General features: G+C 37.8%; 2 protein-coding genes and 1 pseudogene across 2 annotated transcripts; 2 read left to right on the forward strand and 1 right to left on the reverse strand.

The window, feature by feature from the left end:
- Positions 1-20,094: 20,094 nt before the first annotated feature.
- LOC149015332 (pseudo histidine-containing phosphotransfer protein 2-like) lies at positions 20,095-21,330 on the reverse strand. The gene is made up of 5 exons (XM_089156518.1): positions 21,271-21,330; positions 20,958-21,085; positions 20,707-20,778; positions 20,264-20,336; positions 20,095-20,148 (listed from the first exon to the last, which is right to left on the reverse strand). The coding sequence occupies exons 1-5, from the start codon at positions 21,328-21,330 to the stop codon at positions 20,095-20,097; spliced, it is 387 nt and encodes a 128-aa protein (XP_089012644.1).
- An 8,120-nt stretch (positions 21,331-29,450) lies between these two features.
- Positions 29,451-47,946, forward strand: LOC149015333 (presequence protease 2, chloroplastic/mitochondrial-like). Its single transcript, XM_089157271.1, has 19 exons — positions 29,451-29,830; positions 29,939-30,122; positions 31,936-32,110; positions 32,207-32,339; positions 32,493-32,563; positions 35,446-35,529; positions 37,947-38,037; positions 41,583-42,103; positions 42,202-42,366; positions 42,463-42,681; positions 42,774-42,901; positions 43,133-43,322; positions 44,709-44,792; positions 44,875-44,972; positions 46,158-46,422; positions 46,506-46,668; positions 46,777-46,957; positions 47,043-47,114; positions 47,477-47,946. Exons 1-19 carry the CDS (start codon positions 29,554-29,556, stop codon positions 47,616-47,618), a joined length of 3,243 nt encoding a protein of 1,080 aa, XP_089013397.1. The 5' UTR covers positions 29,451-29,553; the 3' UTR covers positions 47,619-47,946.
- A 2,505-nt stretch (positions 47,947-50,451) lies between these two features.
- Positions 50,452-51,864, forward strand: LOC149015334 (putative carboxylesterase 2 pseudogene; annotated as a pseudogene).
- Positions 51,865-60,948: the final 9,084 nt, after the last annotated feature.

Raw genomic sequence — 60,948 nt, forward strand, 5'->3', positions numbered from 1 at the left:
AAGCGATCATCAAACTGCTCTTGGATAGAGTCCAAGCGACCATCAAAGTGCTCTTGGAGGCGGGAGATGCGGTTGTCATAATCTTGGAACTCAACTGACTATGGTGGAGGACCACCATTCTCTTGCTGCTCCTCCCCTTCCACTTCCATCCGTTGAGACTCATCATGGCATGCTTCTTCAACTTCGGGTGCATGTGAGGAGGGGGTTGTCGGCAGTTTTTTGAGAGGACAACATGGGGAATGACGGACCTCGTCCTCAAAGCTAATTCCAAATTGCTGGAAGACCTTTGTGAGAAGACTTCCATATGGTAAACTCATATTGCCTGGTAATTGCTGTCTGAATCATGTACGGCAATAGGATATATGGAAGGCAGAGAGGTTGCTTATAGATAACACAATGAGTGATGTACACTTGAAGAGACATGACCTCAGACTTGTGACCCTTCCTAGGAAGAATGTTCAATTGGGTGATGTGGCTCACAACCTTAGCCTAACCATGGAACATGGTTTGTTTGATGCTTTTGAGGCATTGTGGCCAATGGTCTTGAAGCACAAGATGCCTATATATGGTATTCAGGATAGGGATGGTCTTCCATGTTTATGTCTCGGGGGGCTACTTCTTTGTAGGTCCAAAAACGTAGTTCACCCACAATGGAGATCCCCAATATGGTATTCAGGATAGGGATGGTCAGACCTATCTCTATACCTTTCACATAAGAGGTGATGTTCAACTCATTTCTCGACCCTTCATGCCTTAGGTTGGCATAGAAATGTTTAACTAATCTAGGGTAAGTGGGGTCCCTAGCTTTTAAAATGGCACTCCACCCCAAATCCTAAAACAAAGTCTCGATGTCAAAACGAACGAAGGCATCAAAATCAATACTCTTACCCTGCTCAATGTTTCTAGCCTCCAATTTTTCAAATTTTGCACGGGCTTTGTTATCCCTAAACCACTTGTCCCTTCGTCTGTTAGCTGGAGGAGCCCTAGGGAGTGATTCATGAGGGGACTTATCACGTGCTCTAGAAGTAGAGGCACCTTTACTTTTGCCTCAAATTTGATGCATTCTTAGCACAAACCGTTATTGACAATAAATACCTGTCAAGCAAAAGAATGAGTAAATTATCAACTAGAAATGACAGTTTGAAATTCATCAAAATGAACTTAGAATGAAGTTAAAATAGCATGCTTTTGGTAAATCATTAAAAGACACCCCCCGGCTCTCAAAAAAAAAAAAGGAATGAAAGAAAAGGTGATATGTATAAAATATGGGCATATAAATATTTCCATCAATCCTATATATAGATAACAGTCTGATCTTCCATGCACACTTACCTGCTCTCAATCCTTACAGTACTTCTTATAGCACGCCATGCAGTCAGCGCAGCAAAAGGAATTGCGCTTGCCTCCTACAAGATTAGACAAAAATTTGGCCACTATAAGTCTGCAAGATTAGCATACAAATGCAATTTAAAAAGAAAAGCTAGACATCTTGAAACAACATCCAGTGATATGCAGAAAAAGTACAGCTAAAAAACATGGGGAGGAATCCAAGTTAAAAAGAAAATTACTGATAGAAAAAAAAATGGAAGTTATGGAATATGTTTCTAGAAATACTGATGGAAAACACAAACTAAATTAGGCCATGGCATTTAAAAGGAATTAACCTTGAGAAATAAACTTATTAAGAATGGAAGATGCAATGCAAAAACCGATGCCTAGAAAGATCAAATACTCAAGTCCTTAGTGACCCAATTTCAGAAAGCAGGGGGAAATAGCCTTGTTCATCACCAAAGGATATATGTACACTGTGGAACATCATTCTCCTGATTAGGAGAAAGCTCAAATTAACCAACGATGCTTCTCAATATTATTTCTCACTAGGTTTGTTTAGGGCATGTTTGGTTACATGAGCCTGGAGATTTCAAATATTTAGAGATTTCAAATCTATAGATTTCAAATCTATGGAGTTATAATTTATAAAATTAGATGTTTGGTTGTGGAATGAAATCGTGGAGTTCATCATAAAAACTATTTGATCGCGTGATTTTGGAATGGCAAATGTATGCTTTTTGAAATCTCCGGATTTCACCCTACCCATAAATCTCGGTTTCGTTTTGTGTAGGTGATCTCTGATTTCATGAATCGAGCGTTCCCACGGGTATATTTCGATTCTGATCCGTTTCGGTTCTGTCCGGCCTAATAGTTCTTTGGTCCATCATTGTTCTAAATTCTACACTCCTAGAAAATACTCCAGAAAAGTGCAAGAAGATCAAAAGCAACTAGCTCTGATGACTCTGTCTATTGGTAATATGAACTCCTTTAACTTCCCACATGGATGTAGGAAAGTGGAAGCTTACTACAGGATTCTCAATTGTATGCAATCTCCAAGGTTCTTCCAAGAAAATGAGTGAATCAAAACAAACCTCAACTCCAATACTATCTTTCAAAGACAATGTGAACTTTACTAATTCCCCTTTCAAGTATAAAACAGAGTATCAATTCATGCCTCATTAGAAAACAGAAACTAACTTCTTCGATCACAAATATTCCTAATAAAGAGTTATTTATTGGTAAAACAAACATCATATATAATTTCTTTTCCGGAATAATAAACAATACAATTGAAAGATCTTATTCAAAAAACAAGAAGTGGTTCTGAAAAGCAAGAAAAAACATTTTTTCAGTTCAGAAAAAAAGGGGGAAAAACAAAAGCTTGTAGACTAATTCGGTTCTCCTCTAAACTCTTGGCTAGCTCCACATAAATGTGCATTTATACTCTAAACTGAGTTCTGGAATTCTTGTTGGCAACTGGTAACAAGGTTTACTCTATCTTTTTGTACTAATTATGAAGTCAATCTATGGTCGGTGAGAATCTTTTGTGCTGCTTAAATAACTTATACCTCCCACTAGGAAAACACATCTAGATTAGGCATAGGCTGTTTGAAGATTTAAATTCATCTAAATGTTTTTGATAAATGCAGGAAACTTGAGAGCCTTTTACAAAGGGCTTATCTGATCAAATTTTACTACATAATCTTTCGTAAGGCATTCTGAGTGAGTTATTTCAGCTTCACAATTTGTTTCCTTTTCCATGTTACAAACTTCAATCAATCAAGTAGAGCATTAAATTCAATTATTATATGGTGGTGAACAATTATTTAGTTTATTGAATTGATAAAATCATAAGAAGGATAAGACTGTCGTTTGGTTCTCTATGGAGGGCATGGTTGTTCTCTCTCTCTCTCTCTCTCTCTCTCTCTCTCTCTCTCTCTCTGTCTCTCTCTGTCTCTGTGTGTGTATTTCCTCTGTTTGAACATGGGTAGTATATTTCTCAAAAGAGAAATTTCTTCCTTTCAAGTACAAATATCAAATAAGAGAGAAAATAAGGACAAATCCTACTCATAATGATCCACCAATTAGCTTCCTTGACCCCTTCATTGCAGCCTAAGAACATTGAGAATGCATAGCATACATTCTCTAAAGGACATATTAACAACTTTCTGAAAGGAACTGGGTATAACACGGTAAACCTCTTCCACCTCATTAAAAAACTCATCAAGTTACCCCTACAGCAATTAGTTTAATTTGTGTCGGTGTTGCTCCAAAAACATGTTTGGCGTGCAAGAGAGCTGACCTGCAAAACACATGCTCGACCGAGTCAGTTGAGTGATGCCTCCAACAATCAAGTCAGTGGAAGCACACACACCTTTAGAAGAAAAGAACACTAGTTGGAGTGCTTGACCAATTAGGGAGTAATTAAAAAATACCCACCTGTTAATGATGAAAGTGTGGGTATCTATAGATCTAGGAGATTACCTTAGCCATGTGATGATGGAGTTTGTCTTGAACTCTTATGATCGCTTCTAACTTCTCCAAAGAAAGAAATTTTTTTGGATCCTTACTGCTTTAAGCATTTGTCTTTCAAGCTTTATCCCTATCCTTTGAGACAAAAAGAGTAAGTGCTTCTTCTATTACCCTTTCATTTCGTTATTCTCACCATTAGAGCTCTTGTGGTAATAAAAAAAAATCTTTTTGCAATTATCCTTGGTACGGTGATGTGTTTCTCCTTTCTTAGAAATCCCTTTGATTTCCATTCATAAGATAACCTAAGCCCAGCAAGTATGGGAGTGAAGTCCATTGCTTTGAAGCCCCCTAGGTCTTCGAGACGTGCTAAGCCCTCTGGCTCTGCTGCTGGATGTGACACAGCGAGTGAAGAGAGTGATGCCCTCACTCAAGTGAGGACACTCGAAATGTCGAGCCCTCCTCTTCTACCCCTTGTCAAGATTCTACCAATAATATTTCTGGAGAGTCCGACCAGCTCCAAAGTTCCTAACCAAGTGGTCAATAGCCAGGAAGAAAAATCCCAGCATGCGAGCTCGTTTTAAGGTGAAAAGGAAGAAATAGATTGAAAGCCTTCTCCCGAAGAGCTTAAAGCTAAGCGAAGAAAACCATGCCCCCCCAAGCACATCGACTTTGATCCTAGTACCTCTAGCCCCAAATTTTACCGAAGAGGATCTAGAACTTCTCCAAGTTTGTTATGCTATTCTGGATGAGTACATTCTTTGTGTCCCTTCCAAGCATGAACGTGCCCCTTCAAGGTGAATTTTCAGTCTATGAGGATGCTTTCAAAAGTGGATTTAGGCTTCATGTTCATCTTGTTTTCATAGAAATCCTTTAACCACTTTGGGGTGTTCGGGCATGTTACCACCGAAGTTGGCGAAACATTATTTGTTTCTCGAGCTTTCGCAAACAGGAGGAGGTTGGCATCACCCCCACCCTTAATTTGTTCTTACACCTTTTTTATGGCCAATAAACAAGAACAAGACCTTTGGTTCTATGTTTTTAAACGAATCTCTTCTCAATCAGGCTAGGATGGTAACTTTGTTGGAGAAGGGACCCTACCAACCAACACCAAAGGGTGGAGGCCTAGGTATGTTTTTGTTCGACCAGTGTCCATTCCTTCTTTCCCAATTACATGGTCTAGAGGTCCCTTGGAGAATTCGAATAACTTTCTAGATCTGAATGAGTTCGAGCAGATAGCCTAGGACTGAAACTTGCAGATCCCTATCGACGACTGAAATTTAGGAGCAGTAAATGGATATTGTCCAAAACACCCAAGCATTCTACATTTTTTGGGGTTTCTTACTAGTGAGCTTCCATCTTCTTATGGTACCGAATAGGATTTTTCTTCCTCGTGACATTCTTAACCTTTTATGTTTGGTTGTTGTGAGTGTAGTGTTGCTTGGAGAAGAGGAATTTGAGGCAGCCGCCTTTTAGAAAGATTTCGAGGATGCAGAAACGCGGCATCTGACTAAACCTAACAAAATTTGGGGTTCTTGTGCTTTTGCTCCTTGGGGGAAACAAGCCTCTTGTCCTATGAAGAGTGAAGACCCTCATCTGATCTTCCTCCTAGGCCAAGTAAAAAGTAGCGGAGTTCGAGCTGTCTGAGCAAGCCCCTAATTGGTGAGTAGCCAGACAATGAGTCCCCTAGCAATGCAACTGCTACTAGTGCTGCCTTTCCGACCACACCATCTGCTCCAAAGGGCCCTTCATCTTCTAGTTCCGGCCTTTCCAAGGGGTCTATTCTTTGTCCAAATTGGTCAATAAACAATGAGTCATCCATATTCAACGATCAGGATGGCTCAAGAATTGCAAATGATTGGTTGATCGACATTCTTTTGTCTGCCAACCAACGGTATCTTCGTGGGATGGGTTGTCCCCAAACTCACAATATAACAGAGGTATGTTTGAGCAACTCTGTACTTGTTTCAGTTTTTTGAATCATTCCTCTAATGGTTAGTTCCCTCATTATAGGATGGCACGTGCCCTTATTCAATCATTGGGCGAGAGTAGGTACGCTGCTCGAGAGGATATTTTCTCTATCTGACAGCTGGAATAGCTTATTAAGGATCAAGAGGTGAGGCAATTGGGTTTGCATTTGAGCAAGGAGACATGGATTGCTTGGGTGGCTGAATTCGTCGGAGAGGTTGTAGTCCTAAAGGGACAAAATGAAGCTACCAAACTAGCCAAAGACTCTCTCCAAACGCAACTGAAGGAAGTCCAAGGTTCCCTGGTACGAAAGGAGCTTGGTAGGGAAGGAGAAGACCCTTGCCGACAAGGAGAAAGAGATTTTTGGTTTGCTAAAGAATCTTCAAGCTTCTGATAAAGAAGTTGCTCGACTGAGCCATTTGATCAAGCAAAGGATACCCGCCACTTTGAAGACATTCCTAATGAGCTTCACCATGAGGTGATTAGGATATGGGAAAGGACGAGGAAGTGCCGTCAATTTATGGAAAAGGTAGCTACACCAGGTTACCAATATGCTCGAAGGGAAACTTTCTCAAGCATTATTGGTGAGTTCAAGGACCTAGACTTAGAGAAGTTCAAGAGCCTGATTGACCCTGGGATCTTCAATGATCTTAAGGTTCCTCGTCCCAAATGGTGTCAAGGTCGACCACATTTTCTCAAGCCTCAGGGAGTGGATGTCACACCCCACTTGCCGATCTCGGTTACCCGCCCGACAACCCTTGGGAGTGATCCATCACAAGATCCACGGTTTTAGTCTATCAACAATAATAAATAAAAATATAGACAATCAAGAACAATAAATGTTCAATAAATGAATTAAAGAATTACAGGAATCCAAATACTCCAATAACAATAATAAATGAAAGAATAATGAATAAAATGAATATGAGTTCAACGGAAGCAATCAAAAGAATTATATCAATTTCTTTCCAGTTTCCTTTTCTAAGGCTAAATAGTGTTTGTCATGAATTTCAAGATAGGGTGTCCTCCAGTTCTTCTCCATTCGCTGAGCGAACTTTCTAACCACTTTTCGTCTCTGACCATCAATAGGTGTGATAAGCGCACTCCATGCACCAGCAGGAGCTCCCGCACAGGCTATCTCCATTTCCCACTGCCGGTGCCACATCCTCTTCATACGAGATGGTTCCTTCATAGGAAACCAGTCCATCTTCCAATACAATTCCTTCATCTGTGCAGGCTAATAAACATATACAAAATAAAGGAGTGAGTTCTAGAGAACTCAGTAAGAACAATTACAATTCCCATCAATTATTCAACAAAGCATAAATGCATAAATGATATGAATGAGTGCAAGGTATGAATGATACTATGATTTCTAACTTTGCAAGTCTCTAACAACTGACATGCTTTAAGATATACACCAGCTCTCCTCTGGGTAAATCTAGTCACTCTTATCCGGCAAGGACTGGTTACCTCTATAGGGATCCTGGGCAAAAAGGAAAAGTCCACACCTGGCTCTCAAACCATGGCTGAGTTTAAGTCAACACTCTCTCACCACGACCATTGGTAATGAGTACTGGCGCATGTCGGGGTTTCTAATCCAATGCAAGGTCATACAGGTAACATGTCTACATGAAGTCCAGATACATCCCCTATGGCACCAACCAACTCGGTTCAGTATCCTTCGCAACCTAGGAATGAGAACCCTCACGGACTGGCTACCGCTGTTGGACTCCACTCCTTAACCCTATGGTCTTCCACATATTATTGGGGCGGAAGCTCTCATGACTCCTCACGACTCTCGGTCCATTCCTTGAACGTCCATGAGCCCAACCCTAACATATGCAACCCTACCATTTATATGACTAACAGTAGACCAACGTCACATCACTGTCATCACGGGTCATCCGGTTTCAATCCCCCTACCGAAAGGGTAGTAGCATGTGGGGTACCTAGCCATGCAATTCTAGACTCTACCTAAGAATGTCATCAAACAGTCATGACAATGCTGGAGACATCAGCAGGCATGTGTCCCATTCCACATCCTTCTGATATCCCAAGCTAAGATATCCCTAAGGAATACATCATTCATCAGAACCTTACACTATGTATCATTAGTATATTACAATTATAACCAACAAAGTATATATGTAAACAAGACAAACAACAGTAATATAACAAGATTAATATATAAGACATGACTATAGCAGCATATATAAAGGCTAATGCTAACAGACATTGGACTAGCATGTTCAAGTCTATTCATAAGATAGGATTGAATGTCCTTACCTGCATATAAGTAAACTGTCCGTAAAAAGAGATCCGTAAACTATTACAAGACTTTCTTTTCAAACAGAGTATACCTAAACACAGGGTTACAATAATATATAAGTTAATTGAATCAAGGTGGATCAAAACCAAAAGTCATTTGGTCACTGTTTACCAGCCAGTCGCTTGGGCTGGTCGCATAGGTTGAGCGACCGCCACTAGTGACCGCCCCAAAAATAGAGAGTTTCAATCTGAAACTCAAGCTCCTGATCACCCGTTTTCAATCCGGATTTCGAGTGATCATGACCTAAATCTCGAATCTAACACTCCTAAAGCCAAAGGGTGAAGGAATCCTAACAATTACCATCATTGGATTACCTAGAACTCTCCCCTTGACTGGATTATCCTTTTCACAAAAGCAGGGTTTCGTTTTCGGATGAATCACCTCAAGAAGATTGGAAAGAGAGTCACAAATGAATCAAAAGGGTAACCACAATGATGAGGGGATGGGTTAACACGAAATTTAAAGACAAAGGAGATAAAGGATGAAGGGTGAATCCATTACCTCACTCCAGAACACCAGAAAAAGGGAAGGACTGATCTCCAGATCACTGCCAGCACTTCAGATCCACTTTCGGCACTTCTCCGCAGCCGTCTGACCTCCAAAAACGGTAACCACGAATAAAATATTCGTAAGTTGGACGAGGGTTACCTTTTATAGAAGTCAGGGAGCAAAATAGGGCAAAACCTCGAAAACAGACCGGGCGGTCGCTTGGTTTAATTGACCGCCACTAGCAACCGCCCCCATGTAATTTGCCATACAAGGGTGCTTTTGCTAGGGGGTTGATATCCAAGTACAACCTAGCCCTAAAGAAGAGATGGGGGAGATCTTACCTTCATTCCGGACATCTCCGAACAACACTTGTCTTCCAGAAGACCAACTACCAAGCAAGGCAGGCTCTTCAGACAGAGGATCCAGATCCATGGGTTCAGGGTATGGATCATGGACTTCTATCCGAACACTCCACAAACTTACCCGACTAGACCTTCGGGTTCTCGGACCTGCAATACAGATCTCGGGTTAGAATTACGGGGGTTGTTACAGTGGATGTAGCTGATCAACTTTTTAAACTCCGACTGAGAGTCGATCCCTGAGGTCAGTGCATTAAGCAGCTCCTAGCCTACCCAAAAGGAGGCTTCTTCTGAGGAGGGGGAAATAGATGAGGAAAGCGGTTCAGAGGAGACAGGTCGACCACTGATGAGGAAGGTGAGCAAACTTCAAAGGAATGATCTTCGAGCAGCTTTTTTATTTTTCTTGGATTTAACCCTTCTTGGTCCATTGACCTTTTGTAGATAAACCTTTCTTATTTAATAGATGTCCTTTTTAGTGCATGGTTTTCTTCTTATATGCTTCTCTTGTTGTTTTCTTGATCCAAAAACATGTTTAGCGTGCAAGAGAACCAACTTGCAAAACACGTTCTCAACCAGGTTAGTCGAGCTACACCTTCAATGATCAAGTCAATGGAAGCACACATCTTTAGAAGAAAAAAACACTAGTTGCAGAGCTCAGGATGCTAGGGTGTAACTAAAGACTACCTACCTATTAATGATGAAAGTGTGGGTATTTATAGATCTTAGGAGATTACCTTAGCCGTGTGGGGATGGAGTTCGTCTTGAACTCTTATGATCACTCTTGACTTCTCCAAAGAAGGAATGGAGTTTTATCCATTGAGAGAGTATTACTCACATGTGGTTGTGGAGCCTAATATGGACTCTTTATTCCATGAGGCTTCCCTACTCCTCCAAAGTCCCAGTTTACTTGATCATCTATCTTGGAGATTCCATGTTCGACTATGAATCTATTCCTGAGCCTTCGGAAGATAGTTGAACCCTTAGAACGCAAGCTATGAATGCTATATTTGTTTATGGTCCCAACCAATCCTAGACGAACCACACCAAAACCTGGTCATTCCGGATTAGCCCGGTCCAGTAAGGTTCAATCATATCAGTTGGTTTCAAATACATGCACATAATCATTTTTAAGTGGATACAGGTGAATTTATTTTGGTTCACATCCATTCCGATTAAGTTTACCATAAAGAGTTAATTGAAGTTGGTAGATAAAAAGGGAAGCATAATTCCATAACTAGCATGAAAATCCTCCAAAATGGTGAACATCAAAGAGAAATGAGTTAAATCTCTAAATATTTAGATGTATAAATTATTAATTTTTTAAATGTTCAAGAAGAATTGATGTGCCTTGAAAATATATAGAGCTGAAGAACCTCATCAAAGAGAGATTGTTTCAGTTGGGCAGCTTGCTACTTGTATTGTTTGCATTTTCTTGAATTAAGTGGAAAGGAATAAGAGGTAAAGGAAAAAAGAGACTCCAAATGAATGGCATGATTTTTTTTTTTTTATTTTTTGGTAGAAGAAGATACACTACAGTTGAAGCTATTAGAGGAGTAAAGCTTGAAGAATAGATACATTTATTCCTCAAAATTCACTGATGCATAAATGATTACAAAATGTGTGACGTGCAACTACTTTTCTCATTCGATAAGGCAATTGTGGTAAGCGAGATAACATGGCTTCCTCTGATTTAGCATACTTTGTGCACTGTGATACATGATTAAATTTTAGAGTTCTTCATATGTATTTCTATTTTCCTTGAAAAACAACCCCTTTAAATGCCTCCTCTTATTTATTGAAAGTTACATTTAGCCCCTCAAGGCTTGACGATGTTAAGATTATATTAGTTGTCAAATGGTAAAGACAACAATATCCTTATGGGTTCTCTTATATCACCTCTTGGATTTCTATATCCTATTTCATGCAAGTAATCAATTTGGTGAAAATTCCGTTTTGGGTTTTTTTTTTTCTCTTTCTTTTTAACTACACCACTGAAACTCAAAAAAAATATAAAAATAAAAAACAAAACAGGTAGTCACGACGGTAAATCTTGACCACAGGTAGCTCACTGTTGTGCATTAATCATGCAGCACTGAAGCACAACCAGGAAGAGAACGAAGTAGCTAGAGAAAATCCAAGTTATTCATTTTCATTTATTTTCTTTGATTTTCAATACTTAATGGAATTTGTTTTTTCATTATTATTATTTTTTTTTTGTACAAAAGGGCTTTATTAAACCGGGGGATGAGGATATTAATATGCCTCAACGAAAGTCGAACCCACGACCTCTTAACTAAGAGGTGTCAGTTTTTTCATTATTTAGATGGAAAAGTTTTCATAATTTATACTCATACTTTTTACAACTAAGGCAGAGCCAAGAAGTCTCAATCTCCTTCCCCATCATTCTCCCAACTCCTTCCATTGGTCAGCTGAAAATAGAGTCATGAAGTCTTTTATCTCCTTCCTCTAGATCATACATATATTTGGTTTTCGTAGAGAATAGAAAATAAACATGTAACAATGCAGAAAAAGATTACTTAATTACTGTAGTTGTAATGGTTTCTAATTGAGTTCTTAATAAAATAATCCTAGTAATAAATTTTATTTTATTTTTTTTTGCTAAAATGATCATTATATTAAGCAAAGAAGAAATATTAAAAATACATAAATTAATATCTTATAAGGAACCAACCTCTCTTACCCACAACAATTGTTGCCCCCAATACACCCTTCCTCACTAATTCCTACTTAGATTAGAAAACCACTAACTCATAAAACGAAATCTAGGACGTCTAGAGGCATCCACATCAAGTTCATTAAGGATTGAAGCTGACAAGGAATGTTAATATTAGAAGTTCCTGTCCTAGTTGCCGAATTTGCCAAAAAAATCACCACTGTATTAGTTTCACGATAGCAATGTGAAATCTTCCAATCTATAGTCAGCAAATATTCTTGTAACTCTCTCCACATATGAAAGATATACCAAGGTATTTTCTTCTGCTGTATTAAAGTCACCACAGCTTTTGAATCACTTTCTACCCCAAAGCTTTGTAATTTGTAAATGCCTTGCCCAACGTAATCCGTGAATGAAAGTTTCCAATTCAGCCTCAAAGTTGGTTTTAATATCTAAAAAAATACTGAAATTGAAAACCACCGCAGCAACTTCATTTCGGAATATTCCTCCATCGCCAGACCTTCCTGGATTGCCTAAAGAAGACCCATCAATATTTAGTTTTACCCATCCTGCAGCAGGAGGACACCAAAAAATTTCTTGTGGAGGAGCAGTACTAAAGATAGAGAAGTGAAGGCCTAATCTTCTTGCATCCGAAAAAATGGTAGGAGTTACTTTTCTCCCATCCATTTTAAAGCCAAACTGTACTAAGTCTGAAAAAATTAAACTCACCGCCTCATCAGTCCTGAAATTTAAATTTTCAAACCGGATTTGATTGCGAACCATCCGAAGAAAGTATAAAAGCAAACAACATCCATTAATCCAAGCAGTTCGTAAAGGAGACTGTGCAGCCTGGTGTTTCCAAGCCTTGAACGACTCTACAATCGAATCTTTTACTGTCCAGCTATAACCAAACTTTGCTCCAAAAGCTTTTCCACATCCACGTGAAAATGAGCAATGAAGAAAGAGATGTCCAATGTCCTCTGAAGCTTTACCACAGAAATTACAACGAAAGGCCAGTATAATCCCTTTCCGAGTCAACAAGGCATCAACTGGTAGCCTATCATGAAAAAATCTCCAACAAAAAACTTATTGTCTAGGATGCAAAGAAGTCTTCCAAATACTTTTTTCCCATTCCAGTTGTTCTCCTTTTCTATGATAGAGATCCCATGCCGATCTAAAACTAAATTCTCCCCCCACCGAACCTTGCCAATGACAAACATTAACAAAACCAGCACAATGAACATGATATAACATAATAAGAGAGATTACCTCTTGAAATTTGGCATTGTCCACTTGACGAAATTTCCACTCCCCTTGCTGTAAACAATCTACAACAGTCAATTTCAAATGACCCTCTAGATACAGAGGAATACCAACATAATCTGCAATGGTAAAATTCCCCAACCATCTGTCAAACCAAAAATTTATATTTTGACCATTTCCAATTGACCACCGTTCATGAGCTTGAACAAAACCCCAAACCTTCCTCAATCCCAACATCAAAGATGATTACTGCCCATAAATCTTTAAATTTCCCCTTTTGTCCACCATCTTTCTCTTTAAAAAGTGAGCAAAATCAGAATGTTTATGTTTAATTATCCAAGCCAACTTGCATAAGGATGCAAAATTGACGTCTCGTAATCTCCGAATACCCAAACCACCCTCACATTTTGGAGTACATATATAGTTTTGCTCAAGACACTGTAACCTTCTTTACAGCCTCTATACTCCCTATCCAAATGAAGTTACGCATCCAAGCCTCTGCTTGAGAAAGAATAGAGCGAGGCCACTAGTACACTGAAAATTATGAATCAGCATGTTAGAAATAACTAAACGTACCAGCTCCACTCTACCTGCCAAAGATAACAGTTTTCCACACCATCCTTGTAGCCGATTCTTAATCTTGTCTAAAACTGGCAGCAATCTGACACGAGTAGCTCTTCCTTTAAAAATATTTACCCCCAGACATCAAGTTGGAAAGAAAGCAATTGGGATATTTAATAATAATTGATTATTTGTGTACATGTGATTTGCTGTATTGAATCATTTCATTCATGTTCTTGGTTGATGCTGGTTATTGCAATTGGTTCAGGTTTCTCGTTCTTCACAGAGAAACACATTACAAGTTCGATTATTAGCATACTACGCTTCAGAATTCAATTGAATGTGCCTTTGGAGTGTAGAAGAACAAGAGATTTGTGGGATTTTGATTTTAAGATATTACAAAATAATATAATTTTAAGGTTCAAAAGTCTATATATATATATATATATATATATATATATATATTCTATTCCCCATGTTTTTTGTATTTTTTTAAAGTTCTTATGTTTGGAGACTCTTTTGGATGGAACAATTCCAATCCAAAGCCTTCTAGCTCTCCCGTGTATACGAGGTAATTTAAGTTACATATATACTTTAGTTTCACATTAGCTAGAGCTAACAATAAAAACTATTGAATGAATAGTAATTGCTTTTGAGTGGGATGTTTGCCGGAAAAGAAGTATGGACCTCACGTGCAAGCGCCGAAGATGAGCAAGGTTGTGGTTTTGGTCTAGGGTCCATGTGTAGTACGATACCAAACCGAGCTAAACCATAGTCTGACCAAGCCATTGGGTACATATAATATTAATTAAATTAATATTAAATGTCTATGATGGGACTTGGGAATGAGATGTGGGTTATGGATCATGTATAGGCCCATAGGTGCCATGCAAATTCACCTAAGTGGTGTGTTTGTTTTGGAAAAAAATTATCTATTGTGCACATTATTGCACCACCACAGTAAGACATGTGGATTCTACCATATAAAAGGTTCGGATTAAATTACCCATTTTAAGTGGAAGAAACCTAATTTTGCAATCTGTTTAATCATTTCTAGGTTGCCGATTATACACAAATCCTTTCTTCTTTTTCTTCTCTTCTTGAACTGAAATACGAACCGATCACAAACAGCTGAATAAAAGCCCTAACAATGGAATAGAACATCACTAGCCAACCCAAGCTTCTGAACCGTTGATGGAATTACAGCCACTAGAGCCACAGTAGCTTCAACCAACCTTTGAGGAAATCAGTCATATATAATTGTTCCCAACAAATACATGGTCGGCACTAGGGAGGAAAAAGGAAACTGATGATAAGGGTTTGACTCATGTTTGTTAATCAAAATGCCAAATGCGACATATTCAGAAAATTAAATTGCACCCACAGAGAAATTGGGTGAGCTTGTTCCCAGCTGTGTCTGCCCTCCTTTTTTTCTGTTTGGTAGTATTCTCATTTGGTTGTCATTCCCTGTATCTCTTCCTACGCTTTTGATCATTCAGATCTGATGACATAGTAGATGCAACTAGTTATAATACGTTAAGCACTTCTATCTAATTAAGTTGAGATCTTGTTTATTTTGCAGAGGTACGTAGTTAATTATGATATAAGCTAATGCTTTCCAAAACATATAGTTAATTAGGTCTATTGCTACGAAGGTCTAAGAGTATTTCTATAAACAAATCCAAGTAGTACTGTAGTCATTGTTATAGAGACACGTGTATAGGCAGGGTATAGGATACTTCTATAAATACTTGTACACAGTTACAAAAGATATACAATACAATACTTTCTATTTCAATATGGTATCATCCCTCTGAGCGTAGACTTCTCTTGAAACAGCTTCTAGAAACAGCTTCTTTCTCTTGAAACCGCTTCTTGAAACAACCTCTTTCTCTTGAAACAACAGTTTTTCTCTTTCTTTTTTCTTGAACATGGCTGCTTCGTCTTCCTCTGTTTCGTTTCCTTACCCTTGTAATCTGAATGTTACAAATTTTGTAACAATTAGGTTAAACTTAGAGAATTATCTCCTTTGGGATACTCAGATCCGTACTCTGATCGAGAGCCAAGATCTTGATGGGTTCATCACTGGAGAGGTTTCAGCCCCTGCTCGTCTGCTGTTGAACGATGTTGGTGAAGAATACGTCAATCCCTCTTATCAAGCCTGGATTCGTACTGATAGGCTTGTAAAAGCCTGGATCACAGGGACCTTAGCTGACGGTGTTCTTGGATTGGCTGTGGGTGCGTCTTCTTCTTTCAATCTCTAGAAAACTCTAGCAGATGCTTTCTCTCAAGTTTCTGAGGCTAGAGAGTTTGAGATTCTTTCTCGTCTTCATTTCTTGCACAAGAACGACTCACAATCTCTTGCTGATTTCTTGATTAAATTCAAGACTCTTGCGATCAGTTAGCCGCGATTGGCAAACCAGTGCCTAATCAACGAAAAGTTTTCTTGTTACTAACTAATTTGGGGCCTTCTTATGAGTCGTTTGCTACAACGATGCTGAAACCCCCTGTACCTTCTTATTCTGAGATTGTTCCTCTACTTCAAAGCCACGATTTGCGAAGTAAGGGTATTCTTGGTGAAGCCCCTGGTTCGACTCTTGCTTTCACTGCCCAGACTATGCGGCAAGATGATGGTCGTGGGGTTTTTCGATACAGAGGAGGAGGCCGTTCCGGCCGTGGAGGCCATTCCATCGGTGGTAACTCTTTCTCCTCGCAAAATCGCGGATTTTCTCCGATAACAAAATCAAGTGTTTCTGAGAAAGAAACTCATGTTTCTGTACCTAATCATGTTCTAAGGTGCCAAGTTTGCAAGAAAATTGGGCACGATGCTCTCAAATGTTGGTTTCGGTTTGATCATTCATATCAGGCTAGTTCTATCCCAAAGGCCTTAGCTGCTGTTCAGTTCACAAATTATCAAGATAATCGTTGGATTCCTGATTCAGGAGCAACAGATCATGTTACCTCAGATCCAGGTAAGCTCTCTCGTCTAGTTTCTTTCAAAGGCTCTTCTTGGTTAATGGTAGGTAATGGCTCTTCTCTTCCAATCACTCATAAGGGTTCTAGTATTCTGGTTGTTAATGATTCGGTTTTGCCTCTACAAGATGTTTTGGTTGTTCCCGATATAAAGAAGAATTTGGTCTCTGTTTCCAAATTAACTTCGGATCTTGGTTGTGTAGTAGAATTTACTAATTCTGGGTTCTTTGTCAAGGATGCTCAAACTCAGGAGACATTGGCATTGGGGAGTAAGAGTGATGGTCTCTATGCTTTTGATGATGTTGGTGTTGTCTCAGGTTCTATGGCTTTGTTTTCCACTCGTTTCTCTTCTGTTTCTGAAGACCTCTGGCATCAAAGGTTGGGGCATCCATATCCCCGTATCACTGATTTTTTGAAGTCCAAGGGCCTTATTACTATAACCTGTAAATCAAAACATATCTGTGATAGTTGCCAAATGAGTAAAAGTGCACAATTACCTTTTATTAGTTCTTTTACTAGATCTGTAAAACCTCTTGATAGGATTCATTTTGACTTGTGGGGGAAATCACCAGTTTCTAGTGTTCAAAAGTTTCAATACTATGCATTGTTTGTAGATGATTTCTCTCGTTACACTTGGTTGTATCCTCTTCGAAGGAAATCAGAATTTTATACTTGTTTTCTTCATTTTAAAGCCATGGTTGAGAACCAATTTGATGCTCATATTAAGGTGTTTCAATCTGATGGAGGTGGTGAGTTCAGCTTGGGTGCTTTTCAACAATGTCTGGCTGATAATGGTATAGTTCATCATATTTCTTGTAGAGGGACTCCTGCCCAGAATAGTATTGTGGAAAAAAAACATCGACATTTAGTTGAACTAGGTCTTGCAATGTTATATCATGCGGCTGTTCCATTATGTTTCTGGGTTGAAGCATTTCTTACAGCGGTTTTCTTGATTAATCGGTTGCCTTCTAGTGTACTTAATATGCAAACACCTTTACAGTTACTATTTGGTCAAGATCCAGCATATTCTTCATTCAGAGTTTTTGGTACAGCATGCTTTCCCTATTTAAGGCCTTATACTACTAACAAGTTTGAACCCAGATCTTTGCAATGTGTGTTTATGGGTTATAGTGATAAGCACAAAGGTTATAGGTGCTATCATCGTGCTTCTGGTAAAATATATATTTCAAGAAGTGTAATTTTTGATGAATCTCTCTTTCCATTCAAGTCTACTACAACTAGTATTGTTGTCTCTTCTCCAACAGTGCAAGTTAGTAATTTTGATGGCTGGGCTGCATATAAAGATGCTTCTGTTGAGTTAGTTAATGGGAGAAAACATTCTACTTCTGTTGAGCTGGTTAATGGGCAGAAAAATTCTGATTTTGTTGAAGATGCTTCTGTTGAGTTAGTTAATGTGCAGAAAAATTCTGCTTCTCTTGAGTTGGTTAATGGGAGGACAAATTCTGCTTCTGTTGAGCTTGGTTAATGGGCAGAAAAATTCTGATTCTGTTGACGATGTTTCCGTTGAGTTAGTTAATGGGAAGAAAAATTCTGCTTTTGTTGAGCTCGTTAATGAGCAGCAAGATTCTTCTAGTTCTAGACTACTTAAACCATGGTTTGATAGTAGTGGTGACCAAGTTGTTCAAGTTGATCCTGGAGACAAGAGTATAGGTCATAATTCAGCAAGTCAAGTTGAGGAAAACATATTAGACTCTGCTGGGCATAATTGTTCTACTAAATTGAATGATGTTTTGCATTCTGAAATTATTTTACATGGGTCTTCTGCTGTTTGTTCTGCTAGTCAGCCCACTCAAAATGTTCAGCCCATTTCTAGTAACACTCATAAAATGGTTACACGTTCCAGAGTTGGAGTTGTTAAGCCCAATCCACGGTATATACTTCATGTTTCTACTGTTCCATGTGAACCTCGGTCTGTGAAAGAGGCTTTGGCAAATCCAGGTTGGTTTTCTGCTATGCAAGAAGAAATGACTGCTTTGGATCAAAATAATACATGGACTTTAGTGCCTAGAACTGTTGATATGAATGTGGTTAGTTGCAAATGGATTTTTAAGACTAAACTCAAAGCGGATGGTTCACTTGAGAGACTTAAAGCTCGCCTTGTTGCACGAGGCTTTACCCAACAGGAAGGAATAGATTTCCATGAGACATTTAGTCCCGTTATTAAACCAGGTTCAATTCGGCTTGTGCTTAGTATTGCTACTATGTTGCGATGGTCTATTCGGCAATTAGACGTTAAAAACGCTTTTTTACATGGATTGTTGAAGACGCCAGTCTATATGACTCAACCCCCTGGTTTTACGAACCCACACAAGCCCATTGCTGTATGCAAATTACACCGGTCACTCTATGGACTTCGACAAGCTCCACGGGCTTGGTTTGACCGTTCGAGCACTTTCTTGCTAGAGTTTGGCTTTCTGTGTTGTGCTTTTGACAGATCATTGTTTATTTATCGGGACAATGGTCGAATTCTACTTCTTCTTTTATATGTCGATGATATCGTTTTGATTGGGAATGACTATTCCTTTCTCATGGACTTTATTAGCAAGCTTGGTGCTCCTTTTGCCATCAAAGATTTGGGGTCTTTGCACTATTTCTTGGGCATAGAAGTCTCTTCTACCAATTCTGGGCTTTTTCTTGTCTCAGAAGAAATATGCATATGATCTTCTTAAAAAAGCCCATTTGGAAGATGCCAAACCAATGCCAACACCAATGGTAACTCGGTTTTCCCAAACTGCTGTTGGAGCCTTGTATTCTGATGTGCATCATTTTAGAAGTTTAGTAGGTGGGTTATAATACCTCACCATGACTAGACCAGATCTCTCCTATTCAGTTAATACTGTCTGTCAGGCCATGCACAAGCCCACAATGGATGACTTTATGCTTCTAAAGCGTATCCTTCGCTATGTTAAGGGCAGTTTAGATCATGGGCTTCATATTCATCAGAATAGTTCTTTTCAATTATATGGCTTTTCGGATGCGGATTGGGCCGGCTGTCCAACCACCAGACGGTCTACCACGGACTTTTGTACATTTTTGAGAACCAATTGTATCTCTTGGAGTGCCAAGAAGCAACCGACTGTCGCTAGATCTAGCATGGAAGCAGAATATAGGGCTATAGCGTCTACCACAGCGGAATTAACTTGGCTCAGTTTCTTGTTACGAGATATTGGTATCCCACAATCAGCTCCAGCTATTCTATATTGTGACAATCTTAGTGCGCTTCATATGACAGTTAATCCGGTGTTTCATGCTCGTACAAAACACATTGAGATAGATTATCATTTTGTTCGGGAGAAGGTGGCACTCGGTCATTTGGTCACTCGTTTTGTATCTTCTAATCATTAGTTGGCTGATGTTTTTACCAAACCTCTACCTCGTCGTGAATTTCTTTCTATATGTGCCAAACTAGGTCTCCTACCTCGGCCTAGTTTGAGGGGGAATATAGAGACACGTGTATAGGCAGGGTATAGGATACTTCTATAAATACTTGTACACAGTTACAAAAGATATACAATACAATACTTTCTATTTCAATAATTGTAACTTATACTGTGATTAGAACCTAGCTAGTTAAGGGTAATATCTACTATAAGTTTGGTATCAGGTGCATCTCGATGAAGATGATCGATGTTGCAGTCCTCATTCACAGAAGATCACAGCTTCTTGTTCAATTCAGCATCATCAGCTGCTTTAGCTTGTTTTAACAGCTGAAATACAAATAACCACACAAACAAATGAAGGCCAACCTCATAGCCATGAAAACCATTAACTGAAGAAAAAGAAAAAAATAGTGTGAGCTTGAGAATGGAAATAACAAGAGACATGAAGGTAAGAATGGAGCTTCTGTTGCGCAGTTTCAGTTTCAGTCTTCAATTGCTGTAAAACATCTTTACTTCTGCAATTATTCATCAAAATAAACAATTAACCAAGTCAAAATTTTAACCCCAACTTTGTGTCTATCAAGGTAAGGTAGGTGATAAAAAGGATAATTTTGTATTAATTTCGAAATCAAAATTGCCAACCCAGTTATAGCATTAGTTGAGGAGAAGGGGGAGAAGGCTTAGCTAATCAGAGAATATTAAAAGATACTTGCCCCTTTACATTTTTCTCCAAGCAGCATTTTATGGCTTGATCACTCAGATCTATCAACTTTTTAGCTCCAATTCTATAACAATTTACATTTCTAGCTGTCAGAGAGGGTTTTTAAATTTTATAGGGTGGCATTCGAAGATAGCATGCATGAAGATAGTTATTCCTTTACTTACCTTCTTGAAAGCTTCTTGATGTGTTTCAAGTTCTTTTCTAACTGACTGAAATATTTGATGGGAAGTTTCTCCCTACAGAGAGTTATATATGAAGTTACATAAGCTTACTGTCATCTTTATCATTTCATAGTTAAAATTTCAGATGATAGTGAAGAAAAAGATTGAATGAGGAAACTTAATTAATATTTTTTGCAAATGTAAATGGCAAAGAACATATTTATCTTTCTTAAATGTTTAGTTAGTTAACAAACAGTTCCCTCTCGACATAGATAATAACTGGCATAGATTCACTGAATAACATGTCAAAAGCAGCCTCAAGTGATTGGAGATCATGAAAGTAAGCTCGCTCCAAGTCATTGAACATATCATGAAGGTACCCCTACAACAATTTATTTATTTTTTGTCAGTTTCGGATACAATCACACAATCATTTTAAGTTAGATTTTCTAGGATATATCTGCATGTGTTGGTTCACATGCCATTCAAATTAATTTACTATAGAAGTTAATTGATGATGATTTTCTGGATGAGTTAACGTTCCTTAGAGACATAGAGGTGAAGAACCTGATCGAAGAGAGATTGTTTCATTTGGTCTGCCTGCTGTTTCAGTGTATTGTTTGCCATTCTTGAAGTGGAAAGGAAATATAAAGAAAAAGAAAGAAGATGCTCCAGATGATCTACACTAAAAAGATGGAAAAGCACTTGAAGCTACTTATGAGAGGAGTGAAAGCTTGGAGAATAGAACATAATAGCCCAAGAGACATGTATATAAAAGCATGAAATGGATGCATTGGTTCCTCACAATTCATGTGATGCATACATGAATAAAAAATGTCTGACATGCAACAACTTTTTTCATCTAATTTAGCATGCTTTGTGAATTCTGATATAAGGCTAAATATATTTCGGAGTTTTTTTTCGCATGCACCCTAAAAAATTGAGAACTACATTCAACCCCTCAAAACTTTATGGGAATAAGGCTCTGTTGGTTGTTAATAAGAAGAGACAACAACATCTTTATGGATTCTTTTTGTATGCACCTTCTCCCATTTCAACCATGCTGTGTATATATATATATATATGCTTCATACTATACTACTTTATTATAAAAGTATGAATTCAAAGGACACGGCTACATTTCGTTTTTCACAAATACCCTTTTGTATTCAATAAGTTAGATAAGCAAATTAGTTTATATTTTACCTCATTCTAACTATTAATTCAAGCCTGATGTTTCAAATGCCAATCTATTGAAGATTTCTTATTCTTTTTGCATACATTGAATATTATTTCCGGTAAAAAAACATGCATCCTAGGCTATGATCTCAAACATATTTACATAATTTATATTTGATTAAAGAAGTAAATATAGGTTTAGAGCTCATTTTTTATGTAATCTAACTGTAAATAAGAAATCATACATTATCTCCATTGTTTTCTTACACTAGTCACTTATGATTATTAATCTTGAAATTCCAATCAGCAGTAAGTTCCGATTTTGTTAATTTTAGGTTTAGAGCTGATCTTCAATGCTGTGTGATTTCAGTTTTGTTGATATGGTTCGTGTTTTTTGACTATTTTGGTGGGTGTATGTGGGGAAATCAGTCACATCCTCCCAGCCGGTACCCTAACTGGCATACCCGAGAGTGTGATTCACAGCCCCGAAGATCAAGTATCGAGGAAATCATCCTCCCACATATACAATAACATAATCATAAATAGGAAATAAATCAAATTTTAATATTATAAACAAGGTTCAAAACAAATAATGAATAATCAGTATAATCAGAGTGCGGAAAGATACCAGATATCCAATGATATCAAAAAAGAGTAAAGTGAGGCGGAAACTCACTTCACCAAAAATAGCAAAACGTAGTATGAAAATCAAAAGGAATTACAACTGAAACAATTGTACTAAGAAAGAAACTAAGATCAAGCGTCTTCAAGTTTATAGATAACGTTTTCATAAGTATGGACTTCATCAATCCAATGAATCCGTTCTAACTCTATGCAGTTCTCAAAAGTAGTGCGCAGCTTGATCCGCCGGGGAATCATCAAAGTAATCTTGATCGTTGCCAGCACTTTGCGTGTAATACGCTTCATCAACTTGTGCTTCACTGTCTTTGCTCGTCATGATAATCTATATCTGCGGGGATAATCTAACAAAAAGAAATATACAAAAGGAATGAGTTTCGAAGAATCTCAGTAAGGTAGTTAATCCATAACATCATAGATAACATGTGGCAAAACATAACATGATGCAATGCAGTATGAAACAAGTAATGTATGTATGCATCTAACTCTATGTATGTTAGTTTCTATGGTAGACATGCATTAAGTCATAGCACCGTACTTCTTAAGGAAAGTCCGCTCACACCCTCAACCATATAAGATATCTTGGGTTCCCTCAACCATTTAAGGTATCTTGGGCAGCCGGTTGGTAATGGGTCCTGCATCCCTCAGGACAAACCATGGCAGGGGGTTAAGTCAACACACTCTCTTACAACCATTTGGCATAAGTACCGGCGCATGTCAGGGAAAAGCCTAGCCCAATGCAAGTCATCTACTCAGTTACATCAACTCAGGTCCAGATACTTCCATTCCTCGCCCCGGGTGATCCTTTCCGGTATCCTTTCCACTAGAGTCACGGATATTACTCACCGGACTCATCAACCCTATTGGTTATCCACATATGGTAAACGGGAAGCTCTCATGACCCCTCACGGATCATTTCACCGGTCTTGAGCACCCATGAGCCCAAGTCTAGCCATATGCAACCCTCTAATAAAGGGCCCCCACAATGTGATTCCCGTCCTCTCACGGATCATTTCACCGGTCTTGAGCGCCCGTGAATCCCCATTGCTACCACGGGTCGTTCGGTCTCAATACCCTTCCGAATCGGGTCTAATATAACAGGGGTATATCCTAGCCAAACACTGCTAGACATCCCTAGGTATGACAACCATTGATTCGGGAAAGCGTCGATGGGCATCTTCGGAGAACATCCTATACTATTCCCTCCGATGTCCAAGGACAGAAGCATCAAAAGGATACTCCCCAATCCCAAACCAAACTAAAGCAAACACATTCTCAGAACAGTCATGACATACACAACCAGTAGTTCATCATATAAAAGAGAATGTAAAAGCAGAAATCAGATTAGGCAATAATCAGTAACTCATATATCATGAATAATAAAAAGACAATATAAACAAGTGCTATTGTTCCCACAGTAGGAGATCAGAATTAAAATACAATAATAGTAGGTAATCTCATAGTTTCATAAAGTAGAAACCAGAGAACAAGCAATCTATGTAGTTAAGGAATTAACTATCCTTACCTTCTAACTTGAATGGAATCTTAAAGAATCAAGTATGATCTTGACAAAACCTGAGAAGACAGTCTTAAACAAGTGCACACAACATGTTAGGAAAGATGCATAAAGGAAAAGATCATAAATCAATCGAAACAGACCAAGATTGAGGTTGCTGTACTCATTGGTCGATTGATTGGTCTGCTGGACCAGTCGACCAATGCAGACAGTGGCCTACAAGAATCCGAATTTTGAGAATCCGAACCGAATTTGATAGTTCAAAAGGGTACAAATCAGAGGGGAATTATCATGGTAGTATTCTAGGGTATAGAGGATATCAAATCATAAATCAAAACAAGTTCTCAAGTTACAACCTAGAAATCATGAGGTTAACCTAATTAGGTTGAACATAGGCTGGGAGGGAAAAATAGAAAAATTAAAGATAATGAACTAGGATATGAAAGAATTTAGATCTAGTAAAGAAAACATAATAATTGGGTTCACATGATCAACAAGGGGGTTCCTGGGTTTGATCTAAGAAAAATTAGGGTTTCACCCTTTTGGCTCCCTGGACAATAATTGTGAGATCTGGATGAACAAAGACAAATCAAAACAGAAAAAATATAGATGATTAAATTTTAGGTTAACACAAGGTCACCCAAAAAGGATTTCCCTTTCACAAGGTAGGTTACCAAAAGTTCTCCAGACAATCACACAGGTTAGCGTTTCAAAGAATTAGGATTAGGTTTTCAAGAAATCAACAGGCAGGGTTTAAGATCATGATGATGATCATGAGTCTTAAAGAATATGGTGAGATCAGAGAATTGATGATTACAAGAATGCTTCATCATCTTTCTAATCTCAATGAAGAACAGTAAAAAGAAAGAAATCAGAGATAGAAGAGAGAGTGAGTGAAATCATACCTTTGCCGTAGGAAGATGAAGAATTCTTCAAGTCTTTGCGAGAAATCACCAAAGAATGCAAGAGAATGAGTTAGATTAGGGTTCTAACTCGTTCCAAAGGCTTAGGAGGCAGAGGAGGCGGAGTATTCCCGAGATTAGACTTAAATAGAGGAGACAGGATTCAAATTTCAAAAACAGAATCAATTGGTCGATTGATTGGTCGATTGGTCCAATTGACCAATGAGTCGACCAATCAAGACACCAACTTCAAAACAGGGAATTGAAGGCTCAGATCAAGTCCAAACATCAAGGGGTTTTGCACACACCTAGAGTGACATACCTAGGAGTTAGAAATGCCTTTGAATCAATACAAAGACCACTCCAAGACCATCAACTAATCCAATCTTCCTCCGGGTGCAGTTTCCACCATTGGGACACTAGCATCAACACTCATGGATTCCAATCCAGCCATCAAATCTTCAACAGAAATGGCCCAAAGATGACTTCTTGCCTTACTTCGGGTCACTAGACCTACAATTAACAAAGTTTCCGGATTAGGGTCAGGGCTGGGTTTCACAAAATCACTTAGTGTATTTATTACATTGAATTCTTACACAATAAAAACAACCCAATGCAGAATTCTGAAGTGAAATTACTTCTCTAACAAGTTGACAGCATGGAGACCTTACCTGGAAAAGGGAAAATCAATGGTTTGCTTCAACCAAGCTATGAATTTACCTTCCATTTTCATTATTTGAAGCTTGGAAGAGATACAAAGCAAGAAGCATGGCAAAGGGGAAAAGAACAGAAAACAAATGAAGTAGCTATAGGAGGCACTCTTATGTTAGGAGCTGGGTGTTGTAAAGATTCTTCTGAGCTCCTAAGGGTAACAAATAATCTATATTGGGGGCCTAGTCTAAATGAGGTCTTCTCAATTAAATACACCCATGGCTTAGGATCATTTTCCTTGTTCATTACCAGAACATATTAAAGCTGAATTCTTTTGGAATCAAAATCTTAATTCTGCTTTTTAGATTATGGCCTACAATAGTACAAGAAGAGATATGTACAAGGAGAATAAGAAATTGGAAAAGAAAACAAATCCTAAATATAATGCAATCAGGAGCATCTACAAGCAGCTCTCAATACACCTTTAATGATATGACACACAATGCCTTTGCTTGCTATTTATAAGATGCCTGTGAGATGCATAGGTTTAATGTTGTCTTTCCCAGTTTGTGGAGTCTCATATTATTCATTTTTTGGTTTCCTTGTAGATGCATCAACTTGAGAACATGGAGATAAAGAGTTCGAAATTGAAGATCGATTTTGTTGGATAAAATAGTTTGAGAGCAAGGGAGATTTTCTATTTGAAACTTTTTGTTTTTTTATATCTTTTCAATGACATCATGGAAACTTACAAACTTTGTAAAAATGAATGTGTGATTTTCATAATCTTGAATTTGGCTACGGCAAAAATCAATGTGGCCTCGGACTTTGTCCATAGTGAAATATGGGTTTGGTGGTAGTGAGAATCCTTAGCTCAAATGGAAAAGCAACTAGAAAGTTTCTAGGGTATGATGGTTTGATTCTATCAAGATTCATGTTAATTTTCTTCTTGATTAATAATGAAAACCAGTTGTCTATAAAGAGATGAAGTCTTTGGTGATTTATCTTTTGTTTTTTATGTTCTTAAATAGTATTTGTATTTAGCTTTTTTTTTCTTCTTTGGTTTTACTTAACCAAAAAAAAAAAACATAATGCCCATTTTATGCATACCATACAAGATTATGTGTCCATTTTGGCAGAAAAAGCGCGTCCAACCATACAAGGTTTTAATACCTAATTTGTGCTGAATCGGGCAAACTAGCAAAGAAGCTGAGAAGCATAAAAGTTGATTATGTGCAAAAGTGGGCAAATTGACACAGAATCATTGTCAAACAACCCGTAATAAAACTGAAGCCCAACTTTTCTCGAACTATGATGATGAAGTGAACTTGATAATGCTGGAGGAATGTGTTTCCATTGCCATTAGATCAAATATACCTAGAAATTTATTTCGGAATCTATGGATTTAAATAACCAAATAGTTTTTCATGATAAATTCACAGATTTCATTCCACAGATTCAAGTAACCAAATAGTTTTCAGGATGAATCCATAGATTTCATATCACTATATTCAAGTAACCAAACAGTTAATTTTTTGAACCATAAATCCATAGATTTAAAATCCCATTTCATTTCAAATCTATGGATTCGTGTAATCAAACAGGCCCTTACTTCACCGTCCCATGTTAGGTGTAGGGGGCACTGCGCCAGTGGTTTGTTTTCCCTTGATAACTTGGGTATGGGTATGGGCATGGGGATCATTAAATGCACTGAACAAATTCTGTTTCTCCATTTTTTAAAGTAAATCATGGATCGGAGAAAGACAACATTAAAGATGTGAAATGCATTGCGCTGATTTTGTTTTTATAGTTTTCAGATACCTCAAAGCTCATGTTTTGATAGTTCTAAGATATTACTTCTTTACCAGGAAAAAAAGAGCATTGGCGTGATCGTGCTTATTTATCTTCCCACCCTAAAAAGAATGCAAGTCAATAAATCAATTTCGAAACTGTAATCTACCCCATCGATCCTCATCCAATAGGCTTATATGCACATATGGTCTTGCGTATTCGAAAATACATCACACGTGCATGTGCATGTGTGTCATTACTAGTATATATATATTACAATCTTGCGGCCCCAGCCTCAGAAGGACTGCAAACTATCTAGCACACACAAGACATGCACAAGAGACATCTGAAAAGAAAACTAAAAGACAAAAGGCAAAATAAGTCAAGACCATTCTTGTAAATAACATAAATAATATAAGGGCATAGACTCTAAAAATACAAAGGTCATCTTTTCTAGTCTTGTCCCTACTTTAAGTTAATCACTCTATATTATTAGGGGTAAAAGAATATTTAATGCTATTAATATAAATTATATCTTTTGAAGTCCAAGTCCATAAATAGGGTACTCTACCTCATTTGGGAGCTATGCTTGGTTACCGAAGTGAAAGTCTTGTCTCTCACCCATCAACTCTTTCAACTCTTTCAATTGCCACTATTCTAGGGTTGTAATATTCAATTATATCAATAAAGAGTTGTTGTTTAAGTAAATTCTTTATTTTCCTTTTTTATTTAATAAATTCTTCGGAACCCAAAAGGGAACCCGAGTATCTCTTAAATAGGAGCCCATCTCCTTAATTTTCTATATTTAATTTTTAGTAGAAGGATTTGAAAGGCATGCTTATAGTCATGCCTCTTCTCCTTTGGCCCCATCAACTTTTTCTTTTTGCATTTTATGCATGTAATGTAGAATCTATATGTAAATCTGATGCATACAACTTTTCTAAAAGGATGAGCTTCCTATGCTTAGTCTTTATAGCTTCTCCAAGGATTATATCCCTCCCTGAATCAATTAATATAAGTTCAATAGTGATACCTCTCTCATGCCCAATATAACAAAGGTGGATTGACCCTGGTCGTTAGAAACTCTCTAGGTCAAACTCGAGTGGTTCTAATCATTTGACAGGCAAGACATCATGGTAGGGGAGATTGTAACCATTAGAGGACTCTTGGAAGTAATCTCAGAATGTTGCTATAATTTCTTAGTTGAGAATGATATTTCGGAGTTGATATCTTATTAGAGTACTCATCCAAACCCCTTGTGGTATATATTAAATACTCAAGTTCTTATTTTGATGTTTGAAGCTTCAAGTTTTTGTTTTTCCATAGGACTAGCCAATGATATGACAAATATCTTCATATTTTGCTATGCAGGGTTGGTTGAGTGGTAAAGATCCATACTTTTCAATAGAGAGGTGTTTGACCCTTGCAGACGGCATTAAATTTCCAGTAATAAAAAAACACAAGTACAAAAAAAAAATCTTTATCAACGAGCCCAATAAAAGGACTGTTTTGGCCTTTTTGATCCCTACTTCACAGTGAAAAATACAGATGAACAAGGAAGGAGTCATACAAATACCGGATCCACACCCTCTGTAATTCCTTTCCCTAAATTCTCTGTAATTCCCTCATTGGATTGTGCCATGTGGCATTTAAGTAATCCAATGGTTATCCAATTTAAAATAAATTTGAATTTTATTTAAACCCACCCATAAATTTGAATTTTATTTAAACTCTTATTTGTTGGATAACCATTGAATTATTTAAATGCCACATGGCACAATCCAATGAGGGAATTACAGGGAATTGTAGGGAAAAGAATTACAGAGGATGTGAATCCTACAAATACCTTATTTATCCATAAAAAAAATTCATCTTCAGTAGAAACAATCAAAGATCCTGTAGTCAACCTCCTTGAATTATTATTTTTGTATAAAACCTAATTCCCATGCTACACAGAAAATCTTAGGCTTTATGCGGCCTAAGATGTTCCAGCGTGTATTACAACTTACAAGATAAAAATCTGAAAAATTTTAGAAAAAAAAAAATCGAAAAATCTCAAGATTTAAACGAAGGAGCCACTGAAGCTGTGACTTTTCTAACAAGTTAAGGAGCGTTTCGGCGCTACACAGGTTTACCTGAAAGCTCTGAAGATAGATTTCCACCTCCAAAACCATGGAGAGAGCGATTCTTGCTCGCTCCTTATCGTGTTCTTCAGCTTCCATGAACAGATTATTCTTCCGTTCCTATCACAGATTATCAAGGTCGTCTCGTACTACTCCTTTTCCTCCACACCACAATCGTCTCGTTCCAAATGTCTCCAGACGCTCTGCTCTCCGTCACCATTGGAGACGGAACTCTTCTTCTCCCTCTCCTTTCCATCTCAAAAGATGTTTCAGCTCTCTCACCCCTAGAGCTGTTATTACTTCTCCCAGTAACGTCTCCCCACCAGGTACTTGAATCTCTTCAATTGATGTGAAGGGAAAATTTTGAATCTTTGATTTTTTTTAGAACCCATTTCTGATTTTTTTTTTGATTTGGGTATGAATTCTGTTTGCAGAGATTGGTGGAACCCAAGATGAAGTTGCGGAGAAGCTTGGGTTTGCCAAGATTTCTGAACAAATGATTGAAGAGTGTAAATCAAAAGCTGTTCTTTACAAGCATAAGAAAACTGGAGCAGAAGTAATGTCTGTTTCTAATGATGATGAGAATAAAGTTTTTGGTATTGTTTTCCGCACTCCACCGTAAGTATATGGCAGTTTTCCATTACTGTTCATCGTCTAAGTCATGCTTTTGTGTTGCATGTTGTACATTAATGGTGATTACATAATTGTTAAGATTTTATTTTTCTATACACTATTTAATGTGTTCTGGCTGTTTCCGGCTGTTTATGTTAATCTGGCGTGGTTACATGCACAAATGTTCTGGAAATTCATTTTGTTTTTATTACAATTTTAATAAGATAATAACTACCCGTTGCTGTATAACCTTCCTCGAAACTGTTGTTTGATTTTACCTGTGCAGCTGACGTTTTTTATACTGGATTCTTCAAAGTAATTATCCTGCGTTATTAATGGTTTTAGTGAGTCTAGTGCAATTTGTTCTTGATTCATTTTGATCTTTAATTTGTTCCAACTTCAAATTCAGAAGCGGATATACTAGAACACCTTTCAATTTAAACTTTTTCTATTGTTATTTCAACTAGGTGGTCTCCTTCACTTTTTACCTGTTACGGATCCAACAAACTTAACAACATAGTTACTTCAACAAGAAGGTGATGTAACCAATTGGGGTTGCCAAAAGAAAAAAAAGAAGTCCTGCCATGTAGCTATTACTACACAGAACAAGGGACACTGCAGCATGTGGAATGTCATGTAGTTCTACAGGATGAAAGAAATCCTACCATAGACTCTAAGAAGTTCCCCCCCCCCCCCCCCCCCCCCCCTTTTTTTTTTTGGTAATGGATTCTAAGAAGTTCACTAGCAACAATTATGGAGACAAGTAGTTATCAGGGGAAAATAAAGATGCTAATGTGTGACCTATATAATTATTGTGAATCTGAGAAAGAAAACTTGAGGGTGGAGATCAAGTAAAAAAAAAAAAAAAACACTGAGAAATGATATCCAAGGATTCTGTTGCTGCTTTTCTCAGTTGATCAAGATTTTATGCTTCTCCCAAAGAACATATTGGAAATTGTTGAAGCTTAGAATGACATGAATGGTAGATGATGAGAAAAAACATATCTGCTGATTGATTTTTAGAGGTGGAAGAGATGGATTTAGGAAGGGGGCTAGGCTACTATGGTAGTTTTTACAAACGTGATCTGTTGAAAAAAATAAAAACTCTTGACATCTTGAGGTGGCTTCTATATGCTCCCCCCCCTTTCAAATCCTTAGGACTGTTAGTATCCTTGGTGAAGGGGGCTAGGCTACTATGGTAGTTTTTACAAATGTGATCTGTTGAAAAAAATAAAAACTCTTGACATCTTGAGGTGGCTTCTATATGCTCCCCCCCCTTTCAAATCCTTAGGACTGTTAGTATCCTTGGTGCAGGGATCTGGCTATATTTATTGCATAACGAAAACCCGTAGTATCGTAGGTGCACTTTGACTTGATTTTCTCAGATATGATCTGTTCCTTGGTAATATGCCTTAAGACTGTCATCTGATCTCTCGAACCTTTGAATTTTATTAATCAAATTCCTTTTTTATTTTTATTTAGAAAAAAATAATGAGGAAATAAAAACTAGTTGTTATTGATTATAATGTATTGCATTTAGTAGATCAGAAATAGAGTAAATCTTATATGAGTTACACCCTAAACGTGATTACATGGACAAGGATGCCAGTTTTACTTCAGAGCTTCCCTGTATTTTTTTGCCTAGTTAATTTGGACATCTTCCTAAACCAATGCTTGCATGATAATTGTTCCCCCTTCCCCCCCCCCCCCTCCTTCTTTTTGAGAAATATGTTTACATTCCTAACCGATAGTAACCAAAAAAAATTTGTTAGCGTTAGAACACTTTCACATATTTCTCATAGTTATTATTTAATTTCAGGAAAGATTCGACAGGGATTCCTCACATATTGGAACACAGTGTACTCTGTGGATCAAGGAAATACCCCTTGAAAGAACCGTTCGTTGAATTGTTAAAAGGGAGTTTGCATACTTTTCTAAATGCATTCACTTATCCTGACAGAACCTGCTATCCTGTTGCTTCAACAAATACAAAGGTGAACAGTAGTAAGAAAATTGTTGTTTGCAACTGCTAGATGCTTTCAGCTATCTATTGCTGTAATTAGTTGCTGACACACCTCTTATATCCTTAGGATTTCTACAATTTGGTTGATGTATACCTGGATGCAGTCTTCTTTCCTAAATGTGTGGAGGACCTTCAGACATTTCAGCAGGAGGGTTGGCATTATGAGCTAGACAATCCTTCAGAAGATATATCTTTTAAAGGTTGATCTTGTTTCTTATCAGTGTGCCAAATTCCTGATTTTCATTCTGTAAAGGCTAGATTCTACTGCTTTTGGAGAAAATTCATATTTCTAGCCATAGTTGCAGCATATTCGTATTGAAGAGTGTTACCTTATTTTTTAGTTGTTGTTTCAGGTGTTGTTTTTAATGAGATGAAAGGGGTATACTCCCAGCCTGATAATATATTAGGCCGATTGGCTCAACAGGCAAGCTTCTCTAAAGTCTCTTTATATGTTTCTATATCTTTTTGTTATGGTTTAAGCAATGATCAGTTATTTGTTGCCTGGTGGTAGTAGTAAAACCTGTATAGCTATGCTATGTGGAATTATTATTTTTTCCAACATTTGCTATTCAAGTCTAACTGAAATCATTGTATCAGCTCGGAAAATTTTCAGTTTTATTTTTCATATTTCCTGGATTTTGTGGTGGGAAAAAAAGAAGGATGAATCCTTGGCAAGAAACTCCCCTTCTCCTTTTTTTCTTTCTCTTTTTCTAATGTAGTTATTAGGCCTCTAGCTTTAGGAACCAAGAATGGATCGTCTTTTCCTTTTACTTCCTTGAAATTATTTGTGTGATTAAATGCTTTGAAAATTTCGTTACTTCCACAGTTCCGCTGATGACTGTGTATCTGTTCGACCTTGGCTTACTAGCTAAGAATTCATATAGAACTGTTGGTTGATAAAATTTCAAAGCTGTGTAATTGGTGGTTCAAGAGAGATTCCAGTACAAATATACACACTCTAACAAGCTTGAAATCTTCATATAACTTGTTAAATAAGTAGTTGTTATATGAAAATGGGCTGGGAGTTTTATTGCTTTCTATGGTTGTGGTCCTATTAAAAATCCATATGTGAGGGATAAGTGATAAGTGGCCCATACAAATCCAATGAGTTGTATTTAGTCGCCTAATGAAGTCTGGATGATTTCAATAGGCTAATTTTCGTGGTAGTTGTGAAAGACCTTTAATATAGTCTGATCAAATATATTGAAAATACCCAGACTCAGCATTGAAAATACTCGGGATATCCTTTGCAGTTTGGGCTTGGGCCCATGAATAGCTGCTGTGACTTAGGGTTCTTGAGCCTATATATACTCTTGTAACATCTGTAACGAGTTGTTCAGAGCAGAATATAGTGAAAACCTAAAAGCTGGACGTAGCCCTACATTGGGGTGAGCTGGGTTAAATTCGTGTTTCTTTTCTTTCTTGCTTTTACTTGATTGTGTGTGATTGGTTGTCCTAATCTTAACAAGAAGAAGGTGAGGGGGAGTTGTGGGATGCTGTTGCTGAGATGGGAGGTGAGAAGAGGTGACAATCTGGCAAAAAATTGGGCAAAAGTTAAACTTGGGAAGCTGTCGGCAAGATGGGAGGCGAGAAGAGGCAAGAGAGGTTGAGATCTTGACTTGCCTCGCTTGAATTTTGGTATTTAAAACAAGGGTTGGACCAAGATCTTGATTCAACCAAGATCTCGGTCATGATTGGGAATTTCTTGAGACTCGATTTGAGTCCCGTGTTGAGGCTTCAAAAAGGCGAGATCTCAAGTGAGAACTCATGAGTTCTCAAACCTGGTCACCAAGCCATCATACTTATCTTTGATTATTTCCACATACCTTTTGTACACTCTTTTCTTCTCTAATATACACTAGAATAATTCCCTTGAGGACATATGCATTTTCTTGGTCAATAAGAACCATATGGGAATCCTTCTTGTGAAGTCTGTATCCCTTCATGAGCCTCCTGAGTAAGTAAATATCTTCTTTCCTCTGAGATAGTAGTTTCTCTTCTCAGTTTCAATAATCCTCTGCTAAATAGTCATAGTGTGACATTATTTTTGTGTGTCAATAATTATGGCAGCTTTGAATATCACCTTTATTTTTAGGTTGGAAATACAATGCTTTTCTTCAAATTGTTGTCATTTTCCCTGTACTCATAAACTTGTTTAATAGTTCGGCTAACCAAGACAAACCTACACGTTCCTAAAGCTCTTTTGCACTTCTGTTGGTACTCCATTTAGGCCTGGTGCATGCATATTTTCATCTTCTTCAGTCTCCTTGAACTTCAGATGCCCTAATTTTTGGCATATATCTATGTTGTCTAGTCTGATGAGTGAGCCTTTTGGGTCATTATATCTTGCAGTGTCTCTATTCAGTAGGTTCTAGAAGCTAGAAATGCTTTTCCTATCTCTTTAGAATGTCATTTAACTAGCAAGCTGCCAACGTTATTTTTGATACGTCTAACATGGTTGGAATCTATACTTGCCCTTCATTTTTTTTAGCTATCATACAGATTGCTTTCCTCATCCTTTTGGGTTTAGATGGTTATAGAGATCTTATGTCTATTCCTCTTTCCTTTGTGTTTAGATTATAGAGATCTTTATGCTTCTTTTCCCCTTGCTTTAATTACAGTTTTGTTAGCCTCAGGCTTATACCTATTTTGGGGGTAAAATACATCCAGAAATTACTGTTCATTTGACCAGTGCTGTGGCCGACCTTGACAGTTGGCTTCGAGGAGGATTTCTGAGAATCTTTTCAGTCTTCTAATTTGATTAATTTCTTTTTGTGATCCTTCCAATAGCCAAAAAAGGTAGTTATTATTTTGTAACGATACTTCAATCATAAATAAGCATATGTAACTGAGCATTAAGTATGGAAATTGAAAAGAAAAAACTTATTATTGAAGCTATGAGGCATGGCAATGTTGATAGACTGTAGTTGAGAGAATGTTGGGCTGAGAGAGCTACCCCTATTCCCCCTTTGTATCCGTTTCTTCTTCTTACGTTGCCCTACTGCAAATGCTCTTGCCATTGTGGGGTTTGGGGAGGTCATAATATACACAGCTTTACCCCTGCTTTCACAGAGAGGCTGTTTTTAGACCTGAGTTATGAAACCTTATTAAATCGTGTTTCCAGACCTGAGTTATGAAATCTTGTTAAATCTTTTCCCTGCAGCAGATATCAAACATTTCATGGAAGTTGCCTTCTCAAAGATTTTCTAGAATTAAAATGGCTGAAAGCTTATGTTAAAGTTGAATGCATTATTCCTCCAGAAAAGGATGTTGGATGCGACCTTACTTCTTTAATTCATCTTGCAGGCTATGTTTCCTGACAATACTTACGGCGTAGATAGTGGAGGTGATCCCAAAGTTATTCCTCAGCTTACATTTGAGGAATTCAAGGTTTGTTACATCATCTTTCGTTGAATAATTTCCGCATCTGACTATGACATTTTTTTAGTAGGAAAATCTACTTCATTTATCAACCTACTTGGTGCGTCATCATGACAAATTAGCTAATGTTAAATGTCTTTGTAGTCTTTGCTTCCGAAACTGAAACTGTGAATGCTTTTTCCACTTTGTGGATAGGTACATGAACAGTCTTATTAAATCCTTTTCCTTTTTTGTCTAAAGCCACTTTATTTGTGAGGTGAGTAGAGCAAAAGGGGCAGACGTGAAGTGCTATAATATAAAACCTATACAATAGGATATGTTGAGCTTGTATAACTAGAGATGCCAAGTGGGTAGTCAAAAGTTTAACTTGATTTATATTTATATCTATTTATTTACATACTACCAGGATGATTGAATACAGCTATTAGCTGGATGGTAATCAAATGTGGATCTAGATACTGATATATCCACTTTGATTATAATATACTAATCTATATTGTCATCTCAAAATTTATGCTTGATAGGTATTATTTGCACCGTATATGTTAATTTATATTTTCATATAGTAGATAGAATAATATACTCCTAGTGAATTGATATCCAAAAAATTAAGTGGATATTATCATCTTTGAATTCAGTTGTGTGAATCATTGGTGGATATGTATTTGGATATTCAGTTGAAAAATCTGTTAAAAGTTGGATAGCAGATATTCTAATTGGATACAGATACATCCCTGAACTCCCCTATCAAGAGCGTTGACCCTAAATTTGCCTAAATGATTTGTGTCATTGTTAGACAATCTGAAAATCTGCATGCTCTTGTGGTGTCATTGAGAGAGAACTTCCAAGGCTGCCTTTCAATGTCAATATAATGTATGGCATACTTTCATGTGATCATTGTAAAATTTCAAGTGGAATGATCCATGCTAGTGTGTGTATGTACATTCTGTTATGTTGTTTTATTATAGTGACATGTTAATATTTTTTAGCTGGGTCTGGGTGTGCTTTTTTGGTTCTTGACTTGTAATAGTATGTAGATTTGATATTTTATATTAGACATTGAAGTCTGCTCTACAACTTCATTGAGTTGGTTTTAATTTTTCTGATTTGAAAATTTGATTTACCTGAGTCCATGTTTTAACACAAATAGAGCAATTTGTACTTATTATCACTTCTTGACGTAGATCAAAGTTTTGCTGAAATTCCTCAAAATATTATTCTTGATATTTCTGGCTGGAAGTAGGGTTATAAAAAAAGAGAAATGTTTGCTTTTATAGAAATAAAAATTTAGGTGAAATGTTTGCTTTTATATCTAACAAAAGAGAAAACTTTTGATGGTTACTATACTTCACATAATATGATTGAGTTCACAAAGAAGGATTTTGATTCCCTTCAATTCAGCCATTCTGTGAGAGCCCCCAGAAAAGAATTCTACCCTGCTGCTCTACTATGAGCTACCCTATAAGTAGGCTTAATTATCCATTTGAATAGCTTGTTTAGTTCTCTCCCTCCAGATCTCCAAGTAAGCACTCTAAATCAATTGAAAGGAATCAGGATTAGAAATGGCTCCCAGGTTTTGTCCTTTAAAGGGGCAACTGATTAAACTTCATGTTTCATATGTTATTCATCAGCTGGCTACATGTAGGTTGCTTCACTGTATATTGATCACTTGATTGTCTATTGAAACTATCTCGTTTTGCTTCTAAAAGGAGCGTGAATCTAGGATTTTGTTAGGATCTTCTAATTTCCCATTTGAAAAGCTCGATGATCAATTATTGGGTGTAGTTCTGATAATCTCTTTGTTCAACAACCTCCTATTTTCATACAAAAGGTTCACAATTTTTATTTTTAGGCAAGTCTTCCTTTTTCCTAAATTAAAATACACTAGGCGAAAAAATTCGCAAAATTTCAACAATCATTTCATGTTAGTTTCTCAGAAAACTGAAAATTTTCACTAATTTTGGCTATCTTCGAGATTTTCTCATTGGTGTTTCAATTCATGCCTTTGTCGTCATATGATTCATATTGAGCGTGCGCCTTTTGAAATAGTCCTTGGTTTTACATGATCATCATTTTTATGCATGTTTGCACCAAGGATGTGTATGGTTGTAAAGAGAATTGGAAAATGTGTTAAAGTGAAAGGATGGAGAAGCAAAGTCGAGTAAAAGATGATACATTCTTCTAGGCTGGTGTTGGTTTGTGGTAAGAAAGTGCGAGGAAAAAGTAGTTGTAAAAAGCTCCATTCCAAGACCATTACTTTTCTGTAACAAACAAGCACCCAAAAAGTTTGGGAGAATTGTCTTAAAATGGCATCCATGTGCGTAGGACACTTCACATTGACAGCCGTACTTCTTGGCACTTGGCATATATTAATATCTTCTTGTTTACACTTTATAGGCTGACACGAGCTTCTAATTTATTTTCAGGATTTTCATCGTAAATATTACCATCCCAGCAATGCCAGGATATGGTTCTACGGAGATGATAATCCAAATGAGCGCCTACGCATTTTAAGTGGTATGCAATATGCATTGCTTGCTAGAGTGGCTTTTTAAAATTTCTTTGATGTCAGTATTTATGTTAATTAAATCGATTTCATCTGTTAAAATTTAAGTTGAAAATTGATGTAGATTTAGGAAAATATTGAGGAATTTGAGAACATTCTTTTAGTACAAGACATTTTTTCTGGATGCATAATAGATAATTCACTACAGTATAAGAGAACGGGGTGCCAAAGTGGAGAAGCACTAAATACAAAGGAGAAAAGGGAAAACAGCACAAAAGCAAACCATCAAAGAAGGCGTGAAGCTGGCCCAAAATGGATTATGGAAGACCCAGGAGGCCAGGAGACAACAATAAATAAGTCAGCCTATTTCATGGGAATCCAACACAGATTTGGGGAGGGGGTGATGAAAGTTATGTTTCACTTGCACCTAAGATCATGGGATATGGGCCTATGGCCTTCCTAATCTTATCAGATTATCTAGAGTTGGAGGTCCATCTATGTTGATTATGCTTTTTAAGTATGGTTTATAGCTACACACAGATGGCAAGTTTGCTAACTGTCACAAATAGAATTCCCAGCTAGGATCATGTTGATCCAAATCCGTTTGTTGAACTATTGCATTGCAAAGAAGGATATTACCAGAGATTCAAAATGCTTCTGGCAGAGAGGAAGGCTGATTGTTTGGGGCTAACAAGGAAGCCAATAATCAGCTAGATGTATGCAAGAGTTTTGGTAATGAAATCATATGAGAGGATTACATATGAAGATGGGTCTGAAATTGGGTAAAGCTGAAGCTTCTTCTTTCTTTGAGAGAGGCAAAGGAAGGAACAGTTAATTCCTTCTATTTGATCAGTTTTGAAGTAGAAGCAAGCTTTAGGGTTTTGATGAGGTCTTTTTTAATGGTGTCCCACATGAGGAAAAGAATTCTAGATTGAAGCCATCAAGATTAGGAAGTGGGAAGGACTATTGCAAGGATCTCATCATCAGAAGGAATAGCACGTAAAAAGCATGTATAAGATGGATGGGGTTAAACTTACTGGGGAGTCTCTTAGAGACGGAATTATAGGAGGAAGAGAGGTTTTAAGTTGTTTCTTAATTTTATTTTATTATTTTTTTTTTTTGGGGGGGGGGGGATGGTATAGTATCTCTGTGAATGCCTGTTAACTATAATTGCTTCAGCATGCTATTTTGTATCTCCCCTCTTTTTTAATTAAGAATAACTTATCCCAGAGAAGAAAAGGAATGAGCCTTCAGGGATCCACAGAAGTCAGAAGAATAGTCTCCAACCATTTTGATCCTGGATTTTTGTCTTTTGTCTAAGAAGGTTTTCTTCTTGGGAACTATGGAAGATGAGTTAAAAAGAGGCTGCTTTTTCCTTTATATCCTGTCAAGATAGGGCTTGGACAGGTTTGGGCATGATCATTATTAGGAAGAATTTACCTTGTTTTCACTGTTGATGATTGCTTATGGCTGGAAGTTTAGATGTCAGATTCCCTTTCACTGAGACACAAGAAGCCTTAGTTTTGGGACTTTTTGGAACATGCTTTATTTAAAATTTAGAGCCTTTTCCTTGTGTCCCTATAATTTTCAAATTTGAATTTGCTTTTGAGTTTTGTTTTTGCATTTTCACATTATTTTCATTTTCTAAACCTGTGTCCATGATGCCCTTCTTTTTATTAATTGAAAATATCTAAGATACTCAATCAGAACTTGCAGACAATGAACCACCACAACAATTCAGCCTTGTCCAGAAGAATTACAGTATGTGTTTGGAAATGTTAAGTTGTTAACATCTAGTTCTTTTGTAAAACCATTTTTACACTGTCTGAGACACCGTTCTTTGTTTGGAAATGAGTGTTTCCAATAAATCCATTTTGGAAATATTCCCATTTGGGCCTACAATATGAAAAAACTAGCTTTTGAGCAAGGATGAGGTGCAGGGGAGCAATGTAAATGGGTTTGTGAGTAGGGGTGGGGGTGGTCTTGAGAGACTTCACTGTCGGGATCATTTATCAAGTTTCTGTTCACCTGACGGAACATGTTTTATATGTTTTGCAAAAACTGTTCTTCAGACCACCTTTCTCATGGGTTTATTCTTAAAGAACAAAAGAACAAACTATTTCAACAAACACCTCTCTCCCATTCCTGTTATCAGAGAACAGAAAAACGCCAAAACTGTTCTCTGAAAATGTCATCAACACATCTGTAGTGAATCAAACTATGGTTATGGAGGAAATTAAATAAGATTAGAACTTTTCAAAACCACTAACTCGGTACGATGAAAGGAGGAAACCAAATAAGACCAGAACTTTCAAAACCACTAATGGGAGAGGGTGAAACATATATTAAAGGTCCTAATAAGTTTCAAACTATCAAATCAAAGTCATGTTTAGATTAGGAGAAACACTGATGGACAGAAAATAGAAAATAAGATGTAGGAAGAAATCAGAAATAGAAAGTTGAAAGAACTAATATAATTGTCTCTCAGTTCAACGGACATGTCTAATCTAATAGATAGGATAGGGATTAACATTGTCAACCTTAGCACCAGTTCTCCATAGAAATACATGGACTGAACTTGAGAGATATTTTCTGTAAAATACTCCCGTCTCGGATGTGAAACAGTGAATAGAATTAATAGAAGAGGCAATTATGTTAGAAACATTAAAGGATCATCAATGCAGAAAAGATATTTAGAAATCACCCTAGGAGTATAGAATGTGAGAGAGAGAGAGAGAGAGAGAGAGAGAGAGAGAGAGAGCTGTTGAACAGTAATGGAAGGAGTATAGAAACGATGAAGGAAAGAATGTGACATGAACAAAGGCTTCACCACCCTCCCTCTATGGTTTCACTACCTTTGCTGCAACTGAATCTCCACACTGCTCAATCACATAAGAGTAATTTTGTTTTTAAATATTCAAATTGTGGGCTAGCTGCCCCTTGCTCTTTATGTATGATAACCAGTGGATTGATTACAATATTAGAAGCCCCCTATATGTGTGGAGAACTACTTGGTTGCCAATAAAAATTTAGAATCGAAACATATGGAAAGGATCAATTGCTAGTAAATTGGACAAAGAAAGAAATAAATAGAAACTATTACTTAGTATATTAAGCAATAAGTAGCTTATCAAATGAAATTAGAAACTATATACTTATTAACTACTAAAAGATCCTTTGCAGCTCTAGATCTCCAACCAACACAAGCTGGCTTCATGGGCCTACACAGTAAAATCTTCTAGGTGCTGTTCTGGAAATGTCTCCAAAGAATCTACTATAAGCTGTACTAAATTGCAGGGCATGTTGTGGGGCGGATCATTGGCTTATTGTAAACAAAAATTGATGGCTTTAATATGAATCAGATTCTGGATTTTAGATGGAGCTTGGATGTAATTTAGACTGGAGGCCAGAAAGAAAAGGCTTGGCTTTAGTATGAATCAGTTTCTGTGGCGACACTCGAAGTTTTCTTCCTTTCAACCTTATAGCTTTTCTATAGTAATCTGTTCAGTTATCGATCCTTTTTAGTAAATTTAACTATCTTTCTTCTGCTTTTCAGAGTATCTAGATTCATTTGATGCAAATGTAGCTTCAGAAGCATCGAAGGTTGAACCACAGAAACTCTTCTCTGAACCAGTTAGGATTGTTGAGAAATATCCAGCAGCTGAAGGTAGTGATTTGAAGAAGAAGCACATGGTATGCCTAAACTGGCTGCTATCTGATAAGCCCTTGGACTTGGAAACTGAGCTTGCCCTTGGATTCATGGATCATCTTATGTTGGGAACTCCTGCTGCTCCTTTGAGAAGAATTCTACTTGAAAGTGGCTTGGGAGATGCCATTGTTGGTGGAGGGGTTGAGGATGAGCTCCTCCAGCCCCAATTTAGTATTGGTTTGAAAGGTGTTTCTGAAGAGGACATTCAAAAGGTAGAAGTACTGGTAATGGATACTCTTAAAAAATTGGCAGATGAAGGTTTTGATCCAGAAGCAGTGGAGGCATCTATGAATACAATAGAGTTCTCTCTCAGGGAGAACAACACTGGGTCTTTTCCTCGAGGGTTGTCTTTGATGCTTCGTTCTTTAGTGAGTGATTGATTTCTGTCCTTAATTGATTATCTGGTTAAATTGTTTTATAGATACAGTATGTATGAAGAATTCTTACTTGGATTCTATCCATGCAGGGTAAATGGATATATGATATGGATCCCTTTGAGCCTTTAAAATATGAGAAGCCCCTACAGTCTTTAAAAGCAAAGATTGCTGAAGTAGGGTCCAAGGCTGTTTTCTCTCCACTAATAGAGAAGTTCATCTTGAACAACCCTCATTGTGTTACTATAGAAATGCAGGTAATTGTTCAACCTAACAGCCAAATTCTACCATCATGGTGTGCTACCTGTTTAGCTTTCCTCTTACCAGATATTGTTTCATCTATTATTTGCCAGCCTGATCCAGAGAAGGCTTCTCGTGACGAAGCAGCTGAGAGAGAAATCCTAGAGAAAGTTAAAGCAAGTATGACTGAAGTAGATCTTGCTGAACTAGCTCGTGCAACCCAGGAACTCCGACTTAAGCAGGAAACTCCAGATCCTCCAGAGGCTCTAAAATGTGTGCCGTGTCTCTCTCTACATGATATCCCTAAAGAGCCTATACATGTGCCTACAGAGGTGATTACAATCCTTTCTTCTCTGTGTAGTTGAATTGCTAATATTTCCGTTTTAGGTGGGCCACCTTCCTAATTATCTTTACTTCATTATAGATTGTGGAGGTTGGTGGTGTAAAAGTTTTGCGGCATGACCTTTTCACCAATGATGTTCTTTACACAGAAGTTCTCTTCAATATGAGTTCATTGAAGCAAGAGCTGCTCGCATTGGTGCCATTATTTTGGTAAGTGAATTTTTGGTATAGGAAAGATAATATCTTGTTTATGTCGTTAATAGTTCAATGCAGAGAGCCAATGATGAACAAAACTATTACATTTCCAGTAGTAGCAAAAATCAATGGTTTGATTCTTTAGTCTATATTGGAAAACCTACAAAGATCAACATGTATCTTTTTATGGTGCAAATTTAAATGGTTAAAGAGTCTTTAAAAAACTCCAAATGAATTTTACAACAGCCAGTCATTGCTTGAGATGGGCACGAAAGACATGGACTTTGTGCAACTTAATCAGTTAATTGGAAGGAAGACAGGAGGAATTTCAGTGTACCCCCTTACATCTTCTAAACGAGGCAGCAAGGATCCATGTAGCCATATTGTTGTTCGTGGTAAAGCCATGGCAGGACGGGTTGAAGACCTATTTAACCTGGTATGTTTGTTATTGTTAGTCTTATCACACAACAATTTGTGCTTAATTGTTCCATTATGAACTTGGTGTGTGGAATGATTCAAAATATCTTGATTTTTGAATTTTGTTCAGTGCATGTCCTTATTGATACAAAATCCCTTTCATAGGGGGGGGGGGGGTGCATTGAATGTCAGTTCTATCATCATTTCCATCATAGGATCTTATTTCTTATCTTGATAATATATTTTACGTTGATCTTTATTGTGTGTATATTGTGCCTTTTGCATGCATTTGTGGTAGTGGATGAGCCTTTCTAGAATATTTGTACATCATCTTTGTTCTTTCTTCAGCTGGTATCTACACTTTTAGTGGAAAAGTATCAGCATGTCATTGGGTGGATTTGGAAGCAATTTTTTTGCCCTTGAGGCTTTCGTATTTAATCAGGCATTTCTAGTGAATACCAATTGTCTTGTGGGGCTAGGGTAGACAAATGATTACAGCTACTGACCCAGTCATGCAAATAGGGATGAGGCAAAAACATTCTATTGGGATATGCCTTCCTTTATGATGATGTAAGCTTGCTCTCTTTTGGTATGGATGGTAGAGCTTTTCCCTTTCTTTTGTTTCTGTTCTTTTTTTGCTTACAAAATTTTGTATTTATTAATAACATAAATGATGCTTCCTGTTGGGGAAATCTAGTCTGTCTTTCCTTCTGAATGAAATAAGAGTAGTTATTCCCCTCCACCCCCTCGAATCTCTTCGTATTAAATAGCCATATACATCCATTACGTGGTGTCTTATTGTTTATTACTGGTGGAATCTCAGTGCACATCAATGAGTAGCATTGAAATAGGTTGCTGTTCTAATGGAAGTAGACTGCTAGGTTCTGAATATCATTTATCTTCAAATTGTTGGAATATTTGGACTAGTACTGTGCAAGCTGCCACCGAAGGAAAGCATCTTAGAAAAGCATTGCTAATTTGATTTAATTCCCTTTGCCAGGCAGCTGCTTATGCTGGTGCATGGTTAGATCAGTTGCTAGGCAGATGGTGTATCACAATTTTGTTTCCCCCTGTACACTCCCTGACCCTCAAGGAATTAAAAGGAGTAACAGTTTTGGTTGTACCCAAAAAGAGAAGTTAAAAAAGAAAAAGAAAAAAAAGAAGAGTTCTGTTTTTGTAGTTATTTGTATTACAATGTGAGGTCCATGTCTGACATTTTAACACTAGCACAATGTGGGAAATTACGAAATATCTATTTTGTACACTTGAATTACAGTTTCAGTAAATTCCTTACCATATTGAGAAGATGTTGGTTTAGTCCATTGCATCTTTGTTCTTCTTTGAATATTTAGTTATTTAAGCCCTTTGTCTTGAATAAAGGGCTGATATATTTTGTTTCTTTTAGGTTAACTGCATTCTTCAAGATGTTCAGTTCACTGATCAGCAACGTTTTAAGCAATTTGTTTGCCAAAGCAAAGCTAGAATGGAGGTACGTATTGAAAACTTACTCTGGTTACCAGGGGTTACACATTTATTCCAGTTATTTACTTTTATATTGAAATTATTTCCAGAATCGATTAAGAGGAAGCGGTCATGGAATTGCTGCAGCAAGAATGGATGCGAAGTTGAATGTTGCAGGATGGGTTTCTGAGCAAATGGGAGGCATTAGGTGGGGTATCTTGATGTTTTGAAAATTTGTTCAAGCCTACTTTTTGTTTATTTGCTACTATATTCTAAATTTCTTATTTGCTTTAATGTTTCTTGGTGGTTACGGAAATATTATTCAACAAAGGCCATGTGATTGATATTAGATCCTTGACAGTGCAACCATGTAAGGCTAGAACTAGCACAACCATGAGACGAACAGGGTTGTGTGTGTGCAAGATCTGAGAACTTCTTGAGATGTTGGTAATTCTCAGTCTTTTGAGATAGCAGGATGAGATGGAGGTCAAAACCGTACGGTACTTCTACTTGACCGAGATCTTGGATATCTCTGTATCTTGAATCTCTCAGTAGTATCTTGGACATCCTGGTCATATGTCGGATATCATAGTTAAATCTTAGTATACCTCGGAATTCTATGGTATCTGGTTTTGATGTAAAAAAAACTAAAAATCCAACTCAGTGAGATCTTGGTCCAATTTGGTCTTTTGGACTACAGAGTTCCTCTGAGATCATGTTCTCCAATCCAATGTGTTTGGAAGGGGCTCCAAATGGTGAAAGAAGAGAAATTATTTTACTGAAATACAATAATTAATGTGGCAAATTGCTTCCATATTAGAACTCTGGTTTCGTTGTCTGCCAATGGAGGGGTAGTAGGATGGTTAGGAACCTGACTTCTCAGTGGAGAGGTCATGGGTTCAACCCCTACCGGCGGCATATGTAATATCCCTACCCCCAATTTCCCTATATATAAAAAGCGCCTTTTTACAGAAAAAAAGTCTACCTATTTAGAATATCAGCCACATTAGCACTAAATTTGTAAATCAACCATGTGTGATACGTAATTTATTTTATAAATGTAATATGGTTTTTCTGAATTTTCTTCTTGCTGAAACAAATTGTAGCATTGTTCCCATCTCAGTGATGACACACTACATGCCACATGAACTCAGACGATCTTTTGGTTGATGTTCAATTGCAGAAATATCCTTGTAATGGGATGGTATCCAAAGAAGAAGAAAAAAGACAAAAAAAATTAGTTCTTTAGTGTTATCATCTTTAACTATCCAACATAAATTGCATGCACCTCTACAGAACTCCTTTGTGTTTTTTTTCTTCTTTCCTTTTTCACATTCCTTATTGTACAAGATCTGATGCTTGAAATAATTATTCTCTCATCTATATTTTTTAGTTACTTGGAATTCCTACGGACGCTTGAAGAAAAAGTTGATGAAGACTGGGATGGAATTTCATCATCTCTTGAGGAGATACGTAAATCGTTGCTTTCAAGACAAGATTGCCTGGTTAATATGACTGCAGATGGGGAAACTCTGACAAACTCAGAGAAATATTTGAGTAAATTTGTTGATTTGCTACCTGGCAAGCAACCAATCAAAATAAATTCTTGGGAGGCACGACTTTCTCCAGTAAATGAAGCAATTGTAGTTCCTACTCAGGTGAGAATAATATCTTTGTTTTACCTCTTTTGTTTCAAACACTTATGTGCGTTATAGTCTATCATGTTCTGTCATTTGCACAGGTTAACTACGTAGGAAAAGCAGCAAATATATATGAGACAGGTTATCAGCTCAGTGGTAGCTCATATGTCATTTCCAAATACATTAGCAATACATGGTTGTGGGACCGTGTTCGGGTCAGTGGTGGTGCATATGGAGGGTTCTGCGAGTTTGATACACACTCAGGTTTAATTTTGACATATATTTATGCATATATATGAAAACTTTGCTTAACTTTGCTAATCTAGAAAATGATCTTAAGGAACTAACTGATGATTGTTGATCTCTACATAGGGGTGTTCACATACCTTTCATACCGTGATCCCAATTTATTAAAGACACTTGATGTATATGATGGAACTGTGGACTTCCTAAGAGAGCTGGAAATGGATGATGATACTCTTACAAAATCAATTATTGGGACCATTGGGGATGTGGATTCTTATCAGCTTCCTGATGCCAAAGGTTATAGCAGGTAAAATGAATTCTTATCAGAAGATGCAGACATGTTCCTTTTAGAATCTCATGACTAACTTAGTGAACTCAATCTTGTATTTCAGTTTGTTGCGCTACTTATTGGGTATTACAGAAGAAGAAAGGCAACAGAGGCGTGAAGAGATACTATCAACAAGGTAAAAGTTGTGTTTTCCCCTTTTGACCTTGTATTAATTTAGTTATTACACCTAGGCAGAGCGAACATGCTCTGATGGTGATAGTTGGCTCTATCATCTGGTTTATCTTCGTTTATGCCCCCACTCTCTCTCTCTCAGCATGTGGACTTTCACCTTTTTTCTCTTGGTTGGAATTATTGATAGAATGGATAGACTCTGCTGCAATTCTCAATGTTGTCATGGGGCTTGTCCACGTCCACCGCTTGTTGCCAGATGTGTGCCCGATATAGTATTTGCTTTGCATAGGATAAAATCATATATGAATTGTTTACTTGAATCACTTTCATAGGTTAGATTGACAAACTAACCTTTACTTTGTGCAGTGTGAAGGACTTCAAGAATTTTGCTGATGCATTAGAAGCTGTGAAAGAAAAAGGTGTTGTGGTGGCAGTGGCATCCCCAGATGATGTTACTGCAGCAAATGAAGAACGCCCTAATTTCTTTGATGTGAAGAAAGCTCTGTAAAGAAATACCAATTGTACATTCATGCCTAGTTCTGGAAGCTGTTGGAGCAACCACATCTGGTACAATATTCTTTAAAATCTATCCTTCCACCCAAAAATATATTCACACCTTCTGTGTCTTATGCATGAGTGAGGTTCCCCTTTTTGCCAGTCCAGTATTTTAGGACTGATCATCTCAAAATGATATATATGTAATTAACCTGGAAGTGATATTTCAGCAGCCACTGCACAAGGTCAAGGGTTTTCTCCTTTCTTGTCCTGGTGGTGGGAGCAAAATAGAGTATTTTATGTCTTTCTTTTGGAGGTGTTAATGAAGTCTAATTGAAGTCCCAGCTCTCTCTCCCCCCCCCCCCCCCCCCCCCCCCCAGTTCGTATCCTCCCTCTTGTAGAGGACATTAAAGTTGTGGCAGCAAAATTCCTGGGTTTTAGAAGCCCTAACTTTCTAGTGGACAATCTAGTTAGGAAGGCCCTTTTGGTTTCAAGCCTGAAAGATTGGTGGGTAATCTCCAGCAAATAAAGGATTATAATCAACAGATGACTTTTGCTTCATAATATTCTATCCCTTGAAATAGTATAATTTATTAGAAAAAGGTGATAACATCTCATGTTATTAAACCTGATTGTTCTCCCCGAGCCCTTTTCTTGATAACTCCTCGGAATTCATTAACGTCTTGGGATTGTTTATTAGAAAATCTGTTCTCAACTACTAGCAAGTGAAGGCGCCATGGTGGATGTGAATCAGTTCATTCTCATTCACCATGAGGCTATACATGCAGAAGAAATTTCAGAAACTGTATGGCTTGAAGTTAGCATGGCAGGAGGGTACTTTCAGAAAAAAAAATTGTGAACTTAGCAAAGTCGTTTACCAAACAATTATGAAGATCTTCCCCTCAGCCCTAACCCCACCCCCACCGAGTTGAATCACTCCAAGCTTTTGTGAATCTAATGTCCAATAGGAGCCCTCTTAATCACTCAGAGAAAGGCCACCTTTATTTTTGTGGGTACGATTCAGAGAAGTCCACTTGCTTTTTGGGCTGCAACTGGGCAGGGCTGGGCCTGGCTTTTGCAATCCCAAGTCCAGTCCTATATGTTATAATCTGAGCCCATTCCCACCCTGGCCTAAGTTCGGGGCCAAGGATTATTGTCCCTGGCCTTAAGCCCTACAGGGCCAAGCCAAGCCCATTCCCGCCCTAATTGGCCCTAATTGGGTCGGGTCGGGATGGGTTGACCCTAATTGGCCCTGGCCTTAACCTTGATTGGCCTTGACCCTGATTAGCCTTGATTGGCCCTGATTAGCCCTGATTGACTCTGTCCCTGGCCCTAATTGGCCATAACCCTAATTAGCCTTGTCCTTGGCCCTAATTGACCCTATCTTGGCCATAGCCTTAATTGGTCATATTTTTGGACCTAAAATAACAAATGTAAATTCATTAAAAAAAAAAAAGTATCGTAAGTAAATTAAAAAAAAAATTAATAGAAACATAAGATGATTCTAAGTTCATACAAAATGATAAAATAGTCAATAAGTTGATAGTGTTGCTTTAAACATAAATAAATTCATACTCCATAATTATATATTGATCTCTGAAAGTCTTTCATTGCTTTGATGATGGAAATTGAAAACCTCTCCCATTACTTTGGTGATGGAAATTGAAAACCCCTCTCATAGATTACCTTATTAAAAAAAAAAAAAAAAATCATATTCAAAACTTGGTTAACAAGTAAATCAACGATAATTTTGTATTGATATTTTTTTCGTAGTTAAAAAAAATTATATTTTATTTACAAACATAGCTATCTGTCCTTAATAGGTTTCCCCCTCTCTCTCTCTCTGAAATATCATATTGGAGGCAAAAGAAAAATATCAATATTCATGATGAGAAGTTGGGGTGTAGATTTGTTAGATATTAATTCCTATATACTAGCTTTTATTATTTATAATATATTATCTTGCCTTAGTCAAAAAAAAAAAAAAAAAATCAATGATTTTTTGGAACTAAAAATGACTTAATTCAAAAAATAAAAATTATCTTCAAAATAATATAGAAAATGAGCTCATAGCCTAATATTATCAAAATGACTGAAGATCAAAGTTGAGACTTTTAGTTATATTAATGTTAATGTGAAGATTAGGATAAAAATCTAATACATGATCAGGGTCAAATTAATATTAAGACTAGAGCCAAATTTAGGGTCAGTATCGGACCAAAATCAGGTGAATGCTTACTACATTGGTAATGAAGATATAATTTATTTTCATTAATATTTTTACAAAACATGATCATGTTTTTAAAATTTGACATGTGTCAAATATTCGCCCATGTGGATTATAATTAATTCCTCTTCATATGGGTGGAGGGTCCAGACTCAAATTAGGCCAAAATTAAGGGCTTAGATCAATGCCAAGATTAGGGCCAAGATTAGGACTAGGATCAGGGTCATAATCAAGGCCAATATCAGGGTCAAAATCAGGGTCAAAACCAGGGTCAAAATCAAGGCCAGAATCAGAGCCAATATTAGAGCCAAAATCTAGGACGGGCCGGGATGGGCTGGGCGGGCCAAAGAGTAATCCCATGCCCGCCCGCCCTTGGCCTTAACCCGCCCTTAGGGCCAAAATCTTTAGCCCAAGCCCTATTTGGGCTCAGGGCGGGCTTAGGGCGGGTCACGGCTGCCAGGGCCAAACTTGAACCCCTACTTGCTTGTTTATCTATTGGGTTTCTTGCCATACTAGGTGGTGGTTCTCTGTTTGTCCTTCTCAATCCAATAATGTACGAATCCAGCCAAAACCAAATCAGCCACTCATTCCAGTAGAAAGACAAGCTATCCTTACTCCTTGCTGTTCTATGGTGAGTTGTTGTTTCTTCTTCCTTCTTATTATCTCTCCCCCACTTCCTCTTTCGTCCCTGCAACTCTGCAATGGAATCAAGCGAGCCTGAGAACGAGGTAGACTATGAATACCTTCCATATATTCGTGTATACAAAGGTGGGCGCATAGAAAGGCTTGTATCTACTGATTTTGTTCCAGCAGCCGTCGATCCTCAAACTGGTGTTTCATGCAAAGATGTTGTATTACCAAACTCAGGCATTTCTGGTCGTCTCTTCCTCCCTAAACTCACTCAAATTGACAACAAGCTTCCCCTCCTCATCTACTTCCATGGCGGAGCCTTCATTGTTGGTTCTCCCTTTACTTCCAAATGTCACGGTCTCTTGAACTCCATAGTTGCTGAAGCAAATGTTGTTGCTGTCTCTGTGGACTATAGACTTGCCCCAGAGCATCCCATCCCTGCATGCTATGAAGATTCTTGGGCTGCTCTTCAATGGGCTCTTTCTCACTCCCCGGGTCAGACAGCCGAGGAGGATCAGCTTGAACCGTGGCTGACAAACCACGCTGACTTCAACCGGGTTTTCTTGGCTGGAGACAGTGCTGGAGCCAACATTGCCCACAACTTGGCTATGAGTGTGGGGGCTGAGCTGGGTGTGAAGCTTCTTGGACTTGCTTTGATCCACCCTTTCTTCTGGGGATCAGAACCAATAGGGTCCGAGGCTACAATGCCGGGCAAAAAGGCGTTTGTGGACCGGTTCTGGCCTTATGTGTGCCCTTCTAACCCTGAAAACGATGACCCCAGGATCAACCCATTCGTAGACCATGGTCCGAGCCTGGTGGAGCTTGGGTGCAGCCGTGTGCTTGTATTTGTTGCTGAGAAGGATATTCTAAGAGATAGAGGGAGGCTTTACTATGAAGCATTGGCAAGAAGTGGGTGGATGGGAGTTGTGGAGTTCTCAGAGACAGAAGAGGAGGAACATGTCTTCTTTCTATCTAAACCAGAATCAGACAAAGCAAGGGACTTCATAAAAAACTTGGCATTGTTTCTGAATCTGGAAAGGCCTCCGAGTATATAAATAATTCCACGTTCATGCATTTTATTACTCTTCTTTCCTTCTCTAGTTTATGTAGTTGTTTGATGGCAAATGGAAATCGTTTGTAATCTCTAGTTTCTAGTAGAATAGGTAGATAATGGGCATGAATAGTCAAAACTGGAGAGTTCTGAAGCCAATTTGATGAATATTAATAGAGATGAAGGTTTTAGCTTGGGTTTATGCTTTAAGATCATCGATTTGAGACAGTTATATGATTTGCATGGATGACTACGTGGGACGACTCTACATTACGAAATTGCGTTATTCATATTTTCTTCCATAAGGAATGCATCATTAAGTGGTTGGGACACATGAATAAATATCCCTTGTATAACTTTGGTAAGCAGCTTGGTCCGCTTAAGTAGGGCTGCAACTGGGCCGGGCTGGGCCGGGCTTTTGCAATCCCAAGCCCACCCTATATGTTCTAATTTGAGCCCATTCCCGCCCTGGCCCTAGTTCAGGGCCAATGATTATTGTCCCTGGCCCTAAGCCCTACAGGGCCAAGCCAAGCCCATTCCCGCCCTAATTGGCCCTAATTGGGCCGGGTCGGGATGGGTTGGCCCTAATTGGCCCTAATTGGCCCTAATTGGCCCTAATTGGCCCTGATTAACCCTGATTGGCCCTAATTGGCTCTGATTGGCCCTGATTGGCCCTAATTGACCCTGATTAGCCCTGATTGGCCCTGATTGGCCCTGATTGGCCCCGATTGACCCCGATTGGCCCCGATTGGCCCTGATTGGCCCTAATTGACCCTGATTAGCCCTGATTGACCCTGATTGGCCCTGATTAGCCTTGATTGGCCCTGATTGACCCTGATTAGCCCTGATTGGCCCTGAACCTAATTGGCCTTGTCCCTAGCCTTAATTGGCCATATCTTTGGTCCTAAATCTCAAATGTAAGACAGGTAGTAATACAATGATCAAGAAATCATGGGGAAAAACATGGGAAGGGGGTGGGGGGAAGAGAGAGAGAGCAGACAACTTGCTTTTCAGAAACTAAAACAACACCATTCTATAATTCCAAATAATGCATAAATTCTAATGTCGTACATCTCTTTATAAAACAGAAAAGAAAAAGGACAAAATAGATGTGCCGATGTGGATATGGTAATACTCTTCAGACTGATTATTATTTAATTAAAGGGATCATTACTGTTGCCCCCCTGTAGTTTGATTTTATTACTAATAAAACCCTGTTCTTTACAAAATTACTGTTGCCCCCTTCCTTATAACGGTGTTAAGTAGCCGTTAAGTTTGAATATGTAATGTCTAATTTGCCCTTCATTAAAATTAAGAAATCAAAAGACGATGCGACCCCATTTATAAAAACCATATTAAATGTCAATTTTACCCTAAATTTTATTTATTTTGAATTAATGAAATGGACAAAATCTAAATTCGATTTGGTTTCCCACCTTCACTAAACTTCATTTATTTGGAATTCATTTATTCCGATTTGGTTTCCCGCCTTCACTAAACTTCATTTATTTTGAATTAAAGAAATGAGCAAAATCCAAATCCGATTTGGTTCCCCACCTTCACTAAACTTCATTTATTTTGAATTAAAAAAAAAGCAAAATCCAAATCCAATTTGGTTTTCCACCTTCACTAAACTTCATTTATTTTGAAAATATTTTAGGTGATATTCAGTTTTCAATTTGAGTTTTATTTAATCATTCATTCTTTATTTTGTTTTTTATTTTTATTTTTATTTTTTTTAGAGAATAAAATGGATTATAGTTATTTTTCTCTCCACAGTTAATTAAGGGTACTACTGTAACTTGACAAAAGGGTAAATAAGTAAAGAGATACGTATAAAGGTATTTTTGGGTTTTTAAGAAAATATAAAGATGCCACATCATCAATAAACTAACGGAACTTAACGTTAAGGGGGCAATAGTAATTGTAGACAAAGTTAAAGGTTGGATTAGTAATTTGAAAAAGTATAGGGGGTACAATTATAATAAAATCAAAGTACAGGTGGCCAATAGTAATTATCCCTTAATTAAATTATTTATTTGAATTTTTTTAAAGTAAAATTTTCATTTGAAATAAGTGATATTTTTTTTTTGGATTTTCTATTGAAATAAATATTAAAGTAATTAAAGTCTTAAATTCCAAACTCACTTCTGGAAAATAAAATAGTAAAGATGTCAACAAATAGTCCAAAATTTATATTCAATATGTATTTAACTATTTATGCCCATTTGATTTAGGAATAGAATCCAATTTTGGGTTTTCTATTTGCTTTCATGAAATTTGGTTATTTATGTGCTCGGAAAGTTTATCTCTTTCATTTCTAACTTCTGCTTCTTCTTCCTTTTCTTTGTTTTACCCAAGCCCCGTTTCTCTCTCTCTCTCTCTTTCCTTTTTTTTTTTTTTTTTTTGTGTTTTTCCTTTGGTTTTTCTCCGGCAGCAAAGAGTTAAAATTATTCATAAAATAGAACACGTAGAGAGAAAAATTGTAATTAAATTTAGGCATATTTGAAAGTCAAGTCAATTATAAAGAATATCATACAAACTCTTTTTGTAAACTTAGAAACATCAAAGATTCAGAATTCAAAAGTAAAAGATCTGATAAAATGAAAAATTTATCTTCAAAGTCAAGCACTTAAGCCATAGGTAAGTATGTTTTCATTCACAACTGTTCGATAAATTGATATCTTTATTCAATACAAAAAAATTTATATTCAAAACCTTGTTAACAAGTAAATCGACGATAATTTAGTATTCAACAATAAAAAAAAATGTATTTTTTTCATAGTTAAAGAAAATGATGTTTTAGTTACAAACATAGCTATATGTCTTTAATAATTTTTTTTGAAATATCACACTAGATGTAGAGATATGTCAATATTCATGATGAGAAGTTGGGTATAGATTTGTTAGATATTAACTCTCTATGTAATAGTTTTTATTATTTATAATATATTATCTCGCCTTAGTAAAAAAAAAAAATCAATATTTTTTTGAACTAAAAATGACTTTGTTAGAAAAATAAAAATTACCTTAAAAACAATATAAAAGTGAATTTATAGTCTAATATGATCAAAGTGACTAAATGTCAAAATCAAGACTTATATCAATGTTAGTATGAAGATCAAGGTAAAAACCTAGTACTATAGTACATGATCATCATCAAATTAATATTAAGATTAGAGCCAAAATTAGGGTCAAGATTAGGGCCAAAATCAAATAGATGCTTATTACATTGGTAATGAGGTTATAATTTATTTTTATTAATTTTCTACAAAACATGATCATGTTTCTAAAATTTGACATGTGTCAAGTATCCACCCATATAGATTTACAATTAATTCCTCTCCATGTGGGTGGAGGGTCCAGAGTCTCTAAACTCAAATCAGGGCTAGGATCAGGGCCAAGATCAGGGTCAGGATCAGGGCTAATATCGAGGCCAAGATAAGGGCCGGGATCGGGGCTAATGTCGGGGCCAAAATCAAGGCCAAGATCAGGGTCAGAATCAGGGCCAAGATCAGGGTCAGAATCAAGGCCAAGATCAGGGCCAAGATCAGGGTCAGAATCAAGGTCAAGATCAAGGCCAGGATCAAGGCCAAAATCAGGGCCAGGATCAGGGCCAAGATCAGGGCCAAGATTAGGGCTAGGATCAGGGTCAAAATCAGGGCTAGGATCGGGGCCAAAATCAAGGCCGGAATTAGTGCCAAAATCAAGGCCGGGATCGGGGCCAAAATCGGGGACAAAATCAGGGCCAAGATCAGGGCCAAAATCAGGGCCTGGGTCAGGGCCAAAAATCAGGGACGGGCTGGGCGGGCCAGAGAGTAATCCCAGGCCAGCCCTTGGCCCTAGTTCACGGCCAGAATATTTTGCCTCTAACCCCGCCCTTAGGGCCAAAATCTTTAGCCCAAGCCCTATTCAGGCTTAGGGCGGGTCAAGGCCGCTAGGGCCAAACTTGCACCCCTACGCTTAAGCAAGGTTCCGGTATCGAAACCTTGTGGATGCAAAAAATCCCCGTTGGGAGACTCACCCACCACAGCTAGGTGTGCGACCCGGATCGAACACCGGATTAGTCAGGGAAAGCCTTGGAAATTGGGGTTGGCAACCCAAAAAAAAAAAAAAAATCCCTTGTATAACTTTGCAATGTCTATATCGATTGTCACCTAAACTCCTCCGCTGTTGAGAAAAGAGAGATTTTTTGGATCACTCCGTATTCTCTTTTGGTTCCAGCTACTCCCTTGTTCACTAGTGGGAGTTAGATTTAATCATGTTTTGCTTTATTTTGTCTTCCCATATAGCCTCGGTTGTTCCTCAATAAATTACTTTTCTACTGAAGGACACATTACTATTCGTTTGTTTTGTTGCGTTGAAGCAGAACAATTAGTGATGTGGAAGAGAAAACTTTATAGTCGGATTCTCATTCTCTTAATCCACTTTTCTCATTTCTTGAAATAAACTACTAAGATTTTGGCATTTGGCATTTTATATCCAATGGTCACAATTAAAATTACTTTGGAAGAAATTTTAGGAGTTTTAGGAGTAATTACACATGGTGAGCAAAAAGGTGAGCAAGAGAAAAATTTAGGGATACACTAGACGTGGTTGCTAGGATTGTTACACCTAACATGTTATTAACAAACAGTCACAATTGAAACCACTTTGGAAGAAATTTTAAGAATGATTATACAGTGTGCGAAAAAGAAAAAGAAGATCAATCTAGTAGAAAGATTAGGGCTACACTAAATAGTTTTTATTTGATTTTAATTAGTGTATTTTTGGAAACTGCAGGATTTTTTTTTTGGGAAAAGGGAACTGCAGGAATTAAGTGAACGAAAAAGGCGCAGGAGGATCACCATGGATCGTCCGATATATTCATTGGATTCAAAGTGGATTATAGGGTGTTAAGGATAAATTCCAAATTGAATCCACCTCTCTATCTCTAAGGAATGTTTGGGGGGGGGGGGGAGACGGAGGTTTGCCTCGGCTAGTTTATGAGTAGCTTGACTACATTCTTAAGGAATGTTTGTTATATATAATTAAATATAAGGCAAGACTTCGCCCCTAGCCCTAGGGAGATTCAAACTTTGACCTCATACTTGGAGGTGTTGGTTTTTTACCAGCTAAGTCACCCCTCGGGGTTAAATATCACAAAGACTTGCTTACAAAAGTTGCAACAAAACTAGTTAATAGAATAATAGTTACTAATCGGCTCATAGGAAAAGAAATTAATTTCTGTAGGCATTGCAAAACGACACAAGGGATACGTATTCTTGCGTTCTAACCACTTCAAAATACAATTTTTTTATGAAAGTAATGCGATCAAGGCAATCTATGGACTTCTCTGATGTATTCATCCCTACAAATCACACATCTCTGTTGAAGAAGACACCTCTTCTTTTGCATGATTGAATTTCTTAATCTCTATAGTCTCAATTGAAGATCTTGAAGCTGGAACTAAGCGAAATCCTTGATCTCCATTTAAATTCATTACCCTGGCTTGGAGCTCTCCAATTTCTCCATCAGTACTTAAGAATTCTAATGTAAGAATATCGATATTCAGGTGGATATCCAAGGACCCACTACTATTTTTCACTTTGCAGGATATGGCATTTTCAAAAGCATATGTAGGTATTTGTTGTTTCAGTGTCTCAATGTTGATTATAGGGATATATGTTTTGATTGGTAAGCATAGTATGGAAGTGGAACTTGCTTTCTTCAGTTATAAGCAAGGAAGAGAACTGAATATTGAATTTTCTCTCTTGTATTGGAACGCTTCTATGCTCAAGGATATGCTCAAGGATGGTAAAGTTGCCTTCATTATCCGGCCTTGTGACTACCAAAAATTTGATATTCAATATGGTAATGGATTTTGACAGTGATTTTTGAGCTACCATCAGTGGAGCTTATGGGGTTCTCCTCATAGCTTGAACCCCATTGCATAATAGTAGCAAAACGCATGACTATACCTTCTTGACCAAGGAGGAGGAAGAACAAACGCAGACCAGTTTGATGAAGAGCTTAGACGATTATGTTCACCGTTTTAATATAATAAGATTCCTAGTTAAATTTGAACTTGAGAAAACCAATTAATTTGAAAAAGAGCTTGGTTCCCGTTCTCCATAAAAACTATAAGAAAGATATTTCTATTTGAACTTGAACTTGAGAAAATGAATGAATTGTAAGCTTGAAAACCTAGTCCAAAGTTGGATCACATTGAATCTTGATACGGATAAAATAACCTTGAACCGGGTTCGACCACGGTCGGGTTGATGACCCCGGTTGGGATTGGCACGATGATTGAACCATCAAGTAGCATGAGGAAGAAGGAACCTAAACGGTGATAGAAGGAGACGTAATCCCTACAAATTCGGGACAGATGATTGTGCTTAATGTAGAAAAAATAACCGACTCCAAACAATGGGGGAAACCCTACGATTGGGTGGCTGAAAAAGAAGGCCACGGATTGATCCAATGGTTAAAGAAGGAAGGTAAATTCAATATAAACAAAAGGTTGGCTCAAAATAGAGGTATTTGAATCGTTTCCCTCCATTAACGTTATTCAATTAAGCTCTGCAACTAGATAGAGATCTATGGTGATCCATTGCTAACTTAACCTTCGGAGGTGGCTTCCTGACCGCGGGATGGCCCACGTCTAACCTTGTTTTGTAGGCAAGCATCAAGGATTTTGAGGGCTAAGTAGTTTTTGGACGCATCATTTGGCACCGTCTGTGGGAAATATTTTGAAAAGCCATGGTGGACACTAGATCTGCGAGGCATCAAAGTCAGAACTTCCAGCCTCCTCCATTAGATGGAGACCTCCCTCCACCAGAGGAAAATCGTGTTCGTGGGGAAGAACAACACGATTTAGAAGAGATCGCCGGAGGAGCCCATTTGAATGAAGGAGAGATCTAGATGATTCCGGTTATTCAAGGACAAATGAACCAAATGCAGGTTCAGTTTCTGGAGATGCAGGCAATGCTTTGGATGATGGCTAGATGCTTGGGAGCCCCAAGGAACCTGAATCTTCACGATTGCTAAGAGGCCAAGAGGCAACCTCGAAGGAATGAAAGAAGAAGTTCTCCCACAAGGGGACATTCCCCTCGAAGAGGAAGAGACCCGACCGAGGGTCAAAAATTTCATCAAGAAAGGACCCAACTCCCCCCCATAGAAACACGGTGAGCATTCGAGAATAAGGAGAATAGGAGAGTAACCAAGGAGAGATGGGCAGGAGGTTTGGATTGAGCGCAAGGAAGTCGAATGGAGACCCTTACCCATATTGACCATGGAGTATGAAAGCACACAGTGACATCCCAACGTTCAGACCGAGACAACGTCCAAACGAAAGACACTCGGGCAGTGCACATTGATAGGGAATTGGCGGACATAAAAAAATTGGGACAACTCAAGAAGGGAAAAGGATAGATGATATGTACTCGATCATCAGAATGACGCCATTCGTGGAGGCAAATGCTAGGTAAGAATTCCCCCACAACTTAAGGCTTTCAACCTTCTTATCGTTCGACGGATCTAGATATCCAATAGCCCATAACAATTATTACCAGAAGACGATGGCGGTTGCTAGCAACTCAAATGAAATCTTATGTAGAGTATTCAAGTCATCACTCAAGGGTGCTGCTCAAAAGTGGTTCTCGAACATGCCATCGGGAAGGATTGCTGACTTTGATGAACTTGCTTGAAAGTTCATTGGTCGGTTCTAGAGTGGAATTTAGACCAAGAAGATCAAAGAGACTCTCTTCACTGTTAAGTAGGCAAAGAACGAGTCCATTCGGGATTACCTACAGAGGTTTAACAAAGCTACCACGGAGATCAAGAATCTTGACGTACATGTGGCCAAGACAACATTGTTTACAGGCCTCTCTAACAAGTGACTCCTGGAGTTGCTATTACAAGATATGCCAACCACTTACCCCAAACTTGTTCAGAGATGCCAGAAGCAGGCAGAGGTGATAGAAATCCTTGATGCTAGACAAGGAGAAGTGAAAGTACCAAATAAGGAGTAGAAAGCTACAGATAAAGGCCAAGGATTGAGAGCGTAGAACAATGATTGGGGAGGCAAAGGATGATCGGGATGGAGACAACAATCGCCCAACCACGCTGAATATACTCCTTTGAATGCCCGACGATCTGAGACCCTAATGCAGATTAAGGATCAGGATATCCAGAGATGGCCACCCAAGATGGTAGCCAAGCTTGGAGAAAGAAATATGGATGAATACTGTCGTTTCCATAGGGATTATGGGCACTACACCAATGAGCATAGACACTTGAAGGCAGATTTTGAAAGATTAATATCCCAAGGGCATTTGGCCAATTACATAAAGCGTCATGATGACTATCGGGATAAAAGAACAACTGGAGAAAAGAGAAGAGAGTGATTGGGAAGCAGAGACCTTCGGGCTAAAGCCTCTTAATCCAACAAAGGAAAGGAAATAGTAGGGACCAATCGGTCACCGATCCTCACAATAGTCTGAGGTCTAGAGCCTAAATCCCTCAGAAAACTAAAAGCAAAATCAAAGTTCGTAGGATCGGAAGAAGCAATCAAAAGAAAACGACTGACCGTGGAGGAAAGCATCGTGTTCAATGAAAAAGACGAAAGGGGCATTGTACTCCACATGATGATGCAATCGTGATCAAGGTCGAGATCAATTGTCAAGAGGTACATAGAGTATTGGTAGACACAAGATCATCAGTAGATCTTTTGTCCTACGAAACATATCAAAAGTTCAAGATGGAGGAAGACTTGCTGAAGCCAACCTCCACTCACCTATATGGCTTTGCTGGATCTTTGATGGTGGCATAAGGATCTGTACAACTGGATCTGATAGTTGGAAACTTCCCCAAGGAGACTACCATTTGAGTAAACTTTTTGGTTGTTCGGGAACTCCCTGCATATAAAGTCATACTTGGGAGACCATCCCTTACAAAGATGGGAGCAATAGTGTCGACTAAGCATATAAAGATCAAATTCCCGACCAGCCAGGGAGTAGGGGAGGTAACTTCTTATCAAAAGGCCTCCAGGCAATGCTATGTATCTTATTTAAAAGACAAGCCTGGACCAAGAAAAGCTACGGCTTTACCGATCAAGGTTCATGATGATCGGGATGAAGACATAATGTAGAGACCCAAACCCATTGAAAAATTAGAGCGAATCCAATTGGATTCTAACGATGAAGGAAAAACATCCTTCATCAAGTCAAAACAAACAATAGGCTTCAAAGAAGAATTAAAAATTTTCCTTCGAGAGAATGCCGCTGTATTCGCATGGTCAGCTATTGATATGGCAGGCATAGACCTAAGCGTTGCAAACACATGCTATGGATTGACCTGAAGGCCAAGCGTGTGATTCAAAAAAGAAAAAAACTTCTTGATTGAGAAGCATGAAGCTGTTAGAGCTGAAGTTGAAAAGTTGAAGGGATCGGG

The sequence above is a fragment of the Hakea prostrata genome, chromosome 5, assembly GCF_041222555.1.
Source record: "Hakea prostrata isolate BN-2017 chromosome 5, UWA_Hpros_2, whole genome shotgun sequence".
NCBI lineage: Eukaryota > Viridiplantae > Streptophyta > Magnoliopsida > Proteales > Proteaceae > Hakea > Hakea prostrata.

What these genes read in the sequence shown, in the direction of transcription:
- LOC149015332 (XM_089156518.1), bottom strand. Translation starts at nt 21,330, where the DNA reads ATGGCAAACAATACACTGAAACAGCAGGCAGACCAAATGAAACAATCT. An exon ending in AACAATCTCTCTTCGATCAG is followed by an intron (nt 21,086 to 21,270) that starts GTTCTTCACCTC and finishes AAATTGTTGTAG; the next exon opens with GGGTACCTTCATGATATGTT. An exon ending in ATCTATGTCGAGAGGGAACT is followed by an intron (nt 20,779 to 20,957) that starts GTTTGTTAACTA and finishes AACTCTCTGTAG; the next exon opens with GGAGAAACTTCCCATCAAAT.
- LOC149015333 (XM_089157271.1), top strand. Translation starts at nt 29,554, where the DNA reads ATGGAGAGAGCGATTCTTGCTCGCTCCTTATCGTGTTCTTCAGCTTCC. An exon ending in CGAGTTTGATACACACTCAG is followed by an intron (nt 46,669 to 46,776) that starts GTTTAATTTTGA and finishes ATCTCTACATAG; the next exon opens with GGGTGTTCACATACCTTTCA. An exon ending in GAAGAGATACTATCAACAAG is followed by an intron (nt 47,115 to 47,476) that starts GTAAAAGTTGTG and finishes TACTTTGTGCAG; the next exon opens with TGTGAAGGACTTCAAGAATT.